The following is a 72,089-nucleotide window of genomic DNA, read 5'->3' as shown; positions in this document are numbered from 1 at the left end:
GCGGGCCCAGTGCGGATTGGTGATTATTAACGACTGCTAATGCAGCCGGGACCAACGGCTTAACGCGCCTTCCGAAGCACGGAGGAGCTCGAGATGAAAACTTTTTTTTTTGTGGTCACCCATCCTATTACCGGCCTTTGCGAAAGTTGCATAACTTCAACAATCGCAGACCGAGCGCGTTTACCGCTGCGCCACCACCGAGCTCCTCAAAATCAAATCAGTTACTTTTTACTAAACGTCAAAACACGATTTTAATATGGAATTTGTATAAAAAAAGCACAATGTGACGTCATAGAAAAACGTGATAAAATGTCGGACTTATTATTACGTTTTTCGTTTGTAAATTCATAAAAAAAGTTAAATAGAAAAAAAGAAAATGTTTTTCTTTAGTTTTAGATCTGTCTCTATTTAGTATTTAGAATTTCATAATTTATCTTGAACCTAATACACGATCCAATTGGGATATTCTTAGTCGTGCAATGTGTTTCGACTTTTTTTTTATGAGAAGTGTGTTTATTTCCCATATAAAAGAAATATTTCGCCTATTCTAAGTTATCTAATGTGCTATAGAGCTGATTAACAAAAGCCTCTTGGAAAAGTTCTCAATGCAAAATTGACTAAGTACCGTGTAAAATAATAATACATAAATAAAAAAAATATAAATTAAACTCATCTTTTTAAAGATATGTCTTATGTAAGTATACGTTTTTACAATAAAATTAAACTAGACAATTTGATGAAGTTCATGTGAAGCTTACTTTATGTAAAAAAAACTTATAAGATTAATGATTACCAAAATGATAAAAATGTCTGGTATTAAATGTGTTCCTGTAGTTACGAATTAACTTGTAATGTACTTACAATGATTTCAAAGATGTGTTGCTATTGCAGTTTCTTATCATTTCACCTGCTTAGCCGTAACACCTTACGAAATCACGTAGATTCAAAAATGTTAAATTGTCCTTCAACAAAATCCATGAAAATTACGTAGAGTAAATGATTCTGATTCCTGAGGCCACAACGAAGCAATTCATCTAAAAAAGCAATATTGAAATTTGACATTTGCGCATATAAAAAAGTAAGTGCGCAATGCATACAAATGTCAAATAGCATTATTGTTCTTTTAAATGAATTGCTTCGGCCTCTTTATCCCCTCTGAACTAAGATAGGAGAAACTTCTGTTAGAAATAAGTTGTGCCTTTTCTCTCCCATCATGTTGTGTTTCTGTGCTGGGAGGTTTTCTGGCCACGTCTTTCCCTCAGCGTTACAGATTCCGATGTGGTAGTAGTTTTACAGCTAGTTACATAATATGTAATTTAATTTTTTTGAAGTTCAAGACGCGCTAACTTTGTAAGCCAATTTTGAAATATAAATATTTTTGAATTTTTTTTTTTTGTGTTATCCTGTGTACAATAAATTAATAAATAAATAAGATGATTTCAATCAGAAATTACAGTTATTTGCGCACTTATTCCCAATACGCCTACAGTACACCTCCCAGGCAGATATAAACTGGCAAAATAGTGTCCCTGTTTTCAAAACGAGGTATTTTAAACAACTTTAAAATGCAAGTAAGAAAATTGGGTCTTCCCGCACGAATTTGTAGCGTAATTTTGGTTGCCATGCCAGTTACTGCGTTCCGATTTGAAGCTTGTAGTCTGTGTACGGCTGTGTACGGACGCTTGCAGTAGTGTGCATCGCGCGTTGCACCGCCTAGGTCAGTTCACAACCGGCCGATGCACTGGCTGAATGCACCCAAGCTCGCGCACGAAAAAAGTAAAAATCAAAAATATAAAACTCACTCATTGCCCATTTGAAAAAAGTAAATAAGTGACGTTTGATTTTGGAGGGAAATGAAGGAAAGTGGATTTCAGTTGTATCAATCCTTTGTTCGCCGCCATGTTGGATTTCGAGGTAAGTCGGCTTTCCAATTTTTGCACGATTTTTGATCGTCTCGAATTTTCTTCGCTTTGTTCTTTATTATTCTTACATTTAAACAACAAATTAAATTAAACAATTTATTTCTTTTAATATACAAGCTTTCCGATTAGCGTCCCGGTAGCACTGAAAATATATTTTTTTCAAGGTCTTTTCTTTGTCAACTTCTGGTTAAATCTTTAAAATCAAAAGTGTGTTGGTAAAATGTCGTTTTAAAGCCAAATGTGGTTGTTGTTTGACGCCATTATGTACTAAAATAAATCAATACTGGCTGTCTCGCCCACGGGTTTCGGCCATCAAAGATTTTACTCGATGTAAGTAGGCTAATTTCTCAATACTTCTTTAAAATTTCAAGACTTAACGGTAAAGCTCTTTAGTTGATTACTAGATTCATTTGAATTTTTAAAAAGTTGTTTTTGGGGGGAATATAAGGGATTGTAAATAACACTGTTACGTCATAGTTATCTTAGAAGCGCCATTTTGAAAATCGGCGTCCTTATCGCCTCTCCCTTAACAAAGCTTCCTTGACATTTAAGAAATAAATAAAAGATTTACGCGAAAACACTCGATTTTCACCTTAAATATAACTTATCAGACATGTTCCGCATAAGTTTTGTCACTAAACCTTAAAAATAGTTAATTTTAATGTATTGTTTTAAAATTTTAGGGAAACTAAAATGGCGGAGAAAGTGAGACGTTGTTTAAAACAAAGGGGAGATATTCTTCTCTTTAAGTATTAAATATTGTTATCACGTTCTTTTTTCAAATTCTTCTCGACACTATTCGGGCCAAGTAGATACCTAATGTTATTTTCGGCAAATCTACATTAAGTCTCGTCAAAAAAACGAAATCTTGATTTTACTTCTCAATTTACATCAAAATACAAAAAAATACATCATCACCATCAATTTAAGAGCCACGCTCTTGTCGGTGTAGCGTTTTCCATTCCAGTCTATCAAAGGCCAATTCCTTGACTTCCCTCCCTTTCTTCCTTCCCTTCTTTCCTTCTCTTGACTTGACTTGATAAAAACACATACATACTTTTAATTATATACGAAATAAATAGCTCAGGTAAAGCGTGGGTACTCAATCTTGCGATGGATGTACCTCTGACTACCCCAATTGGAAACTTACTTAGTCGTAAGCTTAAGTTATAAAATACTAGTTACATATCGAAAACTTAAGACTTTGCGGTTGAAACTGGTGAAATGGATGGTTAGCCCAAATGACTCCACCACCCCGCAATGGAGCAGCGTGCTGGAGTCTGCTCCATACCTCCTCCGGATGATTGAGGGAAGGCCTGTTTAGAGCCCTCAGCACTCCCCATTTTTCCGGACAAGTAGTCAATGCCATCTGCGGCAATTCTACAATAAGTCACGTCAAAAAAAAAGGTCTCCGTTATTCAGTAAATAAAAAAATAGTACATATAAACACAACACACATAAACAGCCTATAAACGTCCCACTGCACAGGTCCTCAAATCAACGGGTGTGAGTATGAAGCATACTCCACCATGCTGCTCCAAAGCTGATTTCATATTTGGATCTTAGATACTCGACATTGAATTCATATTTGGATCTTAGATAAGTAGACTTTCTTAGAGGATTGCGGATGCGGCAAATCTACAATAAGTCACGTCAAAAAAGGTGTGTACAGGAATCAGCACCATTATATATTATATCAAGGATACTGCGCATGAGTTCGTATGCGGTCGTTGCACTTCAGTTTTATCGCGCTGTTGCATACAAATACATTGGCGATAACAAGTTCCACCGGGACAATTGTGCCACTGCTGGGCTCAAGTTTGAGTCTCGCTTGTAATCCCTAACAGGGTGGGCAGAAGACCAGCGTTGCCAGACGTCCCGATTTTTAAATCAAAATTTAATGTCCCGCGCGGGACAGGCTCAGTCCCGCTTTTCGGGAAAAACTCGACCGTGCGTGCAACTACGGTCACGAGCATTAAGTATACACTTTGATACCATGTCACATTAACTTTTTTGAGATATTGAACTGTAAGTCTCACTAAATGTCAAATATGTTAGTGCGACAGAGTCCTAAAGTGGGTACATTATATTGCTCATGCATGACTGTAGGTACTGAGAAAGCGCGGGCGGATGGCACAGACATGTGTGTAATAAATGAAACTTATAAAACTTTAATAAATAAATTCTAATAAATAAAAATAAAATAATATAACTTGTATCATATTATCTAAGCTTAGTGGTTCGCCTCCTAACGACCTTCGTGGTCCAGTGGTTGAGCGTTGGGCTCACGATCCGGAGGTCCGATTCCCGGTGGGGACATATCACAAAAATTACTTTGTGGTCCCTAGGTTGGTTAGGACATTACTGGCTGATCACCAGATTGTCCGAAAGTAAGATGATCCGTCCTTCGGAAGGCACGTTAAGACGTTGGTCCCGGTTACTACTTACTGATGTAAATAAGTAGTCGTTACATGAGCCAGGGGCCTTTGGCGGCAATAGTAACCCTGACACCAGGCGTGATGAGGTTGGTACTCCACCTCACAACCCACACGATAGAAGAAGAAGAAATGGTTCGCCCTCAACCAGGAATCCTCAGGCCTGTTGTCTTAAATTTTGTACCATCTGAGAACCCTCAGCGCCCCCTATTTGTCCGGCCAAGTAGTTAATGCCATCTGCGGCAAATCTGTAGATTTCAGATAGGTCTCGTCATAAAATAATAATAATCAAAATCAATAAACTTGTTGAAAGTCAATGTAACATTTTTGAATTTACGTCATTTCGCAAGGTGTTATGGCTGAGGAGAAGAAATGACAAGAAACTGCAACAGCAACACATCTTTTAAATCAATGAGAGTACATTACAAGTTATTTAATAACTAGAGGTACATATTATCTAATACCAGACATTTTTATCATTTAGGTTATCATTAATCGTATTGCTTTTTTACATAAAGTAAGCTTCACGTGAGTTTTAAATTTATTTTCTGACAAATTCAAAATATGATCTGGTATTTTTTTGTAAAAACGTATACATAACCCCAAAAAAGATGAATTTAATTTACTTAATCTAGAATTTTGATGTTTAAATATGTGTATACTCTCCATATATTATCTAGGCCATCCCAACTTCCAATAAAAAAAAAAACAACAGACCAACGGACCACCAAAAACACATAACTTAAAAAAAAACTGCATCTTATTTGATCTACCGTTGCGGCCAATCACCGCCGGCTTCGGGCTTCCAAATTTGAATAGGCCAATAGTGTGGTCTATGACGCATAGAGGTGCAGTGGATGCGTTCGAATTTCGAATGGACCAATCAGTGGCTCGTACGCCCTTCGCGTCGGAGCGACAACGTCGCACGCGCAAGCCCTTCGACGTTTTTTATCGTTTTAAAACGGACGTTCGGAAACTAGTATTATTTCGTAGAATAGAGATAGAGGTGTAACGAATACAAGAGCTTATGAGCTTTTTTTTCATTGTAAACATTTTTTTATTTTTTTAATGTGTCATACTTACATACTTACAAGAAAAATTAAATCAATATTATACTTACTTTTAGGGAAATTGCAGATGTCGTTAGAAAAGGTTCAGTACGATCTACTCTGAACCGGCGTGCGTGTATGGAATGATTGATGAATTTAGAGGAAGCAAGAGAAGTGTGTCGAAGCAAATGGAATTCCATAGTCTCTGCTTACCCCGGTGGAAATAGGCGTGATTTTATGTATGTATGTATGTACTTACTTTTGCTGGACTGGGAACATTTTTTTTTTGCAACAATGTGTTCAAAATAGTATAAACCATAGAGTAAAAATGGCCACATTGAAGCAATGAAGGACTTTCCAGGCAACATTTACCAAAAACAATATATAGAAGCAAACCAGTGTACCACAGAACCATAGTGACTATTGTTAAGTGTAACAAAATGATAAGTAACATCTCCGAACTACCGCGCATGCGCTTGGCAACAACGTGCATGTTCAGTTCACATTACTGATGATTCGCAGCCGTTACGGTTGTGGGTTCGACTCCAATGTCAGGAAGGTCAGTGATCTTTTCACAACTCCGCCTGTTCAGATCCGCTTGTTGATCTGGAGGTCCGGGTTCGATTCCCGATAAGGACACAGTCGCTTCTGTAAAAAACCGGACCTGTCAAATATTCAGGTTAGGTAAGCGGACCCTGTGAAAAATGGCATAATGCTAGGGAGATGAAAGAATTATTTATATTCTCAACATAAAGTCAGCTCTTATACATAACAGCCTCCTTGGTCTAGTTAGAGCGTTAGGCTCACGATCTGGAGGTCCGGGATCGATTCCCGATAAGGACGTCGTCGAAATGACTTTGTGAGGCTGCCCTTTGTTTGGTAAGGCCTTTACAGGCTTGAATCACCTGATTGTCCGAAAAAGCAAGATGATTCCGTGCTTCGGAGGGCACGTTAAGCCGTTGGTCTCGGCTATCAGCCGTAAAAAAAAACACCTCCACCAACCCGCATTGGAGCAGCGTGGTGGAGTATGCTCCATACCCCCTCCGGTTGATTGAATAATAATAATAAATATTTTTTTTTTATTTCTAATCCACAAAAATAAATTACAATTAACTTACTTATCTAATAGCTACAAGCTATTTTTTTGTGGATGGGTGATGCCTAAACTAAGTAAATTTGTAATATAGGACATCAGGCATTTCCCCGGAATTTACAACGTAAACAACTTTAAAGATTACTTTTGACAATTTCCAAAAAAAATTATGTGGAATGTTGTGAAAGTAACGTGTGTGGAGTGTGTGAAAGCATGTTTGTGTGTGTGTGAGTGTTCACGCATTTAAAACTATATTTATGGGCCTCAACAATATTAAGATAACATATATTTATCCCTGTGACCAGGAAATGAGATATTGATGATATTTCAAATCGTATTAAAGCATAAGTTAATTTATCTATTATATGACAGAGGTCGTACACCTACATTACATTTAAATACATTCATAAACTCGCCGTCTAACCACACACCGGACACTTCATACAAAAAAAACCTCACTTTACACAGACACTACACATTGACGTTATCGTACACGCGCATCTGTGTGTGTGACGTCTGACGCCGTACGATTGAAAACTCAAGTAAGACGGGGGTGAGGTAAACTTAGCTCAGCCGCTGGTGGGGAGCGGAGAGTTGCCGTTCTATGCGTAGTATTATTACTTATTCTATGGTCTAGTGTCAAGTGTATCCGGCTATACAGGAGTACCGGCGCCGGCGCCGCTATCCACTGAGATATAATATTGAATACGCAATATCAATCGTGTTATTCGACATGACGTAAACTCCCAACTATATCCCAATTGGGGTAGTCAGATTCTTTTTATGACGTGACTTAGTGGCCCCGATTCCTGCAGACACCGCCTAATTTTATTTTAAGTTATATCCGTCATTTTCATATCCGTCGAAAAGGAAAGGGACGGATGATTCACAGCTCTTAATTTTAGGAAGAATGAGTAAATGAATGAATAACCCGGGCGAATCAAAAGGTACGTCGCTGGTATGCAATCCGTTTGACGTGCTGTCTACTTAACTGTGTCGGGTTATTGACTGATATAAAATTTTTAGACGATTGGTTTAGATTTGTGCTTAAAATTGACGTGTGTTCCATAAATTTTATGCTTGTCGATTACCCGTCCCTTTCCTTTTCGGCGGATAAGAAAATGACAGATATAACTTAAAATAAAATTAGATGGTATTTACAGGAATTAGCACCATTGTAGATTTTAAGACAACAGGCCTGAGGGTGCCCAATTTATTTGAAAGAATTAATCGACCCTAGTGGGTCGACAGCGATAAGCGCTGATTGGGGAAAATTGTCGACCACGCCGGCGGGGTCCGTATCGGAATCCTGAAGTGTTTGGTGTCGCGAGCTGATTGGCCGCCTCTATGGCTAGAGTAATCGGGTCTTGCGTAGTCAGAGGTACATCCATCGCAAGATGGATAAGTACCCACACCTCACCGAGCTTTCTGTTAGTGAAAACTGCACTTGAGATAAAATATAACTCATTGGTACAACTGGCGTTCGCAGTCTGCAATATCCTAACCAAACTAGGAATTACAAAGTGTATTTACTAAGAGAATCTTAGAAATTCCGCCATAAGACGCCTTAAGCCATTCCCAAATCTCTAACCTAACCTCACTTTTAGAATTCCATTAATCAAAATTGACATAAAAAACGTTTTTTTTTTTCAATATCTCCGAAACTAGCAAACATATTTCGGAAATTCTTTCACTGTTACAAAACTTAGATTCTGTCTTAACTTATTGGAGCAAGTCCGCCACCGGGTATCGAACCGGCGCTCCCCGATTGAGAAGCAAGCCAGTGTACAGGACCACAGTGGCTCAGCCACGGATTTTAAAGGAATTTATTTTTATTTCTCTCAATACGAGTAGCTGTATTTGAGCATTTTTTTCTGCTTCTCCATTTATATTAGACGTCTATTAAAGCATGATTGCCAAGTGACAAGGTTTTTGTGCAAATGAATTACTTGACAGACTCGATCGTTATCTTCAGGCTGTAACGGCCTCTGTGATTCAGTGGTTGAGCGTTGGGCTCACGATCCGGAGGCCCCGGGTTCGAATCCGGTCGGGATATATCACAAAAATCACTTTGTGATCCCTAGTTTGGTTAGGATATTACAGGCTGATCACCAGATTGTCCGAAAGTAAGATGATCAACGATTGGAACCCTGACACCAGGGTTGTTGAGGTTGGTAATCCACCTCACAATCCACACGATAAGAAGAAGTTGGACAGAAAGGGTTGCTAATGAGGTAGTAAGTACTAGTAAGGGAAAGGAGAGAAATATTGAGAGTTATTGAGGACAGAACAGGCAAGATGATTGGACGTTAAGCCGTTGGTCCCGGTTACTATTTACTGATGTAAGTACGTAGTCGTTACATGAGCCATGTCAGGGGCGTTTGGCGGCTCAATAATAACCCTGACACCAGGGTTGATGAGGTAGGTGATCCACCTCACAACCCACACGATAGAACAGAAGATTGGTTTAAAGCTCGAACCTGCGAGCTTACAGTCAAGCGTCATTCCAACGGTAACATTTGAACTTAAAAAAAAAGTTATAAAACAGACAGACATAACAAAGTGCATTTAAACACAGCCGCTCTTGGAATCAAAAGGGAACGAAAAATCAAAGGGGTGGTGTGTTCTCTACCACGGTGCACCGATGACGAAAAAAAAAATGGCTCCAGCCCTACGGCCCTTTGCCTATTGCACAGGGCGGCAACGTCGCGTAAAAAAAGATAGCACCCGGGGGGACGTGCTGTCCCTTTCTAACGCATAGCCCTGTCCCGTTCTGATTTGTCTATTTCTCTTTTTTCTAAACTTTAGTTACATGTGGCTCTATGTGGTGTGGGTGACTTCGGTGAGTCTATGGGTTTTTATGACGCAAGGAGATATTTCGTGTAGATGTCCTAATTTTATTTTAAGTTATAACTGTCATTTTCTTGTCCGCCAAAAAGGAAAGGGACGGATGATTGACAACTGTTAATGTTAAAATGAATGAATAACCCGGGCGAATAAAATAGTAATCTAGGTCATATGCAACCCGTTTGACGTGTGCTGTCTACTCAATTCGGTCGGGTTATTGGGTGCTGTAAAATTTTGAAAGAGATTTTAAATTTCTGCTTAAAAGTGTTCCATAAATTTTATGTCCCTTTCTTTTTCGGCGGATAAGAAAATGACAGTATAACTTAAAATTAAATTAAATTGTATGTACAGTCATGAGCAATATAATGTACCCACTTTAGGACTCTGTCGCACTAACATATTTGACATTTAGTGAGACTTACAGTTCAATTTCTCAAAAAAGTTAATGTGACATGGTATCAAAGTGTATATATATTAATGCTCGTGACCGTACAGAAATTAGCATCAATGAGTTATTGATTTACTTATCTTAAGTGCAGTTTTCACTAACTTAGTTGTCTCGACCATTGTAGACGGCGATACGGTTCACCTGATGTTGGTCTAACAGAAAACTCGGTGAGGTGTGGGTACTTAGTTCATCATGCGATGGATGTAAGTACCTCTGACTACCCCAATTGGGATGTAGTCGTGAGCCTAGCCATTTGATGTTATGTTATGAGTATGCTCACGGGGACTTTCAGAGGCTTAGTCCGGGTGTGGGTTCGATACCTGTGAAGTATAATTTATTTTCATTATAATTAAAAATCAAACATACACACTCGCACTGAGCCCGCGTGATGGTTTAAGGCCCGATCTCCCTATCCATCCATAGGGAAGGCCCGTGCCCCAGCAGTGGGGACGTTAATGGGCTGATGATGATGATAATTAAAAATACATAAACAAGTACATTCCATCCAACTACAATTGTAACAACACATATATTATAAAAACAAAAGTGAAGTGATGTGCCTCTTCCGGGAATGTTCCCAAAGTGGGAAAGTTCTTGTTCTAAAAAACTCTTTAATAGTAACGACACTAGCTGTTCTGACTTCTGATCCGATAAGGCCCTTTTTATAACTTTTGCGCCTTTTTACTGCCGGGAATGTTCCCAAAATGGGAATATTCTCGGGAACGGCACATCACTAGCCATGCCTCTTACTCTCTCTTCTTTTTTCTTCTTCTTGTTCTTTCTTTTCTCTTCTTCTTCTCTTTTTGTGCCTCTTTTGAATAGCTGATTTTGACTTGACTTAAACGTAATGCCATGTTGTGTTCTAAATACATTAATAATAATAATAATAATAAAAATATTTATTTCCTTCACAACATATCATGATACAAAGTGTACATAAACATCTTAGACAATAGGGTTAAACATAACGGGTGATCATGTGTAAAGGCTGGAACCTAGACTAGGATACCCTGTATTATAGGATTCCAGGCCTCCACCTCCAGATCAGCAGTCTTAATGGGTAGCCATAATTACAACTTAGAAAGAAACAAACGACTACAAAAATAAAAGAAATAAGGATAAAAATTAAAAAACTAATCAATCAATCAATAGGGAATTAAGTAGAACAACTATTTGTGTCAAAATATGTGATGGTGTGATTTGGTGTGCATGGTGTGTAAATGAAAGTATTGTGTGTGTGTGTGTGTGTAAAAATGGGTGACCATAAAATGGGAGTTAAAAGTCCATTTTAAGATTCCGAGATTTAGGCAAATCAAAATCGAAACAAAATATAAGAAATAAAAATAGAAATGATGCACCTAAGAAATTACGCTGAGGAGGTCTTCAGTCTCATCATATGTTAGTGTAAGTAACCAGTTTGTTACAGATTTCTTACACTTATAAATATTTAGGTTGTAAATATTACACCGTCTGTTAATTTTATTATAAATATATGCACCGAGAAAGAAGAAGAACCTACGAGCAAATGAGGTCTTGCAAGGTTTGGAGGGGCAAACAATATCCGACCGTCTCTTCGAAGCCACAAGATTCGGATCATAGGTCAGACTCACATGCATTTTCATTATAATTGAGAGAATAAAGAGCTTACGGATCGACAGAACCTGCCAGTCTTGGTAAAGTGCAATTGTCGGGAAGAGGTACGGACGGAAGGCCGCAACCTTCAATACTGCTCTCTGGGCAACCTCAAGCTTCATCAAATTAGACTTTGATGCACCGCCCCAGGACGTAATGCAGTATGTAAGAATTGATTTACAAATAGCAAAGTACACTGTTTTAATCAAGTCAAAATTAGCAATATGTCGAAGACACCTGAACACGTAAATAAGTTTTCTAACGCGAGATGCCACCAGGTTAATATGAGTCTTAAAGTTAAGGTGTTGGTCAATATTAATACCAAGATATTTAATGACCGGGACGCGTTGTAGACTAAGACAGGAGCACGAAGAGATCTGGTCTGGTGCCTGGTTGCAACAGTGGGCAATCAACTCGTAGAAATCTGGCGGGATCTGGGGACTACGGATAGCAAAGGTCATGTATTTGGTTTTGTCAGTATTAACTGTAAGATAGTTATTTAGAAGCCATGAAACCACAACATTAAGGCCAGACTGTGCGATACTGAAGACCTCCTGCCATGAACTTGCTTTAAACACTAAAGCTGTGTCATCGGCAAAAGATATAATTTTGCCTCCAGGCAGTGGGGTAGAACACAAGTGGTTAATAAACACCAGAAACAGCGATGGACCCAGAATGCTCCCTTGAGGCACTCCGCAATTTATAGGCAAGTCCGAGCTAACATAATCATCAATTTTTACCCGCTGTGTCCGTCCAGTAAGATAACTCTCAAATAACTTTAATTGATTGCCTCTAATGCCCAAGCATTCAAGCTTTTTTAAGAGAATGGGAATCGAGATTGTGTCGAATGCTTTGGCTAAGTCCAGAAATACTGATACGCATTTCTCGCCAACGTCCAACCCCTCCACCAAAAACTGAATCAAATCACGGACAGCATCAGATGTTGATAGCCCAGCTCGAAACCCAAATTGCTGATCAGATAGAAAGTTATTAGCTTCTAAGAATTTGGTGAGTCTATTGTTCATTAGCCGTTCCAGTATCTTAGAGAGTGTGGGGAGAATAGAAATGGGTCTATAGTTTTCAACACAATCACGATCCCCAGCCTTATAAATAGGTAAGACAACAGCAATTTTAAAGACATTTGGAAAGATGCCAGCTTGTAAGCTTAGTTTACATAAGTGCGTTATAGGCTCAATCAAGATACCTTTGTAAGTTTTCAAAAAAGCAGACGAAATACCGTCCCAACCAGAGGTATTGCTAGTTTTTAAGGCTGTAATAAGTCTATTAATTTCCTCCTCATCCGTATCCAGTAGACCAAAAGATTGACAATTGGAGCTATTGGCCCAGTCTGACGGTACAATGCGATTTGGTTGATTTGCTTTAATTTTATCAGCAAGTAATTTACCACAGCTAACAAAGTAATTATTAACAACATTAACGGAGTGGTGGGAGTCATTGGAGCAAGACAACAAACGACTAGAGCCATCCCTAGGTTTTTTTAAGCCTGTATTAGACTGTATAACATTCCATAATTTCTTTTTATTTGAGCCTGCATCTATTATTTCCTTTTTTTGGTATTCTCGTTTAACTTTCTTTAATATTTCGTTACAAAAATTTCTGTACCTACGATAAGTAGTTCGCAAAACATCGTTGTTTGGAGCTTCTCTTAACTTTTTATGCATAAAGTCACGGTTTCGCATGCAACGCAGTAAACCTAAAGTAATCCAGGGTTTAATTATCCTAGCTCTTCGAGGCACCATTAGGATCTTGGTATTAGAAATAAGAGCCTGCGAGAGCAGAGAAACCAAGAGTGAGGCAGCAACATTAGGATCCGTAGAAGAGAGAACCGGGTGAAAGTTAAGAGTCTGCATCGTATGGTCTAGACCTTCATAATCAATGCGAGATACTCTTATACGAGCGTAGTCAGGCTGAGACATAGGAAGACATAAAAGAATGGGCTTGTGATCTGTTACTGCAGAATCGATTATGAATGTTAAACTTGAGTGAGTAAATTTTAAAAAGAAGTGGTCCAGACAGGTTTTGACTCGAGTAGGCTCTGTGTGTGTCGGCAACAGTCCATGCATGGCCAGTAGGTTTAGGTAATCATCCGAATGTGGCTCAATACTATCTGGGGATATGTCTATATTTATATCTCCTGTTAATATGATATTCCTAAAAGACGACAGAGATTTAAGGACATTATTCAGTGACTCAATAAACAAGGGGACATTCTTTTTGTAGCAGTGTGGACGGTAGATGGCTAAAATGACTGTATGGTTTGATATTTTTATTATAATACAGTTGCATTCAGGGAATGACGGCTCTGATATAACACAATTAATCGAGTTTTTTACGAAAACCACTACGCCGTCGTTCATTGTAAGTAGGTATGTTTTTTTTTCATAATATTTAAAATACACAACTTATAAATGTTTCCCTAATTCCCTAATAAGCAAATGCGATGTAATTTTTCCCAAAATATATTTTTTTAATACGTTGTAGGTACGTTATTTTTCTTTTTTTCATTATATTTAAAATACACGACTTATAAATGTTTCCCTAATAAATAATAAGCAAATGAGATGTAATTTTTCCCAAAATATATTTTTTTAATACGTTGTAGGTACGTTATTTTATTTTTTTCATTATATTTAAAATACATGACTTATAAATGTTTCCCTAATAAATAATAAGCAAATGAGATGTAATTTTTCCCAAAAGATTTTCTTTTTAATACGTTGTAGGTACGTTATTTTTTTCATAATATTTAAAATACACGACTTATAAATGTTTCCCTAATAAATAATAAGCAAATGAGATGTAATTTTTCCCAAAATATATTTTTTTTAATACGTTGTAGGTACTTACGTTATTTTTTTCATAATATTTAAAATACCCGACTTAAGTATAAATGTTTCCCTAATAAATAATAAGCAAATGAGATGTAATTTTTCCCAAAAGAAAATTTTAAAAAAATATACGGAACAAACTGAAGTCTTCACACGCTTGTAACTATGTAATCTTTTTTTTTATTTTAGGCAGAGGGTACATAGCACTGGGCAAGGGCTTTTTCTTTTTTTTTTTGTTGGGGGCTAAAAATAAAAAATAAAGAGTTACAGGGGTAAGTTTTAATTTTAATGAATGACTGTGTTTTGTCACTCGGACATTTTATTTTGTCCTTCGTGATAATGATTAAATGATAATAATTAATAATAAATAAATCAATAATACGATAGAAGGGTCATCATCATCATCAGCCCATTAACGTCCCCACTGCTGGGGCACGGGCCTTCCCTATGCATGGATAGGGAGATCGGGCCTTAAACCATCACGCGGGCCCAGTGCGGATTGGTGGTTATTAACGACTGCTAATGCAGCCGGGACCAACGGCTTAACGTGCCTTCCGAAGCACGGAGGAGCTCGAGATGAAAACTTTTTTTTTTACGATACGATTACGATAGAAGGGTACATTGACCAAATTGGAGATGTCCTCAGAAAAGGTTCAGTACGATCTACTCTGAACCGGGGTGGGAGAAACGATTGATGAATGTGGAAGAAAGAGAAGTGTGTCAGGATCGAAGCAAGTGGAATTCCATAGTCTCTGCTTACCCCGGTGGGAAATAGGCGTGACTTTATGTATGTATGTGTATGTAATTATACGATCATGGCGTTTAATGATTAATGATGATGACTCGCAGTGGAGCAGCGTGGTGGAGTATGCTTCATACCCCCTCCGGCTGATTGAGGGGGAGGCTGAGCCCAGCGGTGTGATAAGATATGCTTCTTCTTCTATCGTGTGGGTTGTGAGGTGAATTATCAACCTCATCAACACTGGTGTCAGGGTTATAATTGAGCCGCCAAAGGCCCCTGACATGACTCATGTAACGATTACATACTTACATCAGTAAGTAGTAACCGGGACCAACGGCTTAACGTGCCTTCCGAAGCACGGATCATCTTACTTTTGTGATCCCTAGTTTGGTTAGGACGTTACAGGCTGATCACCTGATTGTCCGAAAGTAAGATGAAGATATGTATGCTAAACTAGAACATTACTTTATCATCCTTACATACATACACATACATAAACTCACGCCCGTAATCCCAAATGGGGTGGGCAGAGCCACAAGTAATCAAAGACAACTTGCAGCCACTGTTGATACGAAGTCCTAAGATGGATATCATCATATATATCATCCTTACAGCATAAAGAAAAAACATTTTTTTTGACGTGATTTGCCACAGATGGCATTAACTACTTGGCCGGACAAATGGGGAGCGCTGAAGGCTCTCACCCGGTACAACGTTTAATACAACAGACCTGAGGGTGCCCAGTTATTTGAAAGAATTAATCGACCCTAGTGGGTCAAAAGGAAAACGCGACGCTCTTGGCGGTGTAGCATTCTCCATGTTACTTTTTTTTAGGGAAAAATAGGGCAATGGTTTCCTCATTCTTCCTTCTTGCTCTTGCTTGGTTTTGGTTTTTTAAATCTATAAGTTGGTAAGTATATTTTATAATTTGTTGTAAGTATAATAAGTAAGTCTATTAAAGACAATTATTGTTATTAGTGATATTTTGTTTTTTTTTAGGTGAAATAATTATTTTTATTTGTTTTGTTACAGCTATTTTTCTTCGATACTACAACTTGGTAAGTGACGTTAAAAAAAAAACAAAATTAATACGTATTATTAGGGAAGTACTTGTAATAAAAATAATACAGGGTGTTAGTGACATCGTAACGAAAACTTTGAGGGATGATTCAGACCATGATTCTGAGTTGATATCAAGTGGAAATTTCCGTCGGAACTGAAATTAATTTTAAAAAAGCACTAAAATGCACATATCAGTCAGAATACCTAGTTAAGTTATGGAATAAGCTCAATATGTGTGATGTGGTTGTACTTTTTTAAATAAATAAAATAAATAAAATAAAATGTTCATGAATTTTCCGACAAGAATTTCCACTTGATATTAACTCAGAATCGTGGTCTGAATCATCCCCCTCAGTATTCGTTACGGTGTCACTAACACCCATACCTACTTGTATGGCTACCTATACGTACTTGTACGGGGTGTAAGTGTCATTGTAACGAATACTGAGAGAGACAATTCAGCTCATTATTCTGGGTTAATATGAAGTGGAATTTTCCATCGCAAAAGTATAGACTTGAAAATAATTTAAAAGAATATAAAAAAATTACATGAATTTAGCGACGGAAAACTCCACTTGATATTAACTCAGAATCATGGTCTCAGTAATAAATTATAAATAAAATAAATAAAAAAGTGTTTATTTCTTGTTTTCAAGCAGCATAAAGTTATGAGGCAACCCCAGGAAGCAAGGTTAATGCTTCGCTCAGTACTCGTTACCACTTACACCCTGTATAAACTATGTGTTTGTGTGTGTGTGTGTGTGTGCGTGTGTGTGTGTGTGTGTGTGTGAGTGAATCTAGCTACCCCTTCGGGGATACACGCGTGATGCCGTGTTATGTTGTCGTTTTAGTAATCCACCATGATCAGATAAGTTAACTATTTAAATATTTGTTAAGTATAAATATTTTAAAAAAATAAAGTCGAAGTGTTATTAAATATTTTAAGTACCTACGTGGACTAAAAAAGAAAAAAATAGGTTAGTAATAAGAAATAATACAGTATAATTAGGAATTGTTTTATTATTATATATTTTTATTGGTACCTGTATAAGACATTCAGTTAATAGGTATGCAATTTTAATTTAATTTATTGTTTATCAAATTTATATTAAATGCACCCCGTATTACCTAAATAAAATAAAAATACATAATGATTTTTACGACAACAACAATAATTACAATTAGGAATTATTTTATTATTATATATTTTTATTTTTCTTAGAACCTGTATAAAACATTCAATTAATAGGTATGCAATTTTAATTTAATTTTTTGTTTATGAAGTTTATATTAAATGCACTCCCTATTACCTAAATAAAATAAAATAAAAATACATATGATTTTTACGACAACAACAATAATTACAATTATAAATTATTTTTTTATTATATACTTATTTTTATTTTTTTAGAACCTGTATAAGACATTCAATTAATAGGTATGCAATTTTTATTTAATTTATTGTTTATGAAGTTTATACTAAATGCACTCCCTATTACCTAAATAAAATAAAATAAAAATATATATGAATTTTTTACGAACACATTATTACCTATTTATTTATTAAGTAGGTACATAAAAATTGTACCAATTTTAAAATACCATCGCATTCCGTGGTATTTGTGCAAGGCCCATTTTAAAATTCTTATAAAAGTGTGTTTTGATAAATATATTTTAAATAATAATAGTTAATACTTAAGAATACATCCTGAATTGACCAAAATGAAGCATTTTGTTGATTTTTATTGAAAAGCAATTGTAAAAAAATAAAATAAAAACTTAACTATGATTTTTTTTACTATGAAAAATTTTATGGACATTTTATATTATGTTAGATTTTAAATATTCCAATAAAACTTTCAATTAAAATAATTTAATGTATCCACTATTCAAATTGAAAAATACTTCGCAAAAAGCCCCCTTTTTATTAAAAAATACAGCCTTTTAAGTTGCGGTAGAATTGTTGTCTAGTACATCCGACTGGTATTTATGTTTTAGGTGCAAAATTAAATTATATTTTAAAAATAAGTTATTAATTTCTTAAAGTGTGCCCACATTAATAACTGTATTTTATATTTTTTACAAATTTTATGTTCAAAAGTGTCGTAATATTTATTTTAGGTACCTAGTAATCTAATTTAAACCAACATTTATAGGTAAAATTTAATATGTTATACAAATTAAAATAATTGCATGTAATTTATGTACCGTTGCCTTCTACAAATACTTACAAAGCTTCACGCCTGCAATCCCATCGGGGTGAGTAGAGTCACAAGCTTACAAAAAAGGTTGCAACCTTTTTTTGATATGAAGTCCCAAGAAGATGGATATAACGAGCCATGCGCATCAGTAGTAAATTCTTCTCTGTCGACCCCGTAACAGCCACAGCGCGATGGAAGAATAAGAAAATCAAATTATGGTAAAAGCGTACGAATTAAAAACGCTCGACTCTTGCGCATAACGGTGCGCTAAAACGGAGGTGACAAACATCTATCTATCTCTTTCTGTCGCTACCGCCTACCTAACTCCCAGATCGGCGGGCGCGGGCAAACTGCGACTATCGCATTTTGATACATTGTCTAGCGACTTTTTTTATTCAGTACTTGCTTATCGCCCGTGATTTTGTCAGTGTGGACTTCAGAAGAAGTGGTCATAAATTTTGTTTCGGGTGAGAGCCTTCAGCGCTCCCCATTTGTCCGGCCAAGTATTTAATGCCATTTAAGGCAAATCTAATAAGTCACGTCAAAAAAAGGACTTCAAAATGAAATAAGCGTTTATTATTAAATAATTATATGTATTTAAGTAGGTTACTTCAATTGGATAGTTTCCTAGGTCAAAGATAAATTATTAAATTATGATTACGAAATAAAGACAAATATCTAAAGGTGACAAAAACGTTTTCCTTTTTTTTATTTAACTTATTTATGAAATAAATCTAATAATAAGTGCGACATTTTATTAACGTTTTTCTATGACGTCACAGTGTGTTTTTTCATACAGATTCCATAGTAATTTCGTGTTTTGACGTTTAGTAAAAAGTAACTGATTTGACTAGTTGGAAACTAGCCTATTGTCGCGGTACGTACTCTTAGTCAGTCTTTTAACATACACTGTATCCTTCCTTGGGATTTAGTCGGCCTATATGCAAATTTTCATATAAATTGGTCTAATGGATTGAGCGTGAAACGGTAACAAACATAGTTTAGTTTTTATAATATTAGTAAGTATGGCTAGGTTCGCGTTTTGTTTGCCACAACCTCACCTGTTAGTGGCGATGTGGTTTCGATTACTTGTGGTTCTGCCCAATCCATTGGGATTACGGGCGTGAGTTTGTGTATTCGTGTAATCATACTTTCACTATCAGGCTTTTCAGGCTTGAATCACCTGATTGTCCGAAAAAGTCCCGTGTTCCGATTCCGTGTTTCGGAGGGCACGTTAAGCCGTTGGTCCCGGCCATTAGCCGTAAAAACACCTCCACCTACCCGCAGTGGAGCAGCGTGGTGGAGTATCCATATCCTCTCCGGTTGATTGAGGGGAGGCCTGTGCCCAGCTTTGGGACGTATATGGGCTGTTTATGTTAAATGTTATGTTACGTAACAATCATATGAATGAACATGAAAACCTTTACTTTCGCAATGCCATAATTTCCTGTTAGGAATTTAAAATGTGAAAAAAATGAATTTTTTTTAAAAGTCATCTGAATTTACGACATATTTTTATTTTGTTAACCTCCCACTTATTTAAACAATATTAAACTTAATTTTATATCCTTTGTAATGATCGTAAAAACAGATATTTTACGATCTTCCTCATTTTCGGTTCAGTTTTATGTTGTATGTAAAATTATAAACGTTTTGTGAGTACAATGCAGTTGTGGCGATTTGTAAAGGTTTTTACGACATAACTATATTTGTTTGAAAGAGAAAGCGTTTAGAAAAAATACTTAAAATATAGTAAGGATTTGTCAAAATAATTGAAACCAAATATAAGTAATATATATTTCGATAAAGGATACCTCATCTTGTTGCGCATCTAATTCGTTACCGGCAACCGTATCCGACTAAGTTATCACTGGCACAAATATCTATATATGCTCTCTCTCTCTATTTAAGAGCTGCGCTCTTGTCGGTGGAGTAATCGCCATTCTTCTCTTCTTCCCGCCAAAACCTTTACCTCCTGATACGACACGACCTGCACTTTCTCCTCCTTCCTTCTTTTCCTTCTCTTCTTCCTTCCTTTTCTTTCTTCTTCTTCTTTTCTTCTTCTTCTTCTTCTTCCTTCTTCTTCTTCTTCTTTTCTTCTTTTCATATATGCTCAAGTGCTCAATTTTCGATAGATAAACTATAATTATATATTTTATATACAGTCAAGAGCTGCATACTGAATCGGTCCGTACGCCGGTTAAGACTTCAAATTTTATTTATAATAGTGGAAAAAAGATTCTTGATTGTGCCGGAGTTTATACCAAAAGAAGCGTTTTCTTTCAAGCTTTCCTTTGGTATATTTATTGTGCAATTTTAGACAAAACTATGAATACGGTGCCAAGTTGTTGTTTAAAGTAATTCAAAATTGTGATTGATGAGTGGTGTCCACACACATGCGTAAGATGACAAGTATTGTTTAACTGGTAGAATAGTGATTAGTTTAACTGGTTTAATAGAAAAAAAAATAGTTTTTTTCTTGTACCTATTCTTCTTTTTTTTGTTGTAGTGTTACCTGGCTGTAACTTTTCATACCTTTTGTTATTCCGTTATATTTTCTTTTTTTTTTTTGAAATCAAATTCTACATACATGTTAATTACATAAGTTGTGCACGTCTGTAATTGGTGCAAACACTAGTACTAGCCTTAAGAAAATTATATTAATTGTTGCGTGTTTGTACTGTTGATGTGCCTAATAAATAAATAAAAAAAAAGTATTGAGTAAGCAGACACCAGATAATTCCACTTACCATTCTGACACACGACCACTCCACTCCACTTCTTCCACTCTCCTCACATTCTCCATGTATGCCGGTTTAGAATACTCCTAACTTGGCCTTTCTTTAAAACTGCCTGGATCTGATCGCGGAAAAAATCAATACAATTATTAGAAAATCCAACACGACACATTTTAAATTGGAAAAGTCTTACCAATAAGAATAATGACAAATATCTAATTGGAATACTAGTAGCAGCTGAGTTGAATCGTTGTCTGGTTTTTGAGGTTGGCAATCCTCCTCACAACCCATACCCTGGTGTCAGAGTTACTATTGCTGGCTCATGTAACAACTACATACTTACTTAGATAGTGTGTTCTGGAATTAGCACCAATATAATCTGATGGTAAATGACAAGTGGTCTGTGGGACATACTTATAGCAAATGCCTATTTTTTTGAACTCACTAAAACTCAATCTACTCGGAACCGGCGCGCGAGTATGAAACGATTGATGAATGTTGAGGAAGCAAGAGAAGTGTGTCAGGATCAAAGCAAATGGAATTCCATAGTCTTAGCCCGGTAGGAAATAGACGTGAGTTTATGTATGTATTTTAACTTAAAACTCAAAAATATATTTTTGAATAGTCACTTTTTATTGAATGTCTCATCCGCCTAAAACTACAGCAGCTTCTCAACCTTTCTAGCTCGACGATTTCCTTCATTCAGCGCTTATCGCTATCGACCCACTAGGGTCGATTAATTCTTTCAAATATTTTTCCTCTCAGACGACGCCCTGAGCCGAGGTTCGCGCCCAACTGGGCACCCTCAGGCCTGTTGTCTTAAACGTTGTACTGGGTGAGAGCCTTCAGCGCTCCCCATTTGTCCGGCCAAGTAGTTAATGCCATCTGCGGCAAATCTACAATAAGTCACGTCAAAAATCAACCTTTGTAGCCGAAGAGACTTAGCTGTAAGATAAACCTATAGCCTTGAAAGGTTCAAGGCTAAAATGTTTCACACAGACTTTGGCAGGCTGAGTAATAAAATAGTCCAACTTCCAAGTCTCAAGTACAACCAGTTAACCGCAGATTGTAGTCTAGGTCTCTGCTCTGGTGTTAGTCTGGACCCTAATTGACTGATATTCGCTATAAATAGCGCGCTGTGAATAGCTCTCGCTGTTGCCAAGCGAGGTAAGGCTCGGATACACTGTTGAACGTGTTTTTTTTTAAAAAAAAACATAATTTCATAAAGATTGATAGTGGCCTTTCAATTCTATGTTTGAACAATTATTTTTCTTTGTTTTTTTTTAAATTTTGTAGTTTTTTCTGAAGTTATGTATTTACCTGAGGATTTACATTAAGAACTAAGTTGATTATCTGTAGCATGTAAATTTATGGAGCCATTTTTGAAAATTTTGTCAAGAATGTTACTTAAGTACATACAATTTATGTTAACTCCACATACTTTCATAATTTTATCCGGGTGAGAGCCTTCAGCGCTCCCCATTTGTCCGGCCAAGTAGTTAATGCCATCTGCGGCAAATCTACAATAAGTCACGTCAAAAAAAAATAAAAAATCATAATTTTATTTTTATCATAAGAAAAATATGATTCGAAAACTAGTATAGCAGTTATTTATGCCCTCATAATGTGAAAACATTTATTACGACTGTTAAGATAGAGTTAAAAATTATTTATGACTAGTTTAATCGCTCTACATACCGACAAAATCTGTCAAACTCAGGGTTACACCATTAATTTTTTTCTTTTATTTTCACTTGACAATAAATTTGTTATAAAAAAGAAATTATGTAGTAAGGTGGGGGTTGAGCGGGCAGAGAAGGGAAACGACAAGTGACGTGGACGAGTTTATTCCGGTACAAACGTACGAATTACAGAGTGCGGAGAGAGGATCGTGTCTACACGTTACGGTCTTTCAACGAAAGTAGGCCCCAAGAAGAAGCGCAACTTCGTATGCCAACCGTATGGAGTAGGCGCGATATAGGTGGCGTTCAAATCTAGTTCCACAGAGGCGGAAGCTAGATCTTGCAGCTATCCCTAATCGGAATACAGAAGCATTGGTTTTCTCAAATACTTATATGTTGGCGGTGACAACATCGTTACCGCGTTCTAATTTTCCCTGTGGCGCCATCTGTTGTCGGATAGTGGAACTAAACTGCCTTCTGTTACAACTATTGTTATTTTGAAACATTATTTTTTCAATTACAATTTGATCGTGTTTTGTTACATAATGATACTTTTATCGAACTGCGGCTGCTCAATCTGTGTAGCCAAGGAAAAATAGTTGTAAAAAAATCTAGGCACGCTAGACGTTCTTAAAAAAATCAAAATCAAATCAAATCAATTTGCGAGAATACATAAAATACAAAATAGGGCAAATAATTCAAATAACAATGTTGTGACGAGTTCGGCCTGCATGCAGGCGTACAAATATACATAAAAAATAAAATAAAAAAAAAAGAAATGGTACATTAAAAACAAAAAATATTGTAATAGAATTTCAGTTACTTCACTGAGTGGCAAAACTAAATTGAATAATTTTAATAAATCCCAATATGTCGATAGAAAGGTATCTCTTTAATCTCTCTTTATAGGGTGTGTAGAACAACAAACCAATTACTTAAAAGAAAAACCAAAAGGAAAAGGAAGGAAAGGTGTACAAAACCAATTTTCTCAACAAAACTTACGTCAAATAGCGTACATACCTCACCATTGTGCCTCGGCCTTACACCCACACACTCACCTCCAGTAATTACTATCGTTATTCCATTCAGTACATTCATTGTCGGCCACTCGGTGAAAGTACTTCTTTTTTTCTTTTGCTTCCCTCCAATACGACGTGTAGTCGGCTCGATAATTTTCGAACGATGATTCATCATTGAGAAAGCGAATCGGTTATTTAGGATTGAGTTTAGGATTTATTTAATTTTTCATTTATTAAATAAGTTAAACTTTATTAAACAAGACAAACTAAATAAAACAGCATTAAATCTATTCTTTCTTTTATTTAGTTTTTATTTTTTGTTTATTACACAATACTCCTATGATGTTTTTAATAAATTCGTCATGTCTTATTAAAGTGTCCAGTCGCATTGCCTCTTCTACGAATTTATTAAATACATCATAGAAGGGAAGCTACAAGGAAAGAGAGGAAGGGGAAGACCAAGAAGAGCTTACATGGAACAGATCGAAGAGAAGACGAACGTCGTGTCTTATAGGGAGGTGAAGGAATTGGCCTTTGATAGACAAGAATGGAGAATGCTACACCGACAAGAGCGTGGCTCTTAAATTAGTGATGATGATGTGATGTAACACACAGACTCATGTCTGTTTCCCACCGAGGTATGTAGTTGTAGAGGCTATGTAATTTTATTCTCCTTTTATCTTTCGTTCTGAGATCAATGATCGATCATTGAGGTCGACCTCATCAACCCTAGTGTCAGGGCATTTAGTGCGGGGTCCGCCAGTAATGTATAAATGTTTTTTTTAGTAGAACATGACTAGTTTATCTGCAATATCTTCTATCTACTCGTTTTGTGCCTTTTTCTTTTTTAACAAGTGACTTTGTGACTTTCGGTGTAAAACCAAACCAAATCAAAGGTCGCTTGCAAGAAATTTCTGCATGAGCAATAAGGCCGCCTGTTGTGGCTTTCTGTATCTGTTGTGGCTTTCTGTATCTCGAGTCTATTGTGCTCAATAGAGAATATATCTATCTAGCAAATGCTTATCCACTCTGACCTTGAAAGCTCCAAGATTGAACCCCTGTTTGAGCTAATCATATGTCGCCACTCAGTTCATTACATCCATCAGGTACACTCCGGACACTACACAAAAATGTCAGTGCCGTGACACGTAAGTGACTCGGTGATTCTGTGCTTCGGAAGGCACATAAGCCGTTGGTGGCAAAATCTGGGCTAAATGTCTCTACTAGCCTGCAGTGAAGCAGCGTGGTAGAGTATGCTCCATACTCCCTCCGGTTGATTGAGAGGAGGCCTGTGCCCAGCAGTGGGTCGTGTATAGGCTGTTTATGTTATGTTTATGTATTCAGCTAAATATAAATATAGTTTATTTGTACCTACCAAATTAGGAGAGAGAGCCCGGACAACATCTGAAACAAGATCGGACATTTTGGGGCAAGATCGGTGCAATTATAATTCCTTAAATCAAATCAAATCAATTTATTTGCGAGAACACATAGAATACAAAAAAGGTGGTAAAATAATTAAATGATAATGTTGTGATGTGTTCGGCCTGCATGCAGGCGCACAAATATACAATAAAAAAATAAAGAAATAAAAGAAAATTATTGAAAATATACTTATTATTAAAAAATTACAAAATATTGGAAATATTGTTCATAATTATTGGACCAGTGATTTGTAAAAAGCGAATAGATTCAATGCATACGTATTGATGTTTTATATACAGACGTTTTACCATGTTTAAAATGGTGATTTTTCTACTTTACCGTTCGCTAAAGTTTCCTTTCATGTTGTAGGTAAGTGTATACTTATACATAGCGAACGGTAAAGTAGAAAAATCACCATTTTCAACATGGTAAATTGTCACCCAAACCAAAAAATGAGATAAAAATAATTAATACGACATTACTATTGTCAAAATGAAACCGAGCAACGACTGGAAAATCAACAAGTGACACTTATAACATTCTCAATAATTGCAAGCACCAAAACTGGTCGCGCGCAGTACAGCGATCGAAATTCAAGTTCGAAACAAAAAGTGGACCAGTATGTTCTTTCTTGCTCGTGCGCATCGTCGGCGCGCGAGTGCGAGCAGGAGGGGTGTAGTCTGCTCTCGCGCCCACATTTGGAGCCTTGGAGGTCGGTACGTTGAACTCTAGATGAGACGGCGGCGGCGCCGAGAGACATATATCTATCCCTTTCTCCCGAACACGACTCTACTTGTCTTTACACCAGCAGTCTCGGCAAGCGGATGACATTTTTTAAAATGCAATAAAATCATCCAATTTTCGAACTTTTCACCAAAATTTTTGTGCAATCGTGTTTAGTGAGGATTTATCTTTGTGTGTGAGGAGTTTAGTGCGAATTGATGTCAAGGTAAGTCGTATATTTAGGTTCTAAACTTGACCCTAATCTTGACCTAGACCTGGACTTGAAACTAGATTCAGCTTTTTAAATTAGACTCAATTTTACACCTAGGTTTTATTTTGGCCGACATTTTTATACACTTATCATTCTGTCTAGATTTTATAATAGGTCTAAAACCGAAATTTCAGGACGACAAACACACTACAAGCGAACTAAACTTTCTACCTTACATTTCAAAGTAACTCTAAGATTTCTCAGGGCTCCAAATACATTATAAATTATAACCTCTTTGCATACGTCAGCCAATCTTCACACCGAATAATTCCAACGGCACGTGCAAGTGTGCAACCCAGAGAAAACCCTGAGTTCCCTAAAATGTAATCCGGAAACACTGACGCGTCAGCAATGTCCCTTTCTCTCTGCGTCCCTTGCCCTTCATCCCTGTAAAAAAGAAAAACAAAATCTTGAAAAAAACATGGTGCCTACAATTGTAGAAAATGGCGGGAAGTTTCATAACCTCAAAACCTCGTGTTTTTCCAATTCTCTTGTGTAATAAACCAACTAAATATTGTTTAAATCGAATAGAAATTATTGTAAAAGGTAAATAATATGATTTCTTATATCAAATAACGAGAAAGTCATACAAAAACAAAATACCTATGTCGAAATTCCATCAAACATTATTTTTGGTAGCAATTTTTTTTTTCAATAATTTCTTCTACGCTCAACTGGGGGCAAAGATAAAACATAACTGCCTATTATCTCGTGCATAGACACGCAAATTAGGGATTTTAGGGATACCTACATAATGAAGTTTCGAATAGATTATTTTTATTAGTTTTAAATACGGATTTCAGATATTGATTACTCCATCCATAGGTATTCGAAACTTACGGAAATTCGTTTTAATTTCTCTGCGTCTCTCTGCGTAGCACTACCAAGGGGTGTATCGGCCAAGTAGTTAATGCCATTTGCAGCAATTCTACAATAAGTCACGTCAAAAAAAACCACCAGGGGGCTAAATTGAAGCAATTCAACTAAAAAGCAATATTGCTATTTGACATTTCTTGAAATTGCGCATTTACTTTTATAAGGCCAAATGACGGTGATACGGCTCACCACCTATCACGTTGGTCTAACAGAAAGCTCAGTGAGGTGTGGCTACTTAGTTCATCTTGCGATGGATGTTCGTCTGCCTACCCCAATTGGGATATAAACGTCAAATAGCAATATTATTTTTTAGATGAATTGCTTTAATGCAGTCTTTTTAACCCCAAGTAGTATAATGGGAAATTGGTATAAACAATAATATAAAAAAAAAAACAAAAAAAAAAATTGTATAAACAACAATATAAAAAATATAAAAACCAAAAAAATATATATAATAATAATTGTTGTTAGTGTCGTTGTTGATGTGTTTGCGTTGTTGTGTGTGTTGTGTTGTGTGGTGGAGTTTCAAAGTTGGTAGAGTTTCAGAGTTCCGTAAAAAGTACTTGACTCTATTCACTCTGTTAGGGATTATGGGCGTAAGTTATGTTAGTGTGTCTCTATGGCAAAGTTGTATGTCGTATAATTACTTAGGTACCCCTAACGACCTCCGTGGTCCAGTGGTTGAGCGTTGGGCTCACGATCAGGAGGTCCCGGGTTCGATTCCCGGTGGGGACATATCACAAAAATTACTTTGTGGCCCCTAGTTTGCTTAGAACATTACTGGCTGATCACCAGACTGTCCGAAAGTAAGATGATCCGTGCTTCGGAAGGCACGTTAAACCGTTAGTCCCTACTACTTACTGATGTAAGTAAGTAGTCGTTACGTGAGCCATGTCAGGAGCCTGTGGCGGCTCAATAGTAACCCTGGCACCAGGGTTGATGAGGTTGGTACTCCACCTCACAACCCACACGATAGAAGACTTAGGTCACGAGTTCTAATATGTATACCTAAAGGTTGCCTGGAAGAGATTGCTACCTTAGCAATAAGGCCGCCTGTTGTACTACCAATTTAATTATAATACTTATGTATTTTTAATGTGATTCAAGTGCAATAAAGAGTTTTTGTATTGTATTGTATTGTATACACTTCGATACCATGTCACATTAACTTTTTTGACAAATTAAACCGTGTGTCTCATTAAATGTCAAAGATGATAGTGCGACGGGGTTCTAAAGTGGGTACATGATATTGCTTATGACTGTACCCTACCTAAACAAAAAAAAAACATAACATAAGCTCACAACTATAACCCAATAGGCTTGTTTCCAACTAGTCAAATCAGATACTTTTTACTAAACGTCAAAACACGAAATCACTATGGAATCTGTATGACGTCATACTGTGACGTCACAGAAAAGCATGATAAAATGTCGCACTAATTATTACATTTGTATTTTTTTTTTATATAGTTTTTGTTTTTTATTTTGTTCACATAAATATTGTCTTTATTAAAATTCTTAAATAAGTTAATAAATAGAAAAAAGAAAAGGTTTTTTGTTAGTTTAAGATCTGTGTTTATTTAATAAACAAAATTTCATAACTTATCTTGAAGAAATAGAAAAAAGAAAAGGTTTTTTGTTAGTTTTAGATCTGTGTTTATTTAGTACTTAAACAGAATTTCATAACTTATCTTGAAGAAATAGAAAAAAGAAAAGGTTTTTCGTTAGTTTTAGATCTGTGTTTATTTAATAAACAGAATTTCATAACTTATCTTGAATAAATAGAAAAAAGAAAAGGTTTTTCGTTAGTTTTAGATCTGTGTTTATTTAATAAACAGAATTTCATAACCTATCTTGAAGAAATGGAAAAAAAGAAAATGTTTTTCGTTAGTTTTAGATCTGTATTTATTTAATAAACAGAATTTCATAACCTATCTTGAAGAAATGGAAAATAGTAAATGTTTTTCGTTAGTTTTAGATCTGTGTTTATTTAATAAACAGAATTTCATAACTTATCTTGAAGAAATGGAAAATAGTAAATGTTTTTCGTTAGTTTTAGATCTGTGGTTAAACAGAATTTCATAACTTATCTTGAAGAAATAGAAAAAAGATAATGTTTTTCGTTAGTTTTAGATCTGTGTTTATTTAGTAAACAGAATTTCATAACTTATCTTGAATCTAGTACACGACCCAATTGATAGTCAAAGGTACATCCATCGCAAGATGAACTAAGTACCCACACCTCACCGAGCTTTCTGTTAGACCAACGTGATAGGTGAGCCGTATCGCCGTCCATAATGGTCGAGACAACTGTGTTAGTGGAAACTGCACTTGTTACCCATCCAAACTTTGCCACGGTCTATTAACCCCTTAAGAGTTATTGGAAAAATCCCTTCTTAATGATACCTCTAGCATAACATATCATACCATCACGCCTGTATCCCCAAAGGGGTAGGCAGGGGTGTATAGTGTATACATCCACTCCTCGCTCATCATCATCAATTTAAGAGTCACGCTCTTGTCGGCGTAGCATCCTCCATGCTACTTTTCGGGGAAAAATAGGGCAGTGGTTTCCCTCTTGCCTTCCGCCCCGCAGTACTCTGTCTGACGCGAGTGGGATGGCGCCCAGAGTAGTCTATTACAAAGCCGTACTAGGACTCCTGTCCTCCGCCTCTGAATAGTACTGACAGTTACTGCTGAACCTCACCTCACCACTATTCGCTAGCTATGTTTAAATCCCATGTCAGAGGGGGCGACACTATTGCCATTAACCGGGTACAAATCCCGTAAATCTTTTGCTCTCATGTAAATTAATTAGGCTACTTGACAACCTAGTCAAATGAGGTACTTTTTCATCATCATCATCAGCCCATTAACGTCCCCACTGCTGGGCACGGGCCTTCCCTATGGATGGATAGGGAGATCGGGCCTTAAACCATCACGCGGGCCCAGTGCGGATTGATGGTTATCAACGACTGCTAATGCAGCCGGGACCAACGGCTTAACGTGCCTTCCGAAGCACGGAGGAGCTTGAGATGAAAACTTTTTTTATTTGTGGTCACCCATCCTATGACTGGCCTTTGCGAAAGTTGCTTAAGTTCAACAATCGCAGACCGAGCGCGTTTACCGCTGCGCCACCGAGCTCCTCAATTAATCAATATTGCCATTAACCGGGCACAGATCCTGTAAATCTTTTGCTCTGATGTAAATTAATTAGGCTACTTGACAACCTAGTCAAATGAGGTACTTTTTACGAAACGTCAAAACGAAAGTTCTCTTGGGTACAAAGTGGGTACATTATATTGCTCATGACTGTACTATGCGCAAGTGCGCAAGTGTCAAATTGCAATATTGCTTTCTTGTATGAATTGCTTCGATGCCGATGTGGCCATTTTAACCCCCAGATCTCTAAGGATAGTACAAAAGGGTATTTGACTTGATCAAAGACAAATTGGAAAATGCTAATCTGGAAATAGAAGCCAGTTTACATACATAAACTCACACCCGTAATCCCTAATGGGGTGGGCAGAGCCACAAGTAATCAAAGACAACTTGCAGCCACTGTTGATACGAAGTCCAAAAGCCAGTTTAAGATGACCAAAAATCAATCTCATTTTACTTTTCGACTTATTTACGAATTTTATTTATAAATTAAGTACACTCATGAGCAATATAATGTACCCACTTTAGGACTCTGTCGCACTAACATATTTGACATTTAGTGAGACTTACAGTTCAATTTGTCAAAAAAATTAATGTGACATGGTACCAAAGTGTATACATATTAATGCTCGTGACCGTACCTACTTAACAATGAGTACGACGTTTGACCGCTTTTATTGATGACGTCTCAGGACAGTATTTCCATACAAACTTCAAAGAAAACTTTCGTTTTGACGTTTCGTAAAAAGTACCTCATTTGACTAGGGGTGGTATTAATAAACTAATCTCAGCTTCGAGACTGCCCTCAAGATCATGTCAATGTGACAGTTCTCATATAAAAACAGAGACTTAAGCCAACGGCCTCTGTGGTCCAGTGGTTGAGCGTTGGACTCACGATCCGGAGGCTCCGGGTTCGAATCCCGGTGGGGACATATCACAAAAATCACTTTGTGATCCCTAGTTTGGTTAGGACATTATAGGCTGATCACCTGATTGCCCGAAAGTAAGACGATCCGTGCTTCGGAAGGCACGTTAAGCCGTTGGTCCCGGTTACTATTTACTGATGTAAGTGAGTAATCGTTACATGAGCCATGTCAGGGGCCTTTGGCGGCTCAATCATAACCCTGACATCAAGGGTTGATGGGGTTGGTAATTCACCTCACAACCCACACGATAGAAGAAGAAGAGACTTGAGCATGATCTTGAGGGCAGTCTCAGCTGAGATTCATTTATTAATACCACCCTAGGTTGTAACGTGGACTATGACACAGAGAGACAGAGAGAGGTTGGAAGCGTTTGAGATGTGGTGTTGGCGAAGGATGGAGGGTATAAGCTGGACTGAAATGGTGTCAAATGAAAAAGTGCTGGAAAGAGTTGAAGAAAAGAGAACCATATTGAAGACTATAGAGAACCGGAGAGGAAATATGATTGGCCACCTGATACGACACGATCCATTTATAACAAACATTATAGAAGGAAAAATTGAAGGGAAGACAGGAAGCGGTAGACCTAGGAGAACATTTATGAAACTAATAAAAGAGAAGGTGCAGGTCGTGTCGTATCGGGAGGTGAAGGTTTTGGCGGGAAGAAGAGAGGAATGGCGGTTACTCCACCGACAAGAGCGCAGCTCTTAAATAGAGAGAGAGAGAGGTTGTCAAGTAGCGTAATTAATTGACGTCAGAGCAAAAATGGCCATTTTAACCCCTCTGGTCTTCCTATACCGTGGTTTTACCTTTCCGTATCTTAGTATGAATGGATTTCCGCGACGCGCAGCGCCATCTCTCGGTAACTTTCCGAACTACGTTAGGACCTAGGTATTCTCATTAGGTTAGCAACAGCTATCTAGTAATGTTATGAGTCACACATACGGAGTAATAAAATGTAGAAGTGAGGCGAATATCTCGCGCATAGCTCCCGAAATAGGTTACAGGGTGGGTAGGGGACTTAAGCCCGACGACGAAAGATACAGCACAATCTACAGCCTTATTGCTAAGCAGCAATTTCTTCCAAGCAACCAGTGGTAAGAAAACATTTATCAGAATTTAGTGTAAAAAAATAAAATAATTTTATTTCAGACAGATGCCCATATGATTCCTTTTGATTCTTCTGAATCAGAATCAGAATCATTTATTCAACGTAATTATCATGGATAAACTTGTTGAAGGTCAATGTAACATTTTTGAATTTACGTCATTTCGCAAGGTGTTATGGCTGAGGAGAAGAAATGACAAGAAACTGCAACAGCAACACATCTTTTAAATCAATGAGGGTACATTACAAGTTATTTAATAACTAGAGGAACACATTCAATACCAGACATTTTTATCATTTAGGTAATCATTAATCTTATAATAGGCTTTCTATCGTGTGGGTCGTGAGGTGGATTACCAACCTCATCAACCCTGGTGTCTGGGTCAAAGACTACTTTCTTTCGGCCTTCGGCGGTTCAATAGTACCCCTGACACCAGGGTTGATGAGGCTGGTAATTCACCTCACAACCCACACGAGAGCTATTTTTTTGAAACACTCACATACATAAATGCATAATATTCACTTATTTTGTTACTGACTTATTATCGTTTTTTTTTTTTGACGTGACTTATTGTAGATTTGCCGCAGATGGCATTAACTACTTGGCCGGACAAATTGAGAGTGCTGAGGGCTCTCACCCGGTACAACGTTTAAGACAAGAGGCCTGAGTGCGTGTTCACACCAAACGTATAGTCAGCCGCCGATTGTGCGCAGGCTCACTATAAGCCTCAGTGTGAACGTAAAAATAAATGGTATTTTTTGTTCACATTAAGCTTACAATACGCTGTAGCTGACAATACGCCATTGGTGTGAACAAAACAGTCGGCTTGTATACGTTCACACCAAATGCGTACGCTGAGCGGCCGACTATTTTTCATATAAAAGAGCTGAGTGGCTTGACTGAACTGAATTGAAAACAATCCGCCGGCCGATTTGAATCCAATACGCTGGCGTTCAGCCGCGTAGCCAATCAGCGTCCGCGGCGGTAGTGACGCACTTTATTAGTCGGCCGCCGACTATCAGCGTCTACGCATAGCGTCATGGCGTATTGTCGGTTTGGTGTGAACGAAAAAGCGAATATGTATGGAATTACAATACACTGCGTAACGCTCGCTCACTGTCGGCGGCTGACAGTCAGTTTGGTGTGAACACTGCCTGAGGGTGCCCAGTTGGGCGCGAACCTCGGCTCAGGGCGTCGTCTGAGAGGAAAAATATTTGAAAGAATTAATCGACCCTAGTGGGCCGATTTATTATCGTTACTATTAGACTCGCATACTCACACATTCATATTCCTACTAATAATAACCCTGACACCAGGGTTGTTGCGGTTGGTAATCCACCTCACAACCCACACGATAGAAGAAGAAGATATTCCTACTTAACACACACACCCTTCGCTCTAATACTTAGATGTAATTTTAATTTACGTTAGTATTATATGATCTGTGATTTAAAAAAAAAATAAATTATTATATGATCTGTGATTTTAAGTTTCCTCTGGCAAACTATGCGCCAACATCACATGTACCCATTTTTTACGGTTTCCCAAGATACAGGCTCCGTCTAGTTTGAGAAACTCTGTTCATTTGGATATCTTTTTAATATATAAGTACCATACATACATACATAAACTCATAAACTCGTGTGTTTTCTTTTTTCTTTTCTTTTTTTTCTTTTTCTCCTTATATGTATTATATATTGTATAGGCTATTTGTATGTATGTTTATGTATGCGTGTATATATCTGTGTATGTTTATATATATTGTATTTTTTATATTATTTCTTTAGATAAGTATATTATATATTATTTATTATTCATATTTTTTTTTTGTTATGTATCATTATATGTTTATTGCACCAGCCCGTGCTCCAATGAATAATCTTCTTTCACCCTAAGGGTGCCTGGCAGAAATTGCTGTTTAGCAATAAGGCCGCCTATTGTGCTTATGTTTTATTCGTATGTTTATGTCCTTTGTATATGTTGTTGTGCAATAAAGTATTATTGATTGATTGATTGATTAAACTCACGCCTATTTCCCACCGGGGTAAGCAGAGACTATAGAATTCCATTTGCTTTGATCCTGACACACTTCTCTTGCTTCCTCCACATTCATAAATCGCTTCATACACGCACGCCGGTAAGCAATATAAGTACCCATCCTATTTTAATAAAATAGGTCGTAATCGTAATAAAAAAGAAACATATATAGAACAAGTTATTTAGAAATAAAACATATAAACCAACCATAAACCATGTCTCATCGGGGCTTCGGGGGATGGTAGGACTGGTGGTTATTTCTGTCAGAGAATAAGGGTTGTATTAATAAACTAACCTCAGCTTCGAGACTGCTCTCAAGATCGTGTCAATGTGACAGTTCTCATATAAAAACAGAGACTTGAGCATGGTCTTGAGGGCAGTCTCAGCTGAGATTAGTTTATTAATGCTACCCTTAGTCTGGCGATTCAGAGGGGGGTGAAGCTGCCAGCCTGTTAGGCACCTTGCCTCGATGTGACGCATTGGAGGAGGTGTTTTATTTATAACATGTGTTTGTTTTGTTTTTAATTGTGCAATAAAAATAACCCTTATTGGAATTTTATTAAAATATTTCATCATCATCATCAGCCCATAAACGTCCCCACTGCTGGGGCACGGGCCTTCCCTATGGATGGATAGGGAGATCGGGCCTTAAACCATCACGCGGGCCCAGTGCGGATTGATGGTTATTAACGACTGCTAATGCAGCCGGGACCAACGGCTTACCGTGCCTTCCGAAGCACGGAGGAGCTCGAGATGAAAACTTTTTTTTTGTGGTCACCCATCCTATGACCGGCCTTTGCGAAAGTTGCTTAACTTCAATAATCGCAGACCGAGCGCGTTTACCGCTGCGCCACCGAGCTCCTTTTTTCGTAATTCCTACAATTTAGTTAGAAATTGATGATGATGATGATCACCGATCGATTTCGACCACTTCGACTCCTAAACGTACCTATTTCGTATGACAGTGGACACACGCACAAGACGTTCACACTTGGCGATTGCCATTACGGCAAAAATCCAATAAGACAAAATCCTCCTATTCCCAGTCTTACCGAGATAAGATAAGATATTTAATGGTGCTAATTCCTGTAAATACCATCTAATTTTATTTAAAGTTATATCTGTCATTTTCTTATCCGCCGAAAAGGAAAGGGACGGGTAATCGACAAGCATAAAGTTTGAAAAAAAAAAATGAAAATGAAAATATTTTTATTTCACTTTACCAAGTAAATTCTAAGTTAGGGTTGATGACTCCTTTTAAGCATAAAAGCCTGTGTTAGGAGCCAACGCTCTTCCGTAGTAAACAAGTGAATATTTGTAAGATTAGGATAAGAGTGAGACATTAAATAATAAAAAAGAAAAAATAAAGAAATAATACAAAGAAAGTGAATCTTAACTTATGTTACAATTTTTAGTGATAGTACGAATGTGTGTGTGTTTGTGTGTGTGTGTGTGTATGTGTGTGTGTGTGTGTGTGTGTGTGTGTGTGTGTGTGTGTGTGTGTGTGTGTGTGTGTGTGTTTATGGAATACACGTCAATTTTAAGCAGAAATCACACAAACAACCGTCTAAAAATTTTACATTGGCCAATAACCCGACATAATAATGTTGACAGCACACGTCAAACGGTTTGCATACCAGCGAGATACCTTTTTGATTTGCCCTAAAATTTACGACTGTCAATCATCCGTCCCTTTCCTTTTCGGCGGGTAAGAAAATGACAGGTATAACTCAAAGTAAAATTAGGAGGTGTCTGCAGGAATCGGGGCCAATGCATTCCTGATGTTTTTACAGAGGTCTTAAAAGTAGAGGAAAGTACGAACAGGAACCCTGTAAGTTATACACAATGAAAACAGAAAACTAAGTATAAAAAAAAAGATACGTACGAATAGTCGCACATAACATAACAAATACATTACTGCACAAACAGGAAAAAACAAAATACAAAACAAAAGAGAAATAGAATGAGTACAATAGGCGGCCTTGTTGCTAATTAGCAATCTCTACCAGGCAACCTTTAAGTATAGGAGATATTTAAAATTATGTAACATAGCGGGATAGTACAGCATGGGAATACTTGTACGTATAAAAATAAATACAAAGATAGATACACTTACGAGTACGGTCACGAGCATTAATATGTATACACTTTGGTACCATGTCACACTAACTTTTTTGACAAATTGAACTGTAAGTCTCACTAAATGTCAAACATGTTAGTGCGACAGAGTCCTAAAGTGGCTACATTATATTGCTCATGACTGTACATACATAAACTACATAATAATAATACACATATAATACTTACAAGTTGAACTACTGTGAATTTCCTTCCCAATAGACTTACTGAATAGTAAGACTTCGCTTTTCCTATTAGTTTTGACTTTATTGGTACTCAACTCACTTCTTTCCTCCCTTAGTTCATCTTGCGACAGACGTAGAATCAAAGAGCAAAAGTTCAGTCACTGAGCCCAGCGAATTATTTGTAAACAGTGGTGAAATTATGGACTATGGTCCAGTGGTTGAGGGTGGGCTCACGCTCGGTGGGGAAATAACACAAAAATCACTTTGTGATCCCTAGTGTGGTTAGGACATTACAGGCTGATCACCTGATTGTCCGAAAGAAAGATGATCCGTGCTTCGGAAGGCACGTTAAGCCGTTGGTCCCGGTTACTACTTACTTACTGAAGTAAGTATGTAGTCGTTACATGAGCCATGTCAGGGGCCTTTGGCGGCTCAATAGTAACCCTGACACCAGGGTTGATGAGGTTGGTATTCCACCTCACAACGCACACGATAAGAAGAAGTTGTTATCATCAAAAATTTATGTTTTTGTAGGTGTTTTTGGTCTATTACAGAAACGACATGTGACTAGGAGGTCTTAAGTGCAACCAGTTAATTTACTACTTTGCAAGGAACTGATTGGATTTTTGCAGCTTAACGTAATTTTGACTATCCCAATGAGGAAATATTAACCTTCAACGCTCCCCACTTGTCCGACCAAGAAGTTTAATGTCATTATTAGCGGCAAATCTACAAAAAAGTCACGAGCAAAAAAATTAAAAAAAAAATTGGTAAAGGTGGTCATCCCATTGTCCATATGTTTATTTATGTCGCGTTCACCACTTGGCCGCGTTATCTGTACAGTGTTTAGTGACGTAGCGCGACGTGCTGCAGAGATCTAGTCTATCCGTGTCATTGCCTCGCGAGTGTGGATGTGTCCATTGTCATCCGTCATTGCAACGGTGACGTGTGACGGACGTTAAAAATAAAAATGACGTTTTAAAAAAAACTATTAAAGTAGGCCCAGTTCAGAGAACACGGGACTCACATCGTAGTGTGACGAGTTTGAATCCCGGCTCGAGCTATAAACCACTGAATTCGACTTTATGATGATAATGCTACTTTTCAATAATTTTATAACGTCGCCAATTTCATGTATATGTGACTTCCGGGAGTGGGAACCTGGTGACCTGGAACACAGGGTTATACCTAGATCAGGCACCAGATTCTCACAGAATGTATTGTTATATTACAATGGCATTACTTTTTGTGAGAGTAAATAAAGATTTTTATTATAATCTTCTTCTTCTATCGTGTGGGTTGTGAGGTGAATTACCAACCTCATCAACCCTGGTGTCAGGGTTACTATTGAGCCGCCAAAGGCCCCTGACATGACTCATATAACGACTACGTACTTATATCAGTAAGTAGTAACCGGGACCAACGGCTTAACGTGCCTTCCGAAGCACGGATCGTCTTACTTTCGGACAATCAGGTGATCAGCCTGTAACGTCCTAACCAAACTAGGGACCACAAAGTAATTTTTGTGATATGTCCCCACCGGGAATCGAACCCAGGACCTCCGGATCGTGAGCCCAACGCTCAACCACTGGACCACGGAGGCCGTTTATTATAATGATAATTTATTTGATAACATTCGTTACAGGTCGTATTAGTTCACAACTTATCATAAGTAGGTATTTATTACAATTATTCTATAACCTATTTCAACGTCAACGCAATAAACCATTACAAGTAATAATTAATTTGAAACCCTAAAACAAATTGTATAATTAATTTTACTTAAAAATTGGGTTAAGTTTGTATGCACCCGAATGGGCACCAAAATATTATGTTTCATGTATTTTATTTCATTTTTATTAATAATATTAATTTTATTGGATTTTATATAATTAATTTTAATTTAAATAATAGAATCTAATCTAATGTACTTATAATTATAGATATTTATCTGAAATAAATAATTTGAATTGAATTTGAATTACATTAATAAATTAGTTTAAAATAATAAATTGTAGAAGTAGTTATATTAATAAATCTGTCTAAAATTACAAATTTATGAGTTTGAAGACATGTTTGGATCGTAGATAATTAATATCACGTGGTTTCCATGATTTGTGTCCGGTTAATGGCAGTAGGCTCGCCCCCTATTACACCACATCACTTATTTAAGAGCCACGTTCTTGTTAGTGTAGCATGATTGCTACTTTCTTAGCGAAAAATAGTGCAGTGGTTTCCCTCTTGCCTTTGTGACCATACACCCCCTACATATACATACATACATGCATACATGCTCCCTATTACATAGTAAGTACTTAAACAAATAAACTACTGTAAACCTTACTATTTTATTCCAAATACATGAATTATGGATTAATCACAGCTGACCTGTACGAAGCCACTGACAACGCCGTAAGCGTGGCCAATTATTGGTCAGCAAAAATTTAGCTTCGATCGCCATCGACTCGCAAAGAAGAAGATCACAGCTGGCGAGGAGTGAGGTACTATACACCTCTGCCTACCCCTTTCGGGGATACAGGCGTGATGCTATGTTATGTCATTATCAGATAACTCTTATTGGAATTATATAAAATTATTTTCTATTATCGTAATTCCTACCAATTACATACTTTGACGTATTCCGTATGACAGCGGGCACACGCACCAGACGTACGCACACTTGCGCCGGCGCTTACACGGACACACACATTGACGCCCGCGTAACTCGGCAGCCGCCTGACCGGTCAAGATTTGCAATAAGCTCGTCGCACACCGAGCGAAAATGAGGAGCTTTTCCAATAGATATATTTCCAATAGTAACTGTAGTTCTTTCAATAAAAAGAAATAACGCTCAAATCACTTTTGGAAGCAAATATATGAAAACAAAAAAATATGCTATTTACTAATGAGATTCTTCTTCTTCTTCGTCTATCGTGTGGGTTGTGTGGTGGAGTACCAACCTCATCAACCCTGGTCTCAGGGTTATTACTGAGCCGCCAAAAGCCCCTGACATGGCTCATGTAGCGACTACTTACACCAGCATGTAGTAACCGGTACCAACGGCTTAACGTGCCTTCCGAAGCACGGATCATCTTACTTTCGGACAATCAGGTGATCAGACTGTAATGTCCTAACCAAACTAGGGATCACAACGTAATTAAGTACTAATGAAATTAAGATAATGAGAATTATGGATATGAAACTTGGACACTTCTTATCGTGTGGGTTGTAAGGTGGAGTACCAATGTCATCAACCCTGGTGTCAGGGTTATTAATGAGCCGCCAAAAGCCCCTGACATGGCTCATTTAACGACTACATACTTAACCGGTAATTGGGACTAAACCTTTGGGATTGAATTTCACAAAATCCCGTCTAAGTAAAAAAAAAATGTATTAAGTACTGTTTTTTTTTTAATTTTTAATAAAAAAGTGAACCTTAAATGAATCTCCTACATGAGAGTCCTAGCACTTGTAATTTCAGCCATTTTGTGATGAGTAAGTCAGCTAATCTGTCCTGTCTGTCTGTGTCTGTGGTATCCGGAAGTAATAAATGTTTCTTTCTTTCTTTCTTTCTTTCTAATGACGTTTCAATGTTATATATAAATTATATAGATTTGTCATAAACATTGCGTTTCGGAGGTATGTGAATTAACCTGTATTGGGCTGGTTTTCCCTTCGGATTGGACGGTCAGGCAGTCGCTTCTGTAAAAGACCGGACCTGACCAATCTTCAGGTTAGGTAAGTGGAGCCTGTGAATGATGATAAACATTTAAGTCGCTGTCTTCTTCTATCGTGTGGGTTGTGAGGTGGATTACCAATCTCATCAACCCTGGTGTCAGGGTTACTTGAGCCTAAGGCCCCTGACATGACTCATGTAACGACTACGTAGTTACATCAGTAAGTAACCGGGACCAACGGCTTGGCGGCTTAAGTCGCTGTGGTCCCCTGTCACCGGTTTGTCAAGTGGGAGGGAGACAGATAGTTCGCGCGCTCCCTTCCTCGTTACCGTCGGGGCCAGTGTGCTCTTTTTTTCTTTTTTTTTCTTTGTAACGAAGGGGAAATCCTCATAGATACCTCGTCGCCCGAGGGAACAACGAGTTTATATCGGACTTTTACCGACAAAAACCCCCTCCGGTGTTTTTTTTTTTGACGTGACTTATCGTCGATTCGCCGCAGGTGGCATTAACTACTTGGCCGGACAAATGGGGAGCGCTGAAGGCTCTCAACCGGTACAACGTTTTAAGACAACAGGCCTGAGGGTGCCCAGTTGGGCGCGAACCTCGGCTCAAGGCGTCTGAGAGGAAAAATATTTGAAAGAATTCATCGACCGGGGTCGATAGCGATAAGCGCTGATTAAGGGAAGTCGTCGACCACGCCGGCGGGGTCGGTATCGGGGTCCTACCCTCCGGTGGCCCTCTGCTGGGTATCTCAGGGGGCTCCGGGATCTCTGTCGAACGCACCGGTGCTCCCCTCGCACTTGTTTGGGCCCAGTGTGCCCCTACCCTAACCTGTATGAATAAGGCTGTCTCACTGCTCCGACAAACCGGTAGCGCGGACCAGTTAACTGAGGTCCTTCACGCCGTTGCTGTAACAGGGTGGGTAGATTTTAAAAAAAGTTTATTTAGGTAAAACCTCTCTCTCTTTATTTAAGAGCTGCGCTCTTGTCGGTGGAGTAGTCGCCTTCATTACTCCATAGACGGTGGTTGCCCCAATCGCCTTCCGTTCCGTAGTACACCGACCAATTTCACAATCGGTGATGTTAACCCTACGACACACATATACATTTACAACATACATACATACATACATAAACTCACGCCTATTTCCCAACGGGGTAAGCAGAGACTATAGAATTCCATTTGCTTCGATCCTGACACACTTCTCTTGCTTCCTCCACATTCATCAATCGCTTCATACACGCACGCCGGTTCAGAGTAGATCGTACTAAACCTTTTCTAAGGACATCTCCAATTTGGTCAATATAAGTCCTTCTAGGTCTTCCTCTGCCAGCCCTACCATCAACTTTCTCTTTATATTTTGCTTTGGTAGAGTTTACAGCTTCACACTTGCATGAAATTTTGATAGAATAGAATAGTTTAATTTGCGAGAAAACAGTACAATAAGACTAATTAAAACATATAATAACGGGTTCTTACCGCGTTTATATCAGGGACATGAGACTCCCGATATTTCATTATGTATTCCCGATATTTTTATTTTAATATCGGGAGTCTCATATCCCTGATTTAAACGCGGTAATAACCTGTTATTATGTGTTTTAATTATGATAATAACCGCGTAAACCTAAAACATAGTAAGTACAATAAGACGTTATTACAATAATTTAACCAGTGTCAACTTTCATGTAAGAATGCAAACTCAAATTGTCTTTGGAACATTATTCAAAATAAAATTTTAAATTTATAAATAAAAATACTTAAATAATTTTAAATTTAAAACCTTCGTTATATTCCATTTGTTATGAAATCACATATATTTTGTATCGATATTATTATCAATTCAAATATTTTAAAAATAACAATAATAACAATCAAAGCTTATAATAAATTGTCTTTAATATACTTAAATCAATATTTTTTTTTTACCTAAATCAGAATTAAAAAAAGCATTTACACTTATGGTCAACAAATCGATAAACAGGACGGTTATAATAAATATTTAATATTATAATAATATTTTCTTAATAAATTAATATAAAATTAAAAAATATATTCAAGGCCAGAGTGAACAGGCACCTTCTGGGCGAGCTCGCTCCATCTTGGCCCTCGTCAATGCCTTCGGGCAAGTCTGGGGCCAAGAGCAACTCCATCAAAGGATTTTTACTTTTCTGGTTCTTTACGTATTTACTCCACCAACCCGCAGTGGAGCAGCGTGGTGGAGTATGCTCCATACCCCCTCCGGTTGATTGAGGGGAGGCGTGTGCCCAGCAGTGGGACGTATATAGGCAGTTTATGTTACGTATTTACGTCAGTAAGTAGTAACCGGGAGCAACGGCTTAACGTGCCTTTCGAAGCACGGATCTTCACTTTCGGACAATCGGGTGATCAGCCAGCAATGTCCTAACCAAACTCCGGGATTGGAACCCGGGACCTCCGGATCGTGAGCCCAACGCTAAACCACTGGACCACGGAGGCATGCAATGTGCATTTCCATTTTTGCGTGGTTACTTTTGACATACAAAAACCAATGACCCATTATGGCCTCTCCCCTGCCCTATTTTAACAATGAAAGTGACCCCATTGGTCACCTATGGGGTGCCCATTGACCAATGGAAGGTCGACTTTCACCCTTACAATTGATTTAAAAAGAAAGTTTTAAAGGGACAAATATCCAATTTCACATAACTTCACAAATATCCCACTGGGTTGTCTTTGACTACCCCCATTTAGCGACGAGGGTGTGATGTCGCCAAAGGATGTTTTCGTGGTAATCAGAAATCAGAATCATTTATTCAAGACTTAATATTAAAAGTGGCTGCAAATTGTTTTCTGGTGGTGTACTGCCCGCCCCGTTAGAGACTGTGGTCGTGTATTGTCTGGCTGTCAATAATATTAAATTATTTATCTTCTTTTTCAGGAAACGGAGAAAAAAGTTACGAAATATGAGACGAATAATAAATTATTGGTAAGTCAAAAAATCAGTATCCTTTGTTTTAAGTTTACGCGGTTATTATCATAATTAAAGCACATAATGGCCCCGATTCCTGCAGACACCGCCTAATTTTATTTTAAGTTATATCCGTCATTTTCATATCCGTTGAAAAGGAAAGGGACGGATGATTCACAGCTCTTAATTTTAGGAAGAATGAGTGAATGAATGAATAACCCGGGCGAATCAAAAGGTACGTCGCTGGTATGCAATCCGTTTGACGTGCTGTCTACTTAACTGTGTCGGGTTATTGACGGATGTAAAATTTTTAGACGGTTGGTTTAGATTTGTGCTTAAAATTGACGTGTGTTCCATAAATTTTATGCTTGTCGATTACCCGTCCCTTTCCTTTTCGGCGGATAAGAAAATGACAGATATAACTTAAAATAAAATTAGATGGTATTTACAGGAATTAGCACCAATGGCCCCGATTCCTGCAGACACCGCCTAATTTTATTTTAAGTTATATCCGTCATTTTCATATCCGTCGAAAAGGAAAGGGACGGATGTTTCACAGCTCTTAATTTTAGGAAGAATGAGTAAATGAATGAATAACCCGGGCGAATCAAAAAGGTACGTCGCTGGTATGCAATCCGTTTGACGTGCTGTCTACTTAACTGTGTCGGGTTATTGACTGATGTAAAATTTTTAGACGATTGGTTTAGATTTGTGCTTAAAATTGACTTACCCGTCCCTTTCCTTTTCGGCGGATAAGAAAATGACAGATATAAAATAAAATTAGATGGTGTTTACAGGAATTAGCACCAATAACGGGTTCTTACCGCGGGTTCCCGTGATCATGACACTTGCAACAGTGTCGAAATATCGGGAGTCTCATATCCCCATTTAAACGCGGTAAGAACCCGTTATTATGTGCTTTAATCTGTATCCTTACTCCTGTAACATCATTGTTAGTGACATCGTAACGAAATCTTTGGGAGATGATTCAGACCACGATTCTGAGTTGATTTCAATTGGAATTTCCTGACGGAACGTTCATGAAAAAATTAGTGTTTTTTTTTAAATTATTTTTAGATCCATACATGGGAAAATTACACTTGATATCATTATTAACTCAGAATCATAAATATAGACAAAATCGTCCCCCAAAGTTTTTGTTACTATGTCACTAACACCTGTATATTCAACAGTAAGTAATATAATTTCAGATAGAACAGAATTTAATTAAATTTAGCTTTTTTATATTTATTCTTCTGCCTACCTCCTACAGGATACAGGCGTGATTTTGTTGTTATGTTCAGGATTAACTCCTAAATTAACCATCTAGCACTTTGAAACCGTCTAACTTTGTGGTTAGTGTGTAGACAATGTGACTGTGTGAGTCCGTCTGGGTGCCCATGTGTGTGTGTGTGGGGGGGGGGGTAACACTCTTTCGAGTTATGGTTGTAACTTTATTAGTTTTTATACAAAATATTATTAATATTGGCAAACAAGTCAGAATCATTTATTCAACGTAATTATCAAGGATAAACTTGTTGAAGGTCAATTTATCATTTTTGAATCTACGTCATTTCGCAAGGTGTTATGGCTGAGGAGAATAAATGACAAGAAACTGCAACAGCAACACATCTTTTAAATTAATGTAGGTATACATTACAAGTCATTATAAACCAAAGGAACACATTTAATACCAGACGTTTTTATCATTCAGGTAATCATTAATCTAAATCTCTTAATTTTATAATCCAGAATTTTGAATAGCAATTTTATTTTTATTAATGTAAGTATTGGGTTTAAATAATAGAATAGAATAGAAATTGTTTATTATAAAAGGACGCCACACACAAAGACAAGACAATAACATCACATAATAACATAATTTAAACATAAACTCACGACTACATCCCAATTGGGGTAGTCAGAGGTACATCCATCGCAAGATGAACTAAGTACTTACCCACACATCACCGAGCTTTCTGTTAGACCAAAGTGATGTGTGAGCCGTATCGCCGTCTATAATGGTCGAGTCAATAATGAAATGTAAATGTTTATTAAAAACATCATAGCAAGGAAGCTACAAGGAAAGAGAGGAAGGGGAAGACCAAGAAGAGCTTACATGGAACAGATTAAAGAGAAGCGAACATCGTGTCTTACTTATAAGGAAATGAAAGAATTGGCCTTTGATAGACAAGAATGGAGAATGCTACACCGACAAGAGCGTGGCTCGTATAATTTGCGACACCAAACACTTCAGGACCCCGATACCGACCCGGCCAGCGTGGTCGACGATTTCCCTCAATCAGCGCTTCTTGCTATCGACCCACTAGGGTCCATTACATAAACTGCCTATATACGTCCCACTGCTGGGCACAGGCCTCCCCTCAATCAACCGGAGGGGGTATGGAGCATACTCCACCACGCTGCTCCACTGCGGGTTGGTGGAGGACAAATTCTTTCAAATATTTTTCCTCTCAGACGACGCCCTGAGCCGAGGTTCGCGCCCCAACTGGGCACCCTCAGGCCTGTTGTCTTAAACGTTGTACCGGGTGAGAGCCTTCAGCGCTCCCCATTTGTCCGGCGAAGTAGTTAATGCCATCTGCGGCAAATCTACAATGAATCACGTCAAAAAAAAACTCTTATATTAGTGATAAGTTTTTTTTTTAAGGAAATCATACAGCTTTTACAACACATTATAAATATAACACATATATGTAGTACAATAGCCAATCAAGTTTTCACCGATGAATAATACCTGCTATTGGGTATTCAAAGAAAAGCAACTCGGTGTACGGACAAACCAAAGTTGGTTTTTGTTGCACCGTCAATTGTAAACAAATGTATTAAGTAATGTACTTATTTTTAATAAATAAAAATAAAATAAATAAATATATTTAGAGGAAAAAAAAAACGAAAATTTATGACAAGCGTATAGTGCTCTAACGTAAAGATTTTACAATTTCTTCTTAAATTACTTATCTATTTTTTTTATATTGTTTTTTCTACCTATTAAGTTTTTTTTTTTAATTTTTTCTTCTTCTTTTGATAGAGGATGCAAATTTCTGAAAGCTAAGGTGGAAAATGTCTACATCGTTAAATTTGGCACAGCCCTACAACATTTAATGTGATAACCTCGAGTACTGACCTTTCCAATGTGTTCCGCTGTTGTGCCACTGTCCTTTTTACTCCTTTGTCGTCAGTTTCATACACACATACATACATAAACTCACGCCTATTTCCCAACGGGGTAAGCAGAGACTATAGAACTCCATTTGCCTAATAGGTTGGGCAGAACTACAAACCACCAGATTTTTTATCCCACAATTCATTACAGTGATTTAATAGGGTGAATAGGTTATGTCAGAATCGAAACAAATGGAATTCAATCGTCACTGCCTACCCCATTGGGAGAAGACGTTAGTTCGCGTACATAAAATGTTTTAATGTTTTTAATGAGTACTTACATACATATACATAAACTCACGCCTATTTCCCACCGGGGTAAGCAGACACTATAGAATTCCATTTGCTACGATCCTGACACACTTCTCTTGCTTCCTCCACATTTATTAATCGCTTCATACACGCACGCCGGTTCAGAGTAGATCGTACTAAACCTTTTCTAAGAACATTTCCAATTTGTTCAATGTAAGTCCTTCTCGGTCTTCCTCTGCCAGCCCTACCATCAACTTTCGCTTTATATACCGCTTTCGCAATTCTATTATCCTTCATCCGCTCTACGTGTCCAAGCCAACCTAACATTCCCTTCTCAATCTTAGTCACTATATTGTCTTTTACACCACATCTCTCTTGTTTGGTTTGGAACGAACGTTACATGAGCCATGACAGGGGCCTTTGGCGGCTCAATAGTAACCCTGGCACCAGGGTTGATGAGGTTGGTACTCCTCCTCACAACCTGCACGAGGACTTTTTATCTTCATCATCTCCGGTCTTTACATCTTTATCAGATTCAAACAGCGTTTCTGTGGCTGCTTTTAAAATGGCTGTAAAGTCCGATGCGAGAGCGACAGTAGCGGCCGCACGACTGGCATTGTCATCAGCATCATCACCAGCTCATTAACGTCCCCACTGCTGGGGCACGGGCCTTCCCTATGGATGGATGGGGAGATCGGGCCTTAAACCACCACACGGCCCAGTGCGGATTGATGGTTATTAACGACTACTAAGTGACCTCAAAGAAAAGTTTTCATCTCGAGATCCTCCGTGCTTCGGAAGGCACATTAAGCCGTTGGTCCCGGTTATTACTTACTGAAGTAAGTACGTAGGCGTTACATGAGTCATGTTAGGAGCCTATGGCGGCTCATTAATAACCCTGACACCAGGGTTGATGGGGTTGGTAATCCACCTCACAATCCACACGATAGAAGAAGAAGGACAAAGACATAAGATGCGTTTGTCTGTTATCCATGAAGATAGAACGTTTAACCTCTCATCTGCCGGAACGCGGATCTCGACCAGACACAATGTAAAATCTATTGTGTCTGGTATCTCGGCAGATGAGAGGTTAACGAAGGAAAATCTGTACAGCGCCATCTATTTTGTTTAAAAAAAAAATAAAAAAAAAATATTTCAGACTTTCATCCATACATGTGTTAGTAGAAAACCTTAAAAGTAAGTTAGTATCAAATTAAACAATTCTATTTAAATTAAATTATTAAAAGTTTATGGTTTATTCTAGTTGAATCCTTATTAGGTCCAACCAGAACAGACACCCATTGCCTAATAGGCTAGTTTCCAACTAGTCAAATCAGAGTTACTTTTTACTAAACGTCAAAACACGAAATTACTATGGGATTTGTATGAAAAAGCACTCTGTGACGTCATAGAAAAACGTGACAAAATGTCGGACTTATTATTACGTTTTTCTTGATTAAAATTCATAAATAAGTTTAATAGAAAAAAGAAAATGTTTTTCGTTAGTTTTAGATGTGTCTTTATTTAGTAATCAGAATTTCATAATTTATCTTGAACCTAGTACACGACCCAATTATAGGACACTCATACCTGTCACCAATACCCCTCAGGATGCCATTGCGGCTAGACCTCACTCTATTCAATAAAGAGGCTACTTTCTTCCTTCTGATGGCGTAGAAGTCATCAGTATGTGCACTAGCGAACATACTGGACTGGTGTTTTTAAGGAAAGTGGACTGGAAAATCCCTTATTCCATGTACAATTTATACTCTGTGGACTAGGTGAATGAACTTTGTACGTCCAATCGATTGCGTTTGGATGCAGCCTTACTGAACCAGACTGTCTCTAAGGCGGTATTCATGGAGATGGTTTATACGGCTAATGGTCGGGACGGGTTAACTTAACATCTTTTTAGGACAATCAGGTGAAATCAGAAATCAGAATCGATTATTCAAAACTTAAATATCCAAGGTGTCTTGACTAAAGAGAAGAAATTGCAAAAAACCGCTATAGTAAATGATTCAAGCTTGCAATGTGTTTACGTAGCTAAGGAATTAAGTAAACATAAACTTAGTAATAAGTATAATTTTCAATAATCAAATCAAATCAAATATACTTTATTACACACAACATACAAAACAAAATAATAATAAACAATAATAATATAATCTTCTTTTCAATATTCCATTTCTTTATTTTTTTTTATTTGCACGCCGAACACATCACAACATTGTTATTTAAATTATTTTACCGCCTTTTTTATTTTATGTAAGTATTCTCGAAAATAAATTGATTTGATTTAAAAAAAAGTTATGATAAGATTAGCGATTTCTGGAAGATATGAATGCATGGGAACTGATATAAGGCTGACAAATTACTTAATTGTAAGTATAACAGTTTTTTTTTAATAAGGATCGTCTAGGGCTCTGTTTCGAGGTTTTTCTTGCAGCTTTTTTTCCCCGGCTATACAGGTTGTGAGAAGCTGCAGTAGTTTTAGGCGGATGAGACGTTCGTTATGTAAAAAAATACGATTCAAAGTGTAACTATGTTACCTACTGAATAAAAAGATATTTATGAATTTTTTGGACTGTCTCACATAGTGATTTCGACAGTGGGTTTCCTCACGATGTTTTCCTTCACCGATGACCACGTGATAATCATTTATGATCCAAACATAAATTCGAAAATAATTTCGAACATTATTTGATTAAGGCACGCGCTGGCAACATAGTTACATTTTGAATCGCATTTTTTTTTATTAGCTTATATCTCTTATTTTGTATTATTCGTAAAAGAATGTAAGTATGTGGTCGTGAGTCTGTTAGAAAGCACTATTTCTAAAGCTGTCAGGCTAAAAAAAAGTTATGTCTGCCTGGGCACTTTCTTACTCGATTTTTCAATATTTCTAATCGGATTCTTAAAAGACCTTAAGTTGGCCAATATTGGCCAAACGTTGGCCGCAATATGGCCAACATAGAAGCAAAATAATCACATCTCCAGCCAGTCTGCCTTCAGAGGCTGAATGAGATGGTGGTCCGTTGCGTTTCCGCCAAAAGTTAACCTTAAAATATTTACGTGTAAAGTTTTGTACATTTTTGTGTTATGAGTTTAGTGTTTTGTGAATGGAAAGTTTATTTTTTTAATGTGTTTGTGCGTTATTTTGTGGATTTCAGTTGTTCAAGTGAGTTTTTTTGACGTTTTTGGTAAAGATTTTGCGAAATTTGTGTTACGTTGATCTTCTTCCGTGGGGGTTTGGAGATCAATGACCAATCTCATCAACACTGGTATCAGGATTACCATTGAGCCGCCAAAGGCCCCTGACATGGCTCATGTAGGTTACGACTACATACCTATTTATTTTATTAAGGTGAATAATAGCTTAGCGTGAAATCCGAAGCACGGATCATCTTACTTGATAATGTCGATATAAAGTTTTTTGTTCTTGATGAGTAGTAATGAGCACCCTTGCTTAAGGAAACTCATAAAAAGAAAATTCAATAGAAAAACTGGCTCGGACGGGACTTAAACTATTTTCTTTTTCGCAACTTGAGTTCAAAGTAGGTAAAGTAAATAAATTGTAAAACTTAACAACAACGTAACATAGCTTCACGCCTGATTCCCCGAATGGGGTAGACAGGGGAGTTTGGCACACCCACTCCTCGCCAGCTATGTTCAAGTCCCATGTAACAGGGGGCGAGCCTATCGCCATTAACCGGACACAAATCCTGTAAACCACGTGATATCAATTATCTATGATCCAAACATGAAAAAAAAAGTTGCTATAAAAACTCGGAGGGCACGTTAAGCCCTAGGCTATTAGCTGTAAAAAATACCCTCCATATTTGTTCATACAAAAGACATCAACGCGTTTAGACTTATTTCTGTAATAATTTATAGACGTAAAAATATATACTTACATATTATATTTTATTTTTTGTTAAGTTGCTCCTAGCTGTTAACTTTAAAACATCTCCACTGACCCGCAGTGGAGCAGCGTGGTGGAGTATGCTCCATACCTTCTCCGGTTAAGTTTATGTATAATAAAAACCGGTCAAGTGCGAGTCGGTCTCGCGCACGAAGGGTTCCGTACTATTATGTAGTACGGTAACTCAAACATCCAGGTTTTTAATGTCAGTTACCGTTTGTATACACTTCTCATCAAAAAAATCGAAACACTTCCGTTTTCATTGTTTCTGTCCGAATTTAACACAAAAAAGAATTCATACGATGAAAAAAAATACATAAATGTATAGCTGGCAGTTTGGCCATTACAGTAATAAGCGAAAATTCTAAATTCAAAATTAGAATTTCATTTGTTTATCTTATAAACGAAATGAATCACTGTTTTGAGACAAATGTGTGTTTAGGGTTGGAGTACATTTAGCGTTTAAAAACTAAAAATTGGCGCCTATCCTTAAACTTTTTGTTTTTTATTTCAATACTGTGACTTTGGGACGTCTGAAAAGAAGTTTTTTTTCTAAAACGTATGGATACTTCGCCCACAGAAGCCGCCCAAGTTGTGGCATTGCTGGATTCTGGCCTTAGTCAGCGTGTTGTGGCTGCAAGACTGCATCTAAGCCTGTCATCTGTTCATAGAGTCTATAAACGTTATCGGGAGACTGGTTTGTTCACGCGCCGTTCAGGATCTGGCAGGAATCGGGTCACTTCTGAGCGAGATGATCGATTTATTGTAACAACTTCTTTAAGAAATCGACGCCTTAACGCTTTTCAACTGCAGCAGCGGCTTCGTGTTGTTCGAAGGGTGGCTGTAAGTGACTCTACAATTAGAAGAAGGTTGAAGGATCGTGGCCTGGTACCGCATAAGCCAGCAAATGGGCCGAAATTAACTGCAGACCATCGAAGAGCGCGCCTTAACTTTGCACGTGAGCACCTAAATTGGTCATACCTACAGAACCGCCACCATAGCTGACCTTTTCTTCAATGCAGCATTGTGCATAGCGTTCTCCGTCTCTTCTGTAGACCTTGTTCCTTCCGTCGTTACCATACAGCATAATTTTACACTCATCAGAAAAGATAACTTTGCTCCACTGTAGGTATGACCAATTTAGGTGCTCACGTGCAAAGTTAAGGCGCGCTCTTCGATGGTCTGCAGTTAATTTCGGCCCATTTGCTGGCTTATGCGGTACCAGTCCACGATCCTTCAACCTTCTTCTAATTGTAGAGTCACTTACAGCCACCCTTCGTACAACACGAAGCCGCTGCTGCAGTTGAAAAGCGTTAAGGCGTCGATTTCTTAAAGAAGTTGTTACAATAAATCGATCATCTCGCTCAGAAGTGACCCGATTCCTGCCAGATCCTGAACGGCGCGTGAACAAACCAGTCTCCCGATAACGTTTATAGACTCTATGAACAGATGACAGGCTTAGATGCAGTCTTGCAGCCACAACACGCTGACTAAGGCCAGAATCCAGCAATGCCACAACTTGGGCGGCTTCTGTGGGCGAAGTATCCATACGTTTTAGAAAAAAAACTTCTTTTCAGACGTCCCAAAGTCACAGTATTGAAATAAAAAACAAAAAGTTTAAGGATAGGCGCCAATTTTTAGTTTTTAAACGCTAAATGTACTCCAACCCTAAACACACATTTGTCTCAAAACAGTGATTCATTTCGTTTATAAGATAAACAAATGAAATTCTAATTTTGAATTTAGAATTTTCGCTTATTACTGTAATGGCCAAACTGCCAGCTATACATTTATGTATTTTTTTTCATCGTATGAATTCTTTTTTGTGTTAAATTCGGACAGAAACAATGAAAACGGAAGTGTTTCGATTTTTTTGATGAGAAGTGTATTTATTGTATATTGCATCTACTTGCCCGTACAAATGAAATACGTTCAGTGGTCTCAATCAGACTAGGTGTGTTTTTAGGGCGTTTGTAGTAAAAAAAAGGGATAAATAGCAGTTTTTTTAGTTTTATAATAAATATAATTTTCAATAATTTTCTTTTCAATGTACCATTTTCTTTTTTTTTATGTACATTTGTACGCCTGCATGCAGGCCGAACACTTAACAACTTTGTTATTTAAATTATCTTACCACCTTTTTTGTATTCTATCAAATTAAAATTCAAATATTCTTTTTTCAGACCATAATAACGTCTATAGAAAAAATAAATAATAATAAACAATAAATACAACAAATTGTTTAAAACAAAAAAGTACAGTTAGTGTAGTAAAATACAATTAGTTTATATGTATTCTCGCAAATAAATTGATTTGATTTGATTTTTACAAAAAAATATTACTTACTACGGAATTTTACGGGACCCTCAGTATACGATCCCCATTCGCACTTAGTCTGTTTGACACGCCAGCTTTAGTGATTGATTTTATAGATTTTTTGTAACTATTGTTATGTAAGTCCCAGGTTCGATTCCCGATTAGGGTTATTGCAAAGGGTGCAGGACAAAAGGTTCGAATAAAAAATAGGACGTGTGCATTTTTTAAACGGTCGCGAAATTTTTTTGAGTTAAAAAGTTTTTAAACGTTAGTTAGTTAATGTTAACCAATAAGGGACTTTCCAATAGGCGTTCCCCAAAAACACGATAGATGGTGTTGTTAAGTTTTTCTTCATTTAAAGTTCTAATTTCATGGTTAGCAGACATATGCATCTTTTTTGTTTTTACTATAAATGATGACCCATAGAAAGATGATGAAGTCAAAAATATCTTTATTCTGAATCATCAGGCACGTTAAGCCGTTGGTCCCGGTTACTACTTACTGATGTGAGTACGTAGTCGTTACATGAGCCATGCCAGGGGCCTTTGGCGGCTCAATAGTAACCCTGACACCAGGGTTGATGAGGTTGGTAATCCACCTCACAACCCACACGATAGAAGAAGACTTTGAATCATCATTTTTTACATAACGAACGTCTCATCCGCCTAAAACTACTGCAGCTTCTCACAACCTGTATATCCGGGGAAAAGAAGCTGCAAGAAAAACCTCTTTAAAAAGATACATAAAATATTGTTCTATAATTTAGTAAAACTTTCGCAAAGGCCTGTCATAGGATGGGTGACCACAAAAATAAAAAAGTTTTCATCTCGAGCTCCTCCGTGCTTCGGAAGGCACGTTAAGCCGTTGGTCCCGGCTGCATTAGCAGTCGTTAATAACCATCAATCTGCACTGGGCCCGCGTGGTGGTTTAAGGCCCGATCTCCCTATCCATCCATAGGGAAGGCCCGTGACCCAGCAGTGGGGACGTTAATGGGCTGATGATGATGATGATGAATTTAGTAAGGCTACCTAATATCGGACTTATGATGATAACTTCTTGCCGTTACTTTATCAACAACACTGCCTACTCCCTAGAGCTTACACCGTGAAGATCCACAAAAGTTAACACACGTCTTACAACTGACAGATTGCGATTTTTTTGCGAATACTTTTTTTCGAATCAGCTGCGCAAAGGCATAAAAGTTCTTTCAACTTTCATCCGCTAAAGGGATGGGCTATACAATGCTGTTTTTTTTTTCTTTTTTACCTTTTTTTTAAAATGGAGGTTTGACGTTGGAATTGTGTGGATATGCCTGTTGAACATTTTTTTTATCTATTTATATTTTTTTACTGAATTTCATAGTGTCTGTTCCGGGGTGAAATTCCGGAATTAAATTTATTGTAGTAAATGTGGTCATACATATGGTCATAGTGAAGGAAGTATATAGTATGGTTCAGCACATTCAGTCATATTCTATTCGACCCAACTGTGTTAAGAACTAAGTTAAGTAGCGTGGTGGAGTATGCTCCATACCCCCTCCGGTTGATTGAGGGGAGGCCTGTGCCCAGCAGTGGGACGTATATAGGCAGTTTATGTTATTTTACTCGAGTTAAAATGCAGGGTGTTAATGTCACCGTACGGACTAAGGGCAATGATTCAGCTCAGCAGTTTTTTTTTTAATTAAGATGGGTTTGCTCTTAACTTCGTTCTTCCACAAGGAGAAGAAGAGATCGACGTTGGAACGAGCTTACCCACAAAATGCCTATTCACCTATTCACCCGTGATTTAAAGTTGATATCAAATGGAATTTTCCATCGCAATTTTTTTTTTTAATTAAGTCTTTTCAATTCCATACTTTTACATACATACATGAAACAAAGAACACACACACACACACACACACACACGAAGAACACACACATACACACACACACACACACACACACACACACACACACACACACACACACACACACACACACACACACACACACATACATATATACATGAAGAAGGAAGACCCAGCTTACATGGAACAGATTAAAGAAAAGATTGACGTCGTGTCTTATAGGGAAGTCCTTTGATAGACTGGAATGGAAAATGCTACACCGACAAGAGCGTGGCTCTTAAATTGATGATGATGACATACATAGGTACATACATCATCTCACGCTTATTTCCTATAGAATTCCATTTGCTTCGATCCTGACACACTCCTCCATACTTCCATCCTTACATACCTTACATAGTTTTCCATACTTTTCTGATGGAAAATTCCTCTTGATATTAACTCAGAGTCATGACCGGGTCACTAACATCCTATTTGCTATATTCTGTCACGTCATATCCACACTAAGCCTTACGCGCCAATTTCGTTAAAAAAAAAAACGAAAAAAAGAAATGGCGTAACCCTGTTCGAGTGCGTTTGCGCAACAAAAGATCTGTGGTGGGGATACACATATGGTGGGGCTGTCTTTGTGCGGGGCTTCACGCTGCTGTTGATGGGGGTTGGGCAGGGCCGAGGGTTATAACATGCAGAAAATAACGCCCGTAATCCATAACGGGATTGAGCCACAAATAATCGAAGACAACGTAAAGTTGCTATGGAATTTCTGAAGCAGTAGAGTTATCGTAGTTATCTGTTTGCAGGAGTAGTAGCTACGGCCTATGTGGTACAGTGGTTGAGCGTTGGGCTCACGATCCGGAGGCCCCGGGTTCGAATCCCGGTGGGGACATATCACAAAAATCACTGTGATCCCTAGTTTGGTTAGGACATTACAGGCTGATAACCTGATTGTCCGAAAGTAAGATGATCCGTGCTTCGGAAGGCACGTTAAGACGTTGGCCCCGGTTACTACTTACTGATGAAAGTAGTCGTTACATGAGCCATGTCGGGGGCCTTTGACGGCTCAATAGTAACCCTGACACCAGGGTTGGTGAGGTTGGTAACCACCTCACAACCCACACGAGAGACGTATTTTTTAAATTGTTCCGTAGTTTCACCATAATATTCATCGTCATCTTCCTAGTATTATCCCGTTTTCCACAGGGTCCGCTTACCTAACCTGAACATTTGACAGGTCCGGTTTGTTACAGAAGCGACTGCCTGTCTGACCTTCCGACCCGCGAAGGGAAAACCAGCCCAACACAGGTTAGGTCACATACCTCCGAAAATGCATTTTTCGGGAGGAAACCCAACCTCACGATGTTTTCCTTCACCCCTGAGCACGTGATAATCATTTATGATCCAAACATGAATTCGAAAACAAATTCGATTGGTTTAGGCCTGTTCTGGATTCGAACCTGCGACCTTAAAGTGAGAGGCAAGCGTCCTACCAACTGGGCTACCACAGCTTCACAATAAAATCTCTCTTCTTCACATTTAGAATTTGCCTTTCAACTGTTTTAAGACAGTAGTTAAACAGAAACTTTACAAAAAAGGTTATTATAAAGTTAGTGATTATTTAGAAGATATGAATGCATGGGATTAACTGTCTGAGAACTGATATTAGGCAGCTAAATTACTCAATTGTATACCAATATTTTATGTTTATTTTTTTTAAAGACCGTCTAGGGCCCTGTGCCGAGGTTTTTCTTGCAGCCTCTTTTCCCCGGCTATACAGGTTGTGAGAAGCTGCAGTAGTTTTAGGCGGACGAGACGTTCGTTATGTAAAAATTGACGATTCAAAGTGTAACTATGTTACCTACTGAATAAAGATATTTTTGAATATGAATTTGAATTATTGTATTTTTTTAAAAGCTATATCTAATTAAGGAGTATGATGTCCAATTAGACGTCTCTTCGTTTATACTGGAATGAATGTTACTAGGCAGTACTGTTGTCATTGTATCTTCTCGAGTGGGTGGGGAAGGTTAACCGAGGTCGCCAACCCTGGTCTTCTTCTATCGTGTGGGTTGCGAGGCGGAGTACCAACTTCGTCAACTCTGGTGTCTGATTTCTGATGTAGGTACCTAAGTAGTCGATACATGAGCCACGTCAGGGGCCTTTGGCGGCCCAATAGTTACCCTGACACAAGGGTTGATGGGGTTGGTAATCCACCTCACAACCCACACAATAGAAGAAGCTAAGCTAAAGCTAAAGGTGCTTTGTGCCTTAAACGTGTGCTTTACGTGCGCTGTGCGCGTTGCGCCGTGCGCTGTCGATCGCGCGTAGACTGTTGCCAGACATTTTTTTTGAGTCGCGGCCACAATGGCCCAACCGGATCCTAGGGCGTGGTGCGAGGCACAAGCGATAGCGGGAGCGGACGCTTAAGGCATAAAATGTCCAATACACACCGGCCCCGATTCCTGCAGACACCTCCTAATTTTACTTTAAGTTATACCTGTCATTTTCTTATCTGCCGAAAAGGAAAGGAACGGATGATTGACAACTCTTAATTTTAGGAAGAATGAGTAAATTAATGAATAACCCGGGCGAATCAAAAAGGTATCTCGCTGGTATGCAAATCGTTTGACGTGTGCTGTCAACTTAATTCTGTCGGGTTATAGGCCGATGTAAAATTTTTAGACGGTTGTTTTAGATTTGTGCTGAAAATTGACGTGTGTTCCATAAATTTTATTGCCACTGCTGGGCAATGACCTCCCTTTCTGCTTCCAACTATCCCAATCTTGTACCTACTCATTTTCTATCTAATGTGTTCTGGGAATAAAAAAACCTTTTTATAATAATAATCCCGAACTGAAAACTGAAGATGAATCTGACAGAGGGCAGCAGTAACTCAGTACTATTCAGAGGCGGAGGACAGGAGTCCGACAAGAGCATAGCTCTTAAATTAGTGATGATAAGGCTAGGGCACTTTGGATTGGGCTTTGTACGATTTGTGCGTACGGACTATACCCGTCAGCGCACCCCATTTGTCCGGCCAAGTAGTTAATGCCATCTGCGGCAAATCTAAAATAAGTCACGTCAAAAAAAAGGTTATTAATATCATTTCCGCTCTCTCTTATGACTGGGCCCACACCCCTGCCGGCGAGTCGTCACGAAAGCGGTCGCGTCGGTTACAGTGCAGACTGACTTTCACGAACATTATATATGTATATATTTCTTACTACGTTATATGTACGGTCACAAGCATTAATATGTATACACTTTGCTACCATGTCACATTAACTTTTTTGACAAATTGAACTGTAAGTCTCACTAAATGTCAAATGTGTTAGTGCGACAGAGTCCTAAAGTGGGTACATTATTTTGCTCGTGACTGTACATTGAAGAAGGCACTGTGGCCATGTCGTATACCGACCAAGCCAGTACTAACATTGTATTAAATGAAATGAAATTTATTGCAGTAAATGTGGTCGTACATAGTGATGGAAGTAAATGTTATGGTTCAGCACATTCAGTCATATTCTGACATACAATAGGTAATTATTATATTATTAACCTAATATTACTCTAAATTAACTACTTACTTATATTTACATCTTTACATAACATTATTAGGGTGCAGTAACTCGTTCAAAGAATAAAAGCCCACCCAGTTACAATTATTTTTTTAAGAATGTCTAGGGCCCTGTGCCATATTGTGTGCGCGTGTGTGTGTGTGTGTGTGTGTGTGTGTGTGTGTGTGTGTGTGTGTGTGTGTGCGTGTGTGCTCCATACCCCCTCCGATTGATTGAGACCCTTCTTCTTATCGTGTGGGTTGTGAGGTGGATGACCAATCTCATCTTCCTTGGTGTCAGTGTTATTATTGAGCCGCCAAAGGCCCCTGACGTGACTCAAGTAACAACTACGTACTTGCATCAGTAAGTAGTAACCGGGACCAAAGGCTTAACGTGCCTTCCGAATCGCGGATCATTTTACTTCTAAACAATCAGGTGACCAGCCTGTAATGTCCTTAGCAAACTAGGGAAGTTTGTGATATGTCCCCACCGGGATTCGAACCCGGGACCTCCGGATCGTGAGCCCAACGCTTAACCACTGGACCACGGAGGTCATTACTGATGTAAGTGAGTAGTCATTACATGAGTCAGGGGCCTTTGACGGCTCAATAATAAGCCTGACAACAGGGTTGTTGGTAATTCACCTCACAACCCACACGATAGAAGAAGATTCTGTTCTATTTTTGGGGAACGTAGCTTAGGAAGTCCTTTATTGTGGTTCACATGTGGAGACCTACATATTATTATAAGATGAATGATTACCTAAATGATAAAAATGTCTGGTATTTAATGTGTTCCTCTAGTTAACTAACTTGTTAAAAGTTAAATAACTTGTAATGTACCCTCATTGATTTAAAAGATGTGTTGCTGTTGCAGTTTCTTGTCATTTCTTCTCCTCAGTCATAACACCTTGCGTAATGACGTAAATTCAAAAATGTTACATTGACCTTCAACAAGTTTATCCATGATAATTACGTTGAATGAATGATTCTGATTTCTGATTATTGTTCACGACTGCACTGCATTGGAACTACAGTTCCCGCGACTACAGTCGCGCCCACCGGAAGCGATTCAGACATAACTAAACATTACTAGCCGCTTGATAACGATACATTGTAGATCCCTATCTACAGACAGAAGATCGACTCTCACTGTGAGATCGCAGGTTCGAACTAGTGATTTTCCGAATATCCGTATCCGCGGATATCCGAGATAAAAGAAAAATCCGTATCCGTGTCCGTTACTTTTCACGCGGATCTTTTACGGATCTTTTTCAGGTGATTAAGTAGAATTATTAAATAAAAAACTATAAAATTCCATTCGGATTGTTTTTATTTCATAAAATTAAATATTTGGCACCTTTACATTGCAAACATTAAGATAGATAGATCTTTATAATGAAAGCAAGATAAAATATCACTTTTATAACAATGAAATAACTAAAACTTTAATCTTTTTTTATAATGTTAATGAGGTCAATATTAGCAAATTATAACATTTTATAATATTATCGAATTATAACATTATCGAATAAGAAAATAAAGATCCGTATCCGTATCCGCGGATCTTTACACTAAGTATCCGTATTCAGATCCGTATCCGCGGATATACATTTTTAACGATCCGGCACATCACTAGTTCGTACCCCACCTTAAACCAACGGTCAGCGGTGAAGGAAAACATCTTGAGGAAACCCACATTCCCGAGAAATGCATCTCGGAGGTATGTGACCTAACCTGTGTTGAGCTGGTTTTCCCTTCGGTTGGAAGGTCGCTTCTGTAAAAAACCGGACCTGTCAAATCTTCAGGTTAGGTAAACGGACCCTGTGAGAAACGGGATAATGCTAATCTTCTTCTATCTTCTATCGTGTGGGTTGTGAGGTGAATTACCAACCTCATCAACCCTGGTGTCAGGGTTACTATTGAGCCGCCAACGGCCCCTGACATGGCTCATGTAACGACTACTAACTCACACCTGTAAGTGGTAACCGATACCAACGGCTTAACGTGCCTTCCGAAGCACGGATCTTACTTTCGGACAATCAGGTGATCAGCCTGTAATGTAGATAGATAGATAAAAACATTTATTTGGTCTACAGACACACATGCATACAAAAAGAAAAAGATTAGATACAGACAGCCAATCAACAGAGACGAAGCTCTGTATTAAACACGCCAGGTGTGTATGTGTGCTGCAGCAGCGCAAATCGGTCATAGCTCAGCGCAAGTTTTTGCTCTCACGAACAAAACGCTGATTTTCAGCTACAACACGGCTGGAGAAATCCGCGGGTACGGCAACCGAACCAACCGATGATGCTTGCCAATAAAATTCGACACTGAAAAAGTTGTATAAAATAATAGTACATAAATAAATAGCTGTTTTAAGTTTACGCGGTTATTATCATAATTAAAACACATAATAACGGGTTCTTACCGCGTTTAAATGGGGATATGAGACTCCCGATATTTCGACACTGTTGCAAGTGCCATGATCACGGGATGACTCTCAGTCATATCCCCATTTAAACGCGGTAAGAACCCGTTATTATGCGTTTTAATTATAATAAATAGCTGTCCTAACCAAACGTGCGTAATGCTATGTTATGTTAATTGTTGCTTTATTTTTGTTTGTTTCAGATATTACTTAAGAAACACAACTGCTGTTGATGCTGGGAATCCATAAAGAGTCATCTCGGAAAACATGGTGAGATATCCATATTAATATTTACACACATAAAATAAGCTCACAACTATATCCCAATGGGGGTAGTCAGAGGTACATCCATCGCAAGATGAACTAAGTACCCACACCTCACCGAGCTTTCTGTTAGACCAACGTGATAGGTGAGCCGTATCGCCGTCTATAATGGTCGAGACAACTGTGTTAAATGAAGTTACCGTTCCATACGTAGTATTATTCGTTATTATATTATCATAGGCCAACTAGTAATGTCAAAGGTAATGAGTCACTTTTTTTTTGACGTGACTTCTCGTAGATTTGAGGAGCTCGGTGGCGCAGCGGTTAACGCGCTCGGTCTGCGATTGCTGAAGTTAAGCAACTTTCGCAAAGGCCGGTTATAGGATGGGTGACCACAAAAAAAAGTTTTATCTCGAGCTCCTCCGTGCTTCGGAAGGCACGTTAAGCCGTTGGTCCCGGCTGCATTAGCAGTCGTTAATAACCATTAATCCGCACTGGGCCCGCGTGATGGTTTAAGGCCTGATCTCCCTATCCATCCATAGGGAAGGCCCGTGCCTCAGCAGTGGGGACGTTTATGGGCTGATGATGATGATGATGATGATGAGTGCCAAGCAGTAGTGCCTAGGGAAACCAAGAACTAGCGGAACCAGGATCGAACCGTGGCCACTTTAAAGGAAACAAAACACTTACCTAAAAAATAAATAAAAATAAACTTCTCGCCTGTCTGTCTTCCGGCCTTTGCTTGCGAAAAAAAAGCATGTCAATGATAAAATGGCGCCAAACTGTGGCGCCAACCAAATAATATAAATTAATCAAAGGCAATCAAACGACTATCTTAATATAATGTTTTTTTATGTAATAATATCATCTATAAATATTCATTTAGTCGCTAATTTTATGTTGCCATTAAAAAATAAAAGTTGCGCGGTTTACGGAAGCCATCTTGCAAAATTTTGACATCTGTCAATTTTGGCGCCAAAATTATAAAAAAAGTATTATGTTATGGGCTTTTTGGCGGGAAACGGGAACGGGACAGTTCCTTTCTTAATTGAATAATCTAAATACTTAATTAATACGAAGTGGTGTTTTGTGGTTAATGATCGCATTAAGTTAGTCGGAAGACATTCGCAAGTGTTATTATATCGGAGTATTCAATAAATAAAGTACATATCTGCCTATTTTCGCTTCGTGGCAGGAAGCCGCTTCATAACTCGAAAGTTAATGCGGACTTTTGAGTTAATTCGTTTGGGGTTCGGAGTAGGCGTCTACTCCGAGGGTGGGGGCTTCATCATCATCACCTTTCATCATTTCCTTAATCATCAAGAAAAAAATAGGTACGTAAGACATGGCTGTATGGGCATAGTTCCCTTTCCCTTACCCTTCGGGGAAAACCAAAACAAAAAAAAAAGTATTATGTTATGCACCACTTAAGATTTGATTTTCCAAAACTCCGGCTACGTCGTAAAAGTAATCCCCGTGCAAAGAGACTCTTAGCATTTTTTGTAGTTTCTGAGATATGGTAATTAGTGAGTCAGTCTTCTTCTATCGTGTGGGTTGTGAGGTGGAATACCACCCTCGCCAACCCTGGTGTCAGGGTTATTATTGAGCCGCCAAAGGCCTGACATAGCTCATGTAATGACTATTTAAATCAGTAAGTAGTAACCACATTCCATTAGCTTTTACAAGTGACGACTACCTTTCTAAGAGTATGTAGTATTATTCTTTATTCTGTGCTTATGAGTAAGATGGTTCCGTGCTTCGGAGAGCACGTTAAGCAGTTGGTCCCGGCCGTTAGTCGTAAAAACACCTCCACCAACCCGCAGTGCAGCAGCGTGGTGGAGTATGCTCCACACCACCTCCGGTTGATTGAGGGAAGGCCTGTGCTCAGCAGTGGCCTCCGTGGTCCGGTGGTTGAGCGTTAGGCTCACGATCCGGAGGTCCCAGGTCCGAATCCCGGTGGGGAAATATCACAAAAATTACTTTGTGATCCCTAGTTTGGTTAGTACATTACAGGCTAATCACCTGATTGTCCGAAAGTAAGATGTACCGTGCTTCGGAAGGCACGTTAAGCCGTTATTTCCGGTTACTACTTACTGATGTACGTAAGTAGTCATTACATGAATCATGTCAGGGGCCTTTGGCGGCTCAATAATAACCTTGACGCCAGGGTTGATGAGGTTGGTAATCCACCTCACAACTCACACGAGAGAAGAAGCAATGGGACGTGTATAGGCTGTTTATGTTTTTACGCTTTTTTTTTTAATCTTTTTTTGGATTTGTGTTTATGTGCTGTTCCCATCTCACTGAACCCTAAAACACGTCGACAGGTGTAACTCCGCGACTTCCTTCGCGCGAAATTTTATAAAAAAAACGCTCAATAAAGAAAAAAAACTACAGTTAACTTGAATCCGTGGGAATTTGCGCAGATGGCTAGTGGGGTGGTTTTTAAAACAGTTTAAAAAATGCACTTTTCACCGTGTTTTTTAACAAAATTCAATTCAAATTCAAAATTCAAAAATATCTTTATTCAGTAGGTAACATAGTTACACTTTGAATCGTCAATTTTTACATAACGAACGTCTCATCCGCCTAAAACTACTGCAGCTTCTCACAACCTGTATATAGCCGGGGAAAAGAAGCTGCAAGAAAAACCTCGGCACAGGGCCCTAGACGTTCTTTAAAAAAAATATATAAACATAAAACCTCACAACCATTACATTCATCACAAGATGAACTAAGTACCCACACTTCACCGAGCTTTCTGTTAGACCAACGTGATAGGTGAGCCGTATCGTGTTAGTGAAAACTGCACTTAGAATAAAAAAAGAAAATGTTTTTCGTCAGTTTTTAATCTGTCTTTATTTAGTAATCAGAATTTCATGATTTATCTTTCAGAAATCAGAAATCAGAATCATTTATTCAACGTAATTATCATGGATAAACTTGTTGAAGGTCAATGTAACATTTTTGAATCTACGTCACTTCGCAAGGTGTTATGGCTGAGGAGAAAATGTCAAGAAACTGGAAGCAACGCAACTTTTAAACCAATGTAGGTATACATTACAAGTTATGTAATAAGTTTAATAACTAAAGAAACACATTTGATAACAGGCATTTTTATCATTTACCTAATCATTAATCTTATAATAAACTTTTTTACTTACATAAAGTAAGCTTCAAATGAGCTTTAAAATTTTCTGAAAAAATATATTAAGTATCTGTAATTATTGTAAAAACGTTTACGTAAAACCCCAAAAAAGATGAATTTAATTTACTTTATCTAGAATTTTGAATAGCAATTTTATTTTTATCCTTATTCATCATACTTAGTCTGACTATCCCGTTGGGGTATAGTCGTAAGCTTAAATGTTATGTCTGGGAAGTCTCGGGAACCCGGGACTTCCTATTCGAGTGGTTAATAAAAGGCATTTCGAAAGCAGTCCTAAACAGCGAACGGTCACGAGCATTAATATGTATACACTTTGGTACCATGTCACATTGACTTATTGACAAATTGAACTGTAAGTCTCACTAAATGTCAAAAATGTTAGTGCGACAAAGTCCTAAAGTGGGTACATTATATTGCTCATGACTGTACTTAGTTTGAAAACACCAAGTAACGGCGAGTCGATCAGCTGTCTAGACGAGTCCTTCCCCTGGATGGGAGGGGGGGTCTAGCCCCCCCACTAGCCGGGGGGGGGGGGGCAGTCTAGACGGGCGACAGACGACTCCCACCCCCTCAGGTGTTACTTGCTACTGCTATGGTTCAGCCATGGTTTTAAGTTTTGAACTAAAACTCAGAGCTAAATACTGGCCCCGATTCCTGCAGACACCGTCTAATTTTATTTTAAGTTATATCCGTCATTTTCATATCCGTCGAAAAGGAAAGGGACGGTTGATTCACAGCTTTTAATTTTAGGAAGAATGAGTAAATGAATGAATAACCCGGGCGAATCAAACAGGTACGTCGCTGGTATGCAATCCGTTTGACGTGCTGTCCACTTAACTGTGTCGGATTATTGAGTGATGTAAGATTTTTAGACGGTTGGTTTAGATTTGTGCTTAAAATTGACGTGTGTTCCATAAATTTTATGCTTGTCGATTACCCGTCCCTTTCCTTTTCGGCGGATAAGAAAATGACAGATATAACTTAAAATAAAATTAGATGGTATTTACAGGAATTAGCACCACTGTCGCCTTATTAACAAAAAAGTTATTCAGTTTTTTCCTCCTCCTGTAAACTTAGGTCTGTGTAAGTTAGGAGTATTAATAAAATACTTACTAGATAATATATTGAATTTGACAGGAAATTTTAAAGCTCATGTGAAGGTTACTTTATGTAAAAAGCTTGTTATAAGATTAATGACTACCTAAATGATAAAAATATCTGGTATTGCAAGAGCGGTGTGTAAGGATCGAAGCAAATGGAATTCTATAGTCTCTGCTTACCCCGGTGGGAAATAGGCGTGAGTTTATGTATGTATGTATGTCTGGTATTGAATGTGTTCCTCTAGTTATTAAATAACTTGTAATGTATACTACATTGATTCAAAAGATGTGTTGCTGTTGCAGTTTCTTGTCATTTCTTCTCCTCAGCCATAACACCTTGCGTAATGACGTAAATTCAAAAATGTTACATTGACCTTCAACAAGTTAGTTTATGATAATTACGTTGAATAAATGATTCTGATTTCTGAAAGTAGTTTCTGTTAGACCAACGTGATAGGTGAGCCGTATCGCCGTCTATAATGGTCGAGACAACTGTGTTAGCGAAAACTACACTTAAGATGAATTTATAACTTTGCTAACATAACATAAGATCACGACTACATCCCAATTGGGGTAGTCAGAGGTACATCCATCGCAAGTTGAACTAAGTACCCACACCTCACCGAACTTTCTGTTAGACCAACGTGATAGGTGAGCCGTATCGCCGTCTATAATGGTCGAGACAACTGTGTTAGTGAAAACATAAACAAGAATAACTTTGTGATCTTTATAGTTTGTTTAGGACCAAAACCTCTGACACGGCTCATGTAACGACTACATCTCACATACAGGGTGTTGACATGGTCCTGGGTTCGATTCCCGGTGGGGATATATCACAAAGATGACTTTGTGGTCCCTAGTTTGGTTAAGACATTACAGGCTGATCACCTGATTGTCCGAAAGTAAGATGATCCGTGCTTCGGCAGGCACGTTAAGCCGTTGGTCCCGGTTACTACTTACTGATGTATGTAAGTAGGCGTTACATGAGCCATGTCAGGGGCCTTTGGCGGCTCAATAGTAACCCTGACACCAGGGTTGATGAGGTTGGTACTCCACCTCACAGCCCACACGATAGAAGAAGTGACATGGTAACGAAAACTTTGAGGGATGATTCAGACCATGACTCTGAGTTAATATCAAGTGGAATTTACCGTCGCAAAATTTATTACTTTTTTAGTTTTTTTTTTAATATTTTCAATTCTATAGTTTTGCGATGGAAAATTCCACTTGATATTAACTCTGAGTATTCAGCTGAATTATCCTCCTTACTATTCGTTACGATCGATGTCACTTACACCCCGCACAAGTATTACAAATGGCTATACAAGTAGATAGGGTGTTGGTGACATCGTAACAAATACTGAGGGGGATGATTCTAACCATGATCTGAGTTGATATCAGGTGGATTTTCCTATCGGAAAATTCATAAAAATTTTAGTGTTTTTTTTTCAATTATTTTCCGCTCTATACTATTGCCACAGAAAATTCTACTTGATATCAACTCAGAATCATAGTCTGAATCATCCCCCTCAGTATTCGTTACGATGTCACTAACACCCTGTATGAATTTTGCAAAATTTCTGACTCCTAGCATCTTGACTCCTAGCTCTTGTAGTTTGTGAGATTTTGTGATGAGGGAGTCAGTCAGTGACCTTTCATTTTTATATATATTGTAATTATTTACTTTCTCAATTTCAGGGAGGTGATGAGAGTCAAAATGATGGAAGAGAGGAGAGTGAGAAGAAAAGGGGGATATGAAAAGAGGGATTTAAACATAGCTGGCTTGGAGTGGATATACAGTCATGAGTAATATAATATACCCACTTTAGAACCCTGTCGCACTATCATATTTGACTTTTTTTTTTTTTTGACGTGACTTATTGTAGATTTGCCGCAGATGGCATTAACTACTTGGCCGGACAAATACATATTTGACATTTACTGAGGCTTACGGTTTAAATTGTCAAAAAAGTTAATGTGACATGGTTGCAAAGTGTATACATATTAGTACTAGTGACCGTACATACAAGGTGTTAGACACCGTACCGAATACTCAGGGGGATGATTCAGACCATGATTCTGAGTTAATATCAAATGCAACTTCCATCGCATTTTTTTTAAGTTACTTTCAGTTCCATACTTTAGCGACAAAAAATTCCACTCGACATTCACTCAGGATAATGAGCTGAACCATCCCTCACATTATTCGTTACGATGTCACTAGCACTCTGTATACAGGGTGATTCAGACCATGATTCTGAGTTAATATCAAGTGGAGTTTTCCGTCGCAGAATTCACGATTTTTTTAAATTTTTTTATATCTATATTTTTGCGACGAAAAATTCCACTTGATATTAACTCAGGATTATGAAAAGAATCATTCCCCTCAGTATTCGCTACGGTGTCACTAACACTCTGAAATATACTATACATCTCTGCCTACCCCTTTGGAGTACGGGCGTGACTCTATCACCACTGACACCGTTGCCCTAGTGTTATCTCCTTTCAACATTTCATCTCAATTTATAGTAAAAATCACGTAAGTACGACGTAAATTGACCAAATTGGAAATGTCCTTAGAAAAGGTTCATGATCTACTTTTAACCGGCGTGGGAGAAACGATTGATGAATGTGGAGGAAGCAAGAGAAGTGTGTCAGAACTGTCAAAATTTAGGAACACTCAACAGCGCTACCTACATTTGACCTTCTGAGCTTTTTATCTTCATTGCTACAACATAGCCTTTTTAAAGCCTTTTTAACGGCCTCCGTGGTCCAGTGGTTGAGCCTCAGGGTCACGATCCAGGGGCCCCGGGTTCGAATCCCGGTGGGGACATATCACAAAAATCACTTTGTGATCCCTAGTTTGGTTAGGACATTAAAGGCTGATCACCTGTTTGTCCGAAAGTAAGACGATCCGTGCTTCGGAAGGCACGTTAAGCCGTTGGTCCCGGTTACTACTTACTGATGTATGTAGTCGTTACATGAGTCATGTCAGGGGCCTTTGGCGGCTCATTAGTAACCCTGACATCAGGGTTGATGAGGGTGGTGTCGGCGCTGCAGTAGCTCCGGCGTGGGGTTATTGTTTGTTGTGTTGTAGATGTTTAGCAGATAGGATTGCTTCAATGAAACCTTCGTCTTGAGGGGGATTGTTTATTGTCTTGATAATGGTTACATTTTTGTGTTGTGCGCGTACGCGATAGTTACATTGTTATAGTAGTTGGTCGTTACGTGCGTGACGCGGAGATAGATCGTAGAGTAGAGAGTGAATTGAAAGAAGACCGGGACCGGGACCGGAACTTCATCGGTGTTGCCGTTTTTCAGTATTATGGTGCGTTCACGTTGGCGTGAACAGGTGGTATTCCACCTCACAGCCCACACGATAAGAAGAAGACCCTCTGTAATCAATTATGTACGTGTTATTTAATATGTGACCAATTAGATTAATTCTTATAGATTATGATCGCGAATACTACTTACTTACTGATTTTTTATATAAATATTTGTGGTAATATGTAGTCTAAAATATGTAGAATAGATTGTCTACATTGTTTAACGTCGCCTTAAAGTGAAAACCACGAAGCGCCATTTTGAAAATATACATTCTGATATCAATAAAAACGCGAACTTTTGGAGACCGTCAAAAAGAGAAAAGTTGCATACGTATTTAGGGCATGTGTTAAGACACGAAAGATACCAGCTGCTGCAACTCATAATGATGGGTAAAGTCGCAGGAAAAAGTATAAAACTTACAATTGTAAATTACAATGATAATTTGATGTACATTGCGGAGTGTGTGAGCACGAATATTTTGCAGTTTCATACTAGCTACGTAATGAACACCAAATTGTCGTTGTAATTTACAATTGTAAGTTTTATTAAACAGGCCTCTGGTTTCATAATGTCAGGGAGTGGACCGGGTCGAGTGCGGTCGAACTGTTCCGCCTCGCGGGAGATAAGGATAAATTATCAGAGCTGATGGCCAACCTCCACTAGTTGGAGAGCCACCTGAAGAAGAAGAAAAAAATTAAAAAAAAAAAACAAAAAGAAATTGCGACTGTAGTTTGACGATAGTATTAAAGTGTACTTATGTGTACATGTAATTTTAAAAATAAATCATCACTAATTTAAGAGCCACGCTCTTGGCAGTGTAGCATTCTCAATTCTTGTCTATCAAAGACCAAATCCTTCACTTCCTTATTAGACACGACGTTCGCCTTCTCTTGAATCTATTCCATGTAAGGTCTTCTTGGTCTTCCCCTTCCTCTCTTTCCTTGTAGCTTCCCTTCTATCATGTTTGTAATGAATACGTCGTGTCGTGTCTCATTAAGTGTCCAATCTACTTGCCTCTTCTGTCCTCAATAACTTTCAATATTTGCCTGTTTTCCCTTAGCACTTCTTCATTAGTAACTTTTTCAGTCCAACTTAAAAATGAATAAATAAGTAAATAAAATAAATATGATTATGTTTGAACATATAACCTCAAGAAAACCTCGGTTTTTTTTCAATTATTTTCATTCCGGGTAAAAATTTAAATTCATTAAAATAATTTTTGATTGAAACTAACTCTATTGCAGGATTTTGTTTTTTTTTGTTCGGTAACAAAAATTACATTCGAATTTTATTTTTTTCAAAATGGCGCACGCGGTTTCACTATAAGCAATGGTCGATTTGTGTTTGTGTATTTTTTTCTGTTATTTCAAAACGGAACTTTCTTTTTTGTTTATACGAGATGGTACACTCAAAAATTTACTGTCTCTTCCAGTAGTTTTTGATTTTATCATGTCGATCGCTTTTAGCAATAAACCCCCTAAACTGGAACCCGTAGATCCGAACTTGTGCGTTTAAACCGTTGGGGCGAGCGACTGAGCGACTAAAGTGCGCAGTCGGACGACTATTCGCGCGACAAATCGCAGTTTTAGACGACTTTTTAACGGACGTTTTGTACTCTATGATCTGTGCTTATTATTCAATGCCCTGATAAATTTTTTTATCAGGAAAATCACCATCTTACTGCCGACAGATCCATTTTTTTTTGACGTTTCGCTGCAGAGGTTTTGTTTATAAAGAAACATTACGAAAAAAGAATTTAATATCACAACCGAACAAAAGAAAAAAGCTTTAAAAATACAAAATGGCTCCTCCAAAAACACTCTGAAAAAAGCTAAACAAAAGTCGTCAAAAAAAAATTAATAGAATGCGATTTGAAAATAAGTCGTTAGTCGTCGCGACTTGCAACTGCAGCCGCGGTCATCGACCCCACACAAGTTTGGTAATACGTGGGCGCAGTTTTGGCGGGAAAACGACGAACTACGTTTTTTTTCTTCTGATTTCTTTTTTCGTACCTTTTTTAAACTTATTTTTTATTGTATTGTATCTTTTTGTGTATTTTTTAAACCTTTTTATGTTTCTTATTGCACTTTTGTTGTTTGTTAGTGAGGGGACGAACTTTTTTTGCGACCACAAAGTAAGTCGACTTTATTTCAATTATCAAGAATAAAATATAAAAAAAAAGTAATCTGTCTATACTAATATTATAAATGTGATAGTGTATGTGTCTGTTTGTGTGTTTGTTCACGGCAGAACGGAGCGATGAATTGACGTGATTTTTTAAGTGGAGATAATTGAAGGGATAGAGATTGACATAGGCTAGTTTTTGTCTCTCTCTAATCCCAAAATGGGGGATTGAATTTTTTATGGAGCATTCCAAAATTTTCAAGGTAGTAAGCTAAAAATTGATATGCGGACTGTTAATTTTGTGGGTAACAAAAATTCAGCCCAACCCCTACACAGAGGGGGTGTTTTATATGGGAGTTTTCGCAGTTTTCAAGGTAGGAAGCTAAAAATTGGTACATTAGGAAAGGGAAACCGTGTTACCCCGAATTTAACGCAAGCGAAGCCGCGGGCAAAAGCTAGTAACTTATAATTTGCCTTTATTAGTTTTCAGGCATACTCTACGCCTTTTTTATGCATACATCATGATTTTTGCACTTAATCCTTAATTATTTATTACCATGTTTACTTTGACACCATTCTCTTATTTCCACGTTTTTTTGTCTTAAAACACTAACACCCGTGTTTTAAAATGTTCACTCAACTCTTCCTTCACTCGACTCGGCCTCGGCTGAGTATTTTGGTATTTTACACACATACATACATAAACTCACGCCCGTAATTCCTAATGGAGTGGGCAGAGCCACAAGTAATTAAAGACAACTTGCAGCCGCTGTTGATACGATGTCGTAAGCACACGTCGTGGTGTCGTGGTGTTTTGGTATTTCAAGTCGACATTGACGTCCTCGACTTGAGGACTTTACTCACTGGAGTCGAGCATATCATACTGCCAACATAATAATACAAAATTAATGACGTCACGCCTTACTGGAGTAAAGTCGAGTTAAGGTTGAGGCGCTATATAAGAATACCGATTTTGAGCTAAGTTCGAGGAAGGTTGGAGTTAACATAATATAAAATAAATAAATAAAATCAAAACATCTTAAAATACGGGTGATCGTACTTTAATTTTTTTTAAGTACTTACTTAATTGTTTCTGTGTTTATATTTCTTTATTTTACTTGATTTATTTTTATACTTGTCTTGGGTGTAAGTTATCTTTTTTTTTCTTTTTTTTTAATGAGGTACTTTCCAAGCTTCGTTTCCCAAAAAAAAAATAGATAACGCTGCAAAGAGTTGTATTTGTAACCGTAAAAATATTGAATTGGAAAAATGTGGTGTAAATGATATAATCACATTAAGTAATCACGACCATGGTTTACAATAAGCCTAAGATAATACAAATTACAACCAGGATGGCAGTTGCAGGCTATCCATATATATATCCATCCAGCCGTATTCGGCCATGGCGACAAGTC

General features: G+C 38.0%; 1 long non-coding RNA gene across 2 annotated transcripts; it reads left to right on the top strand.

Annotated features, from left to right (window-relative positions):
- The first annotated feature begins 16,047 nt into the window (after positions 1-16,047).
- LOC126379307 (uncharacterized) lies at positions 16,048-67,082 on the top strand. Of its 2 annotated transcripts, none has more exons than XR_007568301.1 (4): positions 16,048-16,075; positions 43,146-43,193; positions 60,891-60,957; positions 66,919-67,082. It is a non-coding gene; the product is annotated as an uncharacterized LOC126379307 (long non-coding RNA). The 2 variants fall into 2 exon arrangements; XR_007568300.1 differs by lacking the exon at positions 16,048-16,075 and adding an exon at positions 25,496-26,093.
- Positions 67,083-72,089: the final 5,007 nt, after the last annotated feature.

Source organism: Pectinophora gossypiella, chromosome 28 (assembly GCF_024362695.1).
Source record: "Pectinophora gossypiella chromosome 28, ilPecGoss1.1, whole genome shotgun sequence".
Lineage (NCBI taxonomy): Eukaryota > Metazoa > Arthropoda > Insecta > Lepidoptera > Gelechiidae > Pectinophora > Pectinophora gossypiella.
The sequence above is the reverse complement of the archived record's forward strand: the minus strand, read 5'-3'. Positions and strand labels throughout refer to the sequence as shown.